This window comes from Rhipicephalus microplus, unplaced genomic scaffold (genome assembly GCF_043290135.1).
Source record: "Rhipicephalus microplus isolate Deutch F79 unplaced genomic scaffold, USDA_Rmic scaffold_18, whole genome shotgun sequence".
Lineage (NCBI taxonomy): Eukaryota > Metazoa > Arthropoda > Arachnida > Ixodida > Ixodidae > Rhipicephalus > Rhipicephalus microplus.
In genome coordinates this window covers 10,990,826-11,054,747 of record NW_027464591.1, presented here as the reverse complement: position 1 = coordinate 11,054,747, position 63,922 = coordinate 10,990,826, and the positions used below count along the sequence as shown (strand labels likewise).

Here is a 63,922-nt window from a genome sequence, read left to right as displayed (position 1 = left end):
ATTCTGAAATAAAATCTCGTTTTATTGGTCCACACCGTGTTAGTGCACTTCAAATCACCAGCTCCTGCAAGCGGTTTTTCGTACGTACCATTGTAAGCACGCCCAGCGTTGGCCGCTTCCACTACGGGGCCACCGACACCAGTAGCAGCAGAGCGAAAGTAGCTGGAGCCACCGTAGCAACAATGGCCATTGAACTTCAGTGTACTAGAGGTGTAGTACACTCTAACTAAACAATTTTCTGCAATCTCTACAACCATTATTCTGCTTGCTTGGTTCTACTGAGCCCCGCTAGATGGCACTACCTATCCAGCCTTACCAACCGAAAAAACTGAACTTCAGAATCACTCGCGTCATTTTCCATAGCAACGCTTGGTGCTTCTTCATTCTATATATCTAACAGAAGTGGAGAAACAGCATTCCATCACATTTATTGATGCAGGGAAAGTTACTTTTTGATTGCAGCTAGTTTGGCTATCAGTGATTAATTGTAGTTGGACACTTTCGCGTTATCGAGATCATTTCGCAATTGTCCCACCTGTGGCGCACATCGTGTGATACGTTTAGCTTAATTTTATCATAAGTAAGGCACTGCTGTTAATAATAACTATTTTAGACATTGTCATACATTGCAATTTCACACATTGTAACAAAAGCTACGCCACGCACTGTGTTGTAAAGCTTACAGTCATATCCACTAAAGCAATATGCCAAGGTATCGCTCGAATGTACTCCCCAGTGGCTGAAGCCGTAGGGACAAAATCAATATGAAAAAATGCCTGGCTTGCGTGCAACACACATCGCAGTTTCAGCGGAGCCGTCTTTTGAGTGTCCGCTGTAGCTGTCTTTAGGCGGACACACAATTGATTGATATGTTGTGTTGAACATCCCAAAACCATCATTTGAATATGAGAGACGCCGTAGGGGAGGGCTCTGAGAATTTCGACCACCTGGGGTTATTTAATGTGCACCTAAATCAAATCACGCGGGCCAACAGCATTTTCGCTCTACTTTTTCGCGTCGATGACATGCACGCCACTTCTATTAAGGTACAGGTAGTGATATGCACGATACCAGAGGTACTGGTGCGTGATAGCCACCTGCAAAGAGCGGTTGTCAACGCAAACCAAGAGATATGGCGGATGAGTCGAGGAAAGGTTTTGAGGTGGTGGAAATAAACAGAGAGGTTCATAGGGGGGGTGGTTTTCAACGAGAAAGAATTCACTTCGATGGACGGCTAGGTCATGAGGTGGGCTGGCGGCTTGCAGGACACGCAGTAGCTTTTTTGGGGACAAGCGAGCACTTAGGGGTGCAGGATAGCTAGTAACGAGGGAAACAGCCAGGGAGACGCTTCGACAGGTGGTATGGACAGATACGATTCCAAAGTGGCACCAGTATCTAAGATAGGTAGAGTCCGGGGCATAAATAGACGTAGCCACGAGCGCCGATCCAATTCAGACATAGGGTACATTAACATGCAGGGTGGTAGGAACAGGCTGAAGTGGGAAGAGATAGAAGAATAGCTAAGGGAAAAGAGGCCGATGGTATACGGTTTTGTAGAAACACATCTCGGGGACATGGAACAACCTCCGAACAATCTGGACTACGCGTGCAAATATTGTAATAGAACAGAAGGCAGCAGAAAGGGGGGGTAGTATTGGGGCATTCATTCATAAAAGTACAGACTGGCAAAGGGTGAAGCAGGAGCGCAAGGAACATTTATGGCTAAAAGGGAAAGTGGCAGGTCAAATGACACTCCTTGGTTTCGTGTACTTGTGGACGGGAGCAAAGGCCATAGAGGAAAACCAGGCAATGGTAGAGTGTATATCAAAGGACATTCAGGAGTTAGGAAGAGAGTGCGAAATAATTATACTAGGAGACATGAATGCGCACATAGAAGATATAGATGGGTATACCAACTCGACAGGCAAAATGATCATGGATATGTGTGAAAGGCTTGATTTGATCATTTGCAACAGTACCGAGAAGTGTGAAGGGCAAATAACATGGGAGGTAGGAAGGCTGCAGTCGACGATAGATTATGCACTGATGTCTCATAGGATGTATGATAAGCTCTGGGGAATGCACATAAATAAAGGTGGCTCCAGAAGTCTGGGTAGTAATCACAAACGTATCGAGCTAAGTTTTGGAAGAGCAGTGAAAGTGGGAAGAAGACAAGATGAGCAACTACAGCAAAATTTTTATTCAGAAAGGCTAATTGAAATAGCCACTAAACAAATTGAGAAAGTAATCACGGAGGATAATAAGACAGTGTGGACATACACGAATCTAATTAGACTGTTTGAGCTGGAGCTTGCTAAGACGCGTTACAAGTCACCCCGGAAAACAAGACACAAACCCAAAAGTTGGTGGGATGAGGAAGTTGAGAGAGCCATAGCAAAACGTCGGGAAGCTTCTAGGAAACACAGACATGCTAAGCAGCGGGGTGAACCGACAGATGATGTTGAAAGAAAATTGGAAAACTTTATGAGCTGTAGAAGGGATGCATCCCTTCACATTAATGAAAAGATTAGACGAAAAGGAGCTCAGTGGCTGGCAGAAGTACATAAAAAGATAGAAAGGCAGCTGTAAAATTTCGGAACCATCTAAACTCCCTCCGAAAGGAGACTAGCCTAGAGCAGAGGTTTATAACTACAGCCCAAGGTGCTAGGCTAGAAGAGGACGAAGCGATTGAATATATAAGAACAGGGGTGACAGAAAATTTCAACAAAGAAGTGCTTTATGCACCACTATAGACGAGGACGAATCAAGTGGAGCAATGGCTGCATTTTCACAACAAGAGTGGGAAAGGGCTGAGAAAAGGGTTCCTAGTAGTACATCAACAGGCGCAGATGGCATTCCAATTAGGCTGATAAAAACATTAGGTCCGAGGTCTAAACAGGCTTTGAGAGAGGCTGTGAGCAAACTAATAATCGATGGTGAAGTTTACGATGGATGGAAACTTAGCAGGATGAGCATGATAAATAAAGGAAAGGGGGACAAAGCTGACATAAACAACTACCGTCCCATAACAGTTACATCAGTGGTCTACAGGCTGACGATGCAGATTATAAAGGAAAGACTGCAGGCATGAATAGAGGATGAGGGGGTGCTGGGGGGACTGCAGAATGGGTTTCGGAAACACAGGAGGCTGGAAGACAATCTGTTCTCACTGACCCAGTGCATAGAAATAGCAGAAAAGGAACACAGGCCCCTGTGGCTAGCATTTTTGGAGATCAAGGGAGCGTACGATAGCGTGTTTCAAGAGAAATTGTGGGGAATACTGGACGCACAAGGCGTGGAACATGTCACTAATCTTTTAAAAGATATCTGCAGAGGTAAAGACTGCAGAGGTAAAACGGGGGCTTAGGCAGGGATGTCCCCTGTCACCCTTATTATTCATGATGTACCTACAAAGATTAGAAGCGAAATTAGAGGAAAGTGGCCTAGGCGCAAACCTCTCTTTAGTCAAACAAGGAAAACTCATTGACCAGGCACTACCAGCATTAATGTACGCATATGACATAGTGCTAATGGCCAACAAAAAGGAAGATTTGCAGAGATTGTTGGACATATGCGGTAATGAGGGAGATAGGCTAGATTTTAGATTCAGTAAGGAAAAATCAGCACTCATGATTTTTAATGATAACGAAGGTAGTGAGCTCAGAATACAAGAGGTCACGCTAGAGATAACCGATAAATACAAATATCTGGGCGTATGGATAAGCAATGGGGCCGAGTACCTAAGGGAACACGAAATATTTGAGTCGACTAAAGGCAACAGGAATGCAGTGGTAATGAAAAACAGGGCACTGTGGAATTACAATAGGTATGATGTTGTGAGAGGAATATGGAAAGGGGTCATGGTTTCTGGGCCGACGTTCGGCAATGCGGTGTTGTGCATGAGGTCAGAAGTTCAAGCAAGATTAGAAATTAAGCAATGTGGAATATGTAGGCTTGATTTAGGAGTTGACGCGAATACACCAAATCAGGAAGTGCAAGGTGATATGGGATGGACATCATTTGAGGGCAGGTAAGCGAGCAGCAAGATAAAATTTCAGAAGCGATTGAGAGAAATGGGTGAAGAGCGTTGGGCTAGGAAGGTTTTCAGCTACTTGTACATGAAGAATGTCGATACAAAATGGAGGAAGCGAACCAGGAAGTTGACTGGTAAATACTTTGAAAACAGCAGGTGGCCAAACCAAAAAGAACTATCTGTTAAGAAGAAAGTGAAGGAAACGGTGACTGACATGTGAAGAATTGACATGATTAAGAAGTCCGCACTAGAGATCTATCGAACCTTTAGGCAGGAAATTGCCAAGGAAAGGATCTATGATAATACTCGGGGTAGTTCTCTACTGTTTGATGCCAGGAAGTGAGTACTGTGAACCAAGACATATCGGGCTAAATACGAAGGGGTAGGACACAGTATGCAGTGCGTGTAGAGAGGAAGAAGAAACTGCCGAACACTTGATAATGTTCTGTAAAGGGCTTCACCCTATAGTTCAGGATGATGGCGCTGAGTTTTTCAAAGCACTGGGGTTTAGGGACCGGGAGGGCAAAATAGACTTTAAGCGGGTAGACTTAACTAGGAGGAGGGTATCTGATTAGTGGATAAAATCAAGGCACGAGTGAAAATTAAACCCTTCACTGCAAAGTACGAATCCTCAAACTCACTTTTTATAGAAATAAAATAAATCTAGTTTAGGTTCATTAAGTATTACGGCATGGTGGCGCTAGCCACCGCCTGATCTAAAGGGTACAGCCGTATTCATCCATCCATCCATATATGATGAAAAGATGTGAGATGGCGATTCTTGGAGTGTTCACTAGATAGACGGACACTCAGACAGACAGATGCATGGACGGATGGTCGCATGGACGGACGGATGGACCAATAAATGGACGCACAGATGGATGCACAGACGAATTGATGAATGCACGGATGGAGGAACGGATGTGCCCAGAGTGCCCAGCGAGTGCACGTTTTCAACCGTAAGAAACACCGTAACATCATAAGGAGGGAAACCAAAAAATAGATCATGGGGAACAGCTTGCGTTTCTGCGCGACTACAGTAGTCTTTCAGTAGCAGTGACTACCCGCGATATATACTCGAGGATGCAATATTTCATTTTTTTTGTGCTTTTAAGGGAGAAGCATCTTAAGCCGTGGTTCGTGCGTCATCGAAGTATGTAGTTGTAAGTAGCCACCTATCGTTTAATTCTTAGAATGTCTGATAGATGCCGGTACTTGTATATAATGAATATGTGGTGAAAAGATGCGAGAGGGCGGTACATAGAATGGTCACTAGATGGACAGACGGTTGGACGGACGGGCGGATGAACGGACAGACACACAGATGGATGGATGGAGCTGTAAAAAGTTAATGCATTTGATTGACGTCAGACAGTAGGTGCAGCAAGTGGCGTGGAGGCTTCGGTGTCCGTGCCTATTCACGCCGAAATTTTTGTCGACAGGGCCTCACCATGTGCGAGGCCCAGGGGACGGCTTTATGCTCTCCCATAATAGACTAACAAGTACTCGAAATCGTTAACGATTTTCTCTAACACATCCTGTTAAATCAGAATGCTGTGAACTCGTTCAAGGCGTAATTTTTGCCAACAGGGCCTAATCAAGTGTGAGGCACACGGGATGGCTTTATGCTCAACCCTAGTACAGTACTAAGTACTCTAAATTGTTAACACTTTTTCTAAACACACATTTATTCTACCGCTACTACACTGTGTGGAGCAACTGAACTTTTGTCGCCACGACCTCATAAAGTGTGAGGCCCACGGGGTGGCATTATGCTGACCCACAGTAGTGTGCCTCGTAATCTAAATCGTCAACTTTTTCTAAACACAACACAACACAACACATGGCAAGTCTTTCTGAAACGGCTTTCTGATCTTTCATACTAGAGTACCAAGTAGACTGAGTCATTAAACACTTTTCCTAAACGTTCTTGAGAAATGGTCTTTTTTATCATCATTGATCTTGTATGTTGTGGGAATTGAGGCTAGCCCGCCGCCTTTGCGCAGGCTTTGCCACTACTTTCTGCGTTCTCATGTCCCGACATGACTCCCCTCCTCCACAGTCTGCCGCGCTGGCGAGCGGGGAATGATGTTTAACTCTTCTCATCCGGTAGCGGATGTCGACTGTGGCGCCGTGCCCGGAGTCCCTCAGGATGTTTCGCGCGCACGTCCCAGGAGTAGGGAACCAGCGCTGGAGTTTCTACGACCACCCTAGCGGTCAGAACACGCACTTCTCAGTGGCTCCCGCAGGGAAGAGTAGCAGCAGGTAGAGGCGGTGCTGGCGCGCATCGCCGTAACAAAACAAAAGGGCGTTTGCGGTACTACTGCGTATTCAAGTGCAACAATAGAGAAATAGAGAGGGTGGGGGGGGGCGTATAGAGTAAAGGGAAGACGTAGAAAGAGGAGGCGGCGTTGCATCCAAGGAAAAAAAAAAACAAAACGAGCGAAATTCTGCTCTCGCTCTCCTCCTCAGTGCTGCCGGGCTCGTTTCTAAACCGTCTGGCACGTGTCCGCTATATTTATGCAGTAGTGAAGACAGCCACCAGGGAAAACCAGGACCAAACAGTCGAGTTTAAACGGCGTTTTGCCGGAAACAGAACGAGCGTATTGTGCAACATGCGGCATATGTAAACTTTTTTTTTGATCTGGTCGCTAAGCGTTGAGTCGTGCACTTCAGAACTAACAAAGTTTCTATGCATCCATTCATCTGACCACCACCATCGAACTTCACGTGATGCCCCGCGTGAAGGGAATGATACGATAGGCAGGTAGGGAGAGAGATAGAAAAACATTTATTGAATGAAGCTTTTGAGTGAATGTGAGAGAATCCCTTATTCCAGGAACCCTCCGGCTTGGACAGCCCACTGGGCTCGAGAGACGAGGAAATAATTTTTTTTGTAAAAAGTTGCGTGTAAAGGAAAGCTGCCTTGTCCCCAAACCTTGTGCGGGGCCACGTTCACCAACGCCCCTGAACTTTTATAAAAAATACTCTCGCGGTGAACATTCGGTGCCGAGATGCCTCTGTTTAAATTAATTTATGCAAAAGACAAGGTTCTAGTGACGAGCGAAGCAGCGGACTACTCGAAGCTTAGATTTTTGGAGTCTGGCAGTGCGGTAAGCATTTTTCTCACGGGCTATGTAACATCGAAATTTATGCCTTGCCAGAGAAGCATCAAATGCATTCAATTTTCACTCGTCGTTTAGTTCGCCTAAGCCACAGCTTCAGTTTTTCCGCTTGCCTGTCTCGGCTTAAAACAAAGGTGTTTGTTCAACATCGTTAACTGCTAGGCTTTCATGTGCCAAAAAAAAAAGATATCATTTAGAGGAACGCTGTAGTGTGCGTATCAGGATTTTGACTGCTTGGGGTTCTTCAAATATATATTTTGGTTCACGGGTGTTCTTTCTATATTCCACCCCCATCAATGTGCGGCCGCCGTGGTCGCTATTCAATCCCGCGCCGTTAAAAATAGCAGTGAGACACCACACGTGCTATGCTGCCATAGTGGTTTGCCTGATGTACGTCCCCCTGCGGACTGATACTGCGGACAGGGCTTACAAACGATGCGAAAAAAAATTGACGCTTCTACCATTTACTATGCTTTTGTTTTTGTGTTGTTTTACTGCAGATATTGACAGCGTGGTATCGTCGTAGCACGGACCTATCAATGGGGGTATGTCAGCCAGCACAAGCTAATATTAGCGCAAAACCCGGCACGCAACCAGAAAATGAGGACGAGGGAGTTGTATCACGGCACAGCACTGTCCCTTCGATACCATAATTATAGGTGGCGTCCGCTTTGCCAGGTTTTTCTTCGTTATTTAGTGCTTTTTATGTGAAAGTAGCCTTCGGATAAAGTTGTTTTTCTAAACCACGGCGCAGTATTACTGGCGCAATGGATTTCGACTGCTGGTTCCAAAATTAAGCACGGCAGCAGCGCATGCGCGTGCTCTCCGAGCGGTACGCTGTGGCCGATCGTCTGGGCGCGAGCAGCTCAGTTCTGTTGTGACTTTCCGCCAGGTGCTCTTTTTGACGCGCCTCCTATCCAGTGCTGGTCACCCACAGACGTGCCCGAAAACTCTCAAGTTCTAGCGATGGCTGTAGATGGCGAGAAAATTGACCACAGCGATTTCATGATGTGCGCGTATAGTGGAACTACTAACTCCTCTTTTACCGGTCGGATAAGTTAGTGTGCATTTTCCCTGTTAGGGGCGCTCAACGCGGCAAAAATTTTCATTTCAGAATGTATCAAAATACTGTTAAAAGAGTAGTTACCACGTAGTCTTTCATAAAAATTGAGGAAAACGTTTTTGTTTTTCTTTTATTATTATCAAAAGAGCGGTGACTGTTGGAATTTATGTATTAAGATTATCCCGATGCTCGATTGATTCATTGATATGTGAGGGCTAACGTCCCAAAACCTCCATATGATTATGAGAGACGCCATAGTGGAGGACTCCAGAAATTTCGACTACCTGGGGTTCTTTAACGTGCACCCAAATCTTAGCACACGGGTCTACAGCATTTCCGCCTCCATCGGAAATGCAGCCCCCGCAGCCGGGATTCTATCCCGCGACTTGTGGGTCAGCATCCGAGTACCTTAGCCACTATACAACCGTGGCGGGGCTACCCTGATGCTCGAAAATCAGCAGCCCATTGGCATGGATTGCGTTTCTGTCGGTTAGTTTGTTCAAATTGTACTGCGGTTAGCTGTGGTGCTTTTTATCGATCGGGATTACGAAGCTCCGTTTTGATTCAGATTTGATACATTAATGCGAGTTTGTGTGTCAGACTTTACGCGCCGCTACGATGAATCGAACGCCTCTAAAGGTAGTGAAACATGTCCGCTGCTGTGCTTCGTCGACGTCCGGCTGCGCAGCCCCCAGCGTGGAAATTCAACGCCGGCAAATCGTTCGAAGACCGCATATGAAAAAGGAATAGTCATGTGAAAGGTGAGCTTGTTTGCCGGTGAGTGAGAATTCATTGCTTTGCGTCTAAACATGGCTCCTTTGTTTTGCATGTAGTACTGTCTTTGTCATTCCATAAGGCTTTCGACTTGTACAGCTAATGAGATGCACACCTTGTGAATGTTTGATATTGTTTACTTCGTTGTCACAATCGCTGAAAATATTTTTACTGCTAAAACTTGTAGCTCAGATCACAGCATAAGTTCTACCTGTTTCTGCTCAATATGAGTCTCCTGCAATATATGCTCATAAATTCAATACATAGTAGAGCCAAGTGAACCTTTATTACATATACGCGTTTGTACACTTTTCATAAGTTTACGATCAAGGATATTACATTTGCATGAACCATTTAGCCCATCCAGTTGGGAAATTACCTAGATTTGTCCTCTAAGAAACGTCCATAAAAGAAATTCACTAAAATGTCCCCCACAAGAAAAATTCACAAAAATAGCAGTGTTATGTCCACGCTACCTTTCTTTATGCAGTGTTCCCATATACATTCTTTTTAGTTGTGCATCCCGAATCTGTTCACGCTTCTACCAGTGTAACCAGTACTGTTTTTTTTCTCACAACCCAACCGCAGCCTCCAAGGAACTGCTCACGTCAGTGTGTTCTAACATTTGCATTTCGTACGCGTGAACTGCCGAGAGCAGCACGCTGGGGCAGCAGCGCCTTTTCAGCATTTTGACGAATACTTATTTCTGCAATTAAAATTTATGGACATCATTTCAATATATAGAGTGGTTTTACTTATTTTCAGTCTTTTATGGGGTGTGGCTACCCTTACCTTTATTCAGCACCGCTCCGCTCTTCAAGAGAGCGCCGAAACGCGTGACAAGGTCAAGTATAATGTACACATAGCGACGGACAGGTAGGTGTCCCTCGAAATAAATAACGCTTCTTCACATCTCTTTCGCGAACGTCCGCATGCAGTTGGGGTCAAGAAACGGCGCAGAACGAACCTCAAAACCTTTATTGTTACTGAATGCAGTTGCTCTTTAGAAAATGGAAATATTTATAGCTGGTACATTATCTCCTCACCAGCACTAGTTGTCTTAGTCGTGGTTCACTGTTGCAAATCCATGCTAGAATATGAGAACTTTACTGGATATTCAAAAGAGTGAGCGAATGTCGGTGACACGCTCTCCTGCTGACTTCTGCACCTGACTTCTGGCTTCTCTACTTGATGTTCATCCTCAGATGACGCAACCACTATTCAAAAATCGAACAATCGATTTTGAATTTTGATGTTGTTCTGTCTCGCTGCTTTCGGTTTGTTTCTTTTTTTGCATGCTTTCCTAAAATCATCGATTCAACTTGTTTAACATGAGCATCAACATACAGAGGCCAGTGTTTCAGTAAGCTGTCACGCATGCATTAGTACTCTTTTATTTAGTACATGACCTAATGTCATACCTCGACAACTGATGAACGGATAGTGGTTGGTACTTTTTTATTGAAGTCAAAAGAGGAACAATGGGACTGCACATCCCAGTGTTTGCCCAAATGCAGAGATATGTATGATATATTGAATACGGTGTGTCGTATAGCACTGGAAAATATTTCCGTCCCAGACCTTCTTGTAGAAAAGCGACCATCACAAGACAGCGGGACGAAACAGCGACGCACAATTGCCACGGCATGCAGGCGACGGTGAACGTGATGCCGGCACTGGGCACCAAGCTGACGTGGGGGTGGCAAGGGGGGGGGCGGAAGCGTTTCTTTTTTTTTCGTGCTCGCGCTTGTGGCTGATGCCTGCTCCTGGCACCAGGGTGGCGCGAGAGAGACGGCGGCTCTCCCCATTTTTTTCGTTTTTTTTCCTTCTTGCACCTGCTCTTGCCAGCCGTATGCGTTACTTCCGCGGCGCGCGGCTGTCACGGGTATTTTTATTGCTGGGCTCTCTATAAATACGATTTTAGTCAGTACACAGGAGTGCGCCACCTATATGCTGTTCGTTAACCGGCACCTGACTGAGAGTGTAGCTTGCTCAAGGGCTCCAGTTCAGCATCTGAAATCTCATCTGCTAAGAATTGGTGCGGTTCAATTCTTTTCCGCCTCTAGTAAATTTAGTTTGGTTTGATTTCGCAAAATATTGTGATCCTTCTGGATAGACTTCCGCGAGCAGCAACGAAAACAAGGGGCTCCCAGTTTGAATTAACCGCAGTGGATACTAATCTATTCAAATTCAGTCAGCTAGCCAGCCAGCCAGCCAGCCAGCCAGACAGATAGATAGATAGATAGATAGATAGATAGAAGGAAAGGTGGTCACTTATTATCATTAAATCAAAAATCAAGTAGTGCAATTGGCGTAAGGCAGGCAAAAAACGTATAAAAAAGAAAAAAAGGACACAGTGATGATATAGGAAGAAAAAAACTGAAAGAGGAAGAAAAAAAAACAGGCGGGAAGAAATACATTGAATAAAGACAGAAAAAATGGACAGTAAAAACGGAAAAGCAGTAAAAGACAAACAACCAGGAAGAAAGGAGTCTACTCAGTTCCATGCCTTCCTCAGGCTTGGCACGCCTAGTACGAAGCTGCCTTAATTTTTCATAAATTCTTTCTCTTTACCTCCTGCTTTTTGTCTATATCTACATGCGAATCGCAGCAACCTTTATTCCTGGCTCATCCAGATATCCAATCAAAATGTAATTGCTATCGTTACGTAACCGAGAGAGCAGTTCGTGTTATTGGTGCCACAACCTGTCCGTGGAGTTAGTCACGCATTTCTAGCTTTCCATGCTACTTTCGGTACTTTTTGAGTCCATTTTATATTCTTTATGACGACGGGATTGGTGAAGAATCTGAGAAGAACAAGGATCTCTGGGTGCTAGTGTCATGAAGTTTAGGAGTGGATGGTGCGCGGCTGCTTGAAATATTAAAGTGTATGAGACATTCTCATAGAACCAAACGCATTGCTTTTCTGCTTAGCCAAATTCACGCTGTGCGGGCAATAGTGGGTAGTATGAAACTTGCGTTGCCCGTCAGGCCTGCTGTTGAAACAGCCACGTGATTGAGTACGTAGGCGTTTATGACAGTAGGCTTTCCCATTCAAAGTGAGAGAACCACAATAATGAAAGTTGGTCATGTGACACTTGTGCTATATATAGCGATATCCTGGAAAAATTGTCATTTGAGGCACAGTTTTTCTAAGGGGACTCTTCGTGAACAGTTGTTTTGGTTTGACAGTCATGAAAACTTTAGAATAAACTGATGTTTATCATTATTGCAAAAATGAAGTTCTCTTATGCTGTTTACCATTTTTTTGCTGTCAAAGAGCTGGAAATGAAGCAGCTTTGACAAGAACAAATTGATTTTTGTGGTATGTTACACGACAGTGATTGACAAATAGTTCGGGTGTCTCATGAAGCTATTGAAACGCAATGTGCGGTGCCGCAACAGACAGTGTCACGGGTGTTACGCACCGATTGAGGACAGAAGCTTTTCAAACTTGAACACTAATCTAGCTCTAAGCATGTTGCGAGTTTTGGAGGTAGCGAGCCTTGTTCTTGGAGTTCTTGCTTTGCCTCTTGTTCTGGGTAAAGCTAAGCATCAGCTTCAGCGCGAAATACCGGATGCAGCGAAGGTGAACCACCAATAACATTAAGTTTTCTTATTAAAAATTTTCCGTGACAAAGTTTGGTGCTTAACTAGCTAAGGATTCGTAAAGGATAATATGTTTTAGAAGCTATAGGCTGGTTAAGGTCGGTCACTCTGAAAAATTGTAATACATTTCGCATGTAAGGGTTGCGTGGCTTCGCTAGCTATAATGCGTATTTAACGATTTACAATGCAAGGAAAGGTAGTGTTGCTCAAAGATGAAGATACTCAGCAATAAAATTCAATGTAAGGAGAACTATGCCTTCAAACGGAGGAGTCGTGTTGTAGGGGTATGGTAGACCATAGCCCCAATTGAAGTGTTTGGAAGCAGCATCGATCGAACTAGCAGTAACCCAGATGACACCCCACCAGTAATGATAGAAGAAGTCAGAAATGCCTTGGAGAGCATGTAAAGAGGCAAAGCTGCTGGTGAGGATCAGGTAACATCAGATCTGCTGAAATATGGAGGACAGATTGTGTTATAAAAACTAGCCACCCTGTTTACGAGGTGTCTTCTGACGGGAAAAGTGCCAGAGTTTGGAAACAATGCTAACATCATCTTAATACATGAGAAAGGAGGTGACAAGGACTTGAAGAATTACAGGCCGATCAGCTTGCTCGCCGTAGTATACAAGCTATTTACAAAGGTGTTTGTTAACAGAGTTAAGAAAACATTAGGATTCTATCAACCAAAGGAAGAAGCAGGATTTCGAACAGGCTACTCAACAATCGACCACATTCATAGTATCAATCACGTAATAGATAAATGCTCAGAATATAGCCAACCACTATACGTAGCCTTCTTAGATTACGAGCAGGCGTTTGATTAGGTAGAAATATTAGCAGTCATGCAGACACTGCGGAATCAGGGCGTCGATGAAGCATAAGTAAACATTCCTAAAGAAATCTACAGGGGATCGACTGCTACCATAGTGCTCCATAAAAAAGCGACAGAATACCAATCAAGAAGGGTGTAAGGCAGGGGGATACAACCTCCCCAATGCTATTTACCTCGTGTGCACAGGGGGTTTTCAGAGACCTAGAATGGGAACAGTTAGGGATAAGAGTCAATGGAGAGTACCTTGGTAACCTGCGCTTCGCCCAAGACATTGCTGAGTAACTCAGAAATGAATCGCAACTAATGATTACGGAGTTAGAAAATGAGAGCAAAAAGATGGGTCTTAAAATTAATCTGCAGAAAACTAAAGTAATATACAACAACCTCGGAAGAGAGCAGCCCTCCGAGATAGATAGTAGTGCACTTCAAGTTGTAAAAGGCTATGTCTACTTAGGGCTGGTAATAACTGCGGAGCCGAACAACGAGATTGAAGTAACTAGAAGAATAAGTAGGGAGTAGAGCACATTTGGCAATCACTCTCAAATCATGACAGGTAGATTGCTACTATCCCTCAAGAGGAAGGTATATAACAGCTGTATCTTGCCGGTACTTAGCTACGGAGCAGAAACCTTGAGACTTACAAAGAGGGTTCAGCTTAAATTCAGGACGACGCAGTGAGCAATGGAAAAAAAATGGTAGGTGTAACCTCAAGAGACAAGAAAAGAGCAGAGAGAATTAGGGGATAAACGGGGGTTAAGGATATTATGGTTGAAATCAAGAAGAAGAAATGGACATGGGCCGGGCATATAGCGCGTAGACAGGATAACCGGTGGTCATTAAGGGTAACTAACTGGATTCCCAGAGAAGGCAATCGGGTTAGGGGGCGACAGAAGGTTTGGTGGGCAGATGAGGTTAAGAAGTGTGCGGGTGTGAATTGGCAGCAGCAAGCACAGGACCGAGTTAACTGGTGGAACATGGGAGAGGCCTTTGTCCAGCAGTGGATGTAGTGAGGCTGATGATGATGATGATGAAGAAAAAGAAGAAGATGATGATAATGACGACGACAATGATGATATAGATGGAAACGATGCCATAAAGACCTGCGTAAAGCACTATGTCAGGCGGTGGGTTTTCAGGTGGTATCCACCCTTATGGTGACGTATAAGATGAGCTTAGACAATAACTTATTGAATAAAATCTGACAGTAACATTGAACCCAAGTTAATAAACTAAGAGAAGTCATATTGGACCTCTGAAAATAATTGTTGATATGCCTACCGGAACCATCAATGCAATTACCGCCGTGAGAAATCTCCGCAACACCGCATACAAAAGATCGAATAGTTGCTTATTAGAATTACTAGAGCAGAAAATGACATCCACATTACGCATGTCGCATTTTCTGCATCAACGCGTAGTTATCAACACAGTAGTGAAGATTTGCTGCTGATAGTATATTGGAGAGATAAATCCGTAATATTTATTATGCCACGTAAACAGCGCGGTTTGAAACCGATCAAAGCCCGCCATTCCGCAATGCTGATAGCACCATCACGCCATCATCTGGAATGGTCACGCCCCATTTTATCATGTGGTCCCACGAAAGAAGCAACACGAGTTTCGGCTGACATAATGTCTATAAGGCGCGCACCTATAGGTGCGCGCCTTGCAGCGTTTCGAGTTGTGGCACCACGAAAGTGAAGTGACTTAGGTGAAGCAGTATATATATATAGACTGGTTCTCCTAAGGGATATGGACGCTACCATCTTGTTCTGTTAAACCAATGCTTTTATTCTTTTTTATATTCCGATGGGAATATTTTTCAATTGGTTCAGTACAAGCTGAGAAAACTGCTTTTTTGAAGCGGCGAGTAAGGAAGATGCGAGGGGGGCGTGCTCGAAACCCTTGCCACTCGCCCCGCGTAGCCTTCGCAGGCCAAATTTCTTCCCTACCCTCAGCGGAATTCGGCCGAAATAAAAAATGGCAGCATATCCACGGAGTGAATGATGGAGAGTGGGGCGAAGAATTCGTCCGTCCATTCGTTCTTGCTTCCGTCCGTCCATGCGTCCGTCAGTGTGACCGTCCATGCGTCCATCAGCCCGTCCGTGCGTGTGTCTGTTCGTGCGTCCGTCTCTGCGTTCGTCCATGCAGCCGCCCCTGCGTCCGTTCATGCGTCCATCCATGCATCTGCCTATGTGTCCGTTCGTCCATCTATTCAACACTCCAAGTACCACCATCTCGCATCTTTTCATCATATATTCCCCATATAGAAGCACCGCCATCCAGCGGACATTCCAAGGACTAAACGAGAGGTGGCACACGCACACTTTCTTACGGCTTGCGCTTCGGGTCCACTTCCCACCTTTAACCACCTCGAGTTCATGGTATATACTAGTTCACTGTATTCATGGCACTGCGGCCGAACGCTCGCTAAACCTTTCGAAAACCAAGAAAGTTACGCCCAGCGAGTATGACGTAGCAAACTTTTTCAGACAGATAGTGCTCAATGTACATGCCAATGGCTGCTAATGGGAAATGAGAGGCGGAGAATTCGGCATATACTTTTTTACGGCTTGCGCTTCGTATCTACTTCCAATTTTTAACCACCTCGAGTTCATTCATGGTATATACAAGTTCATTGTATTCATTGCACTGCGGCTCAACGCTCGCTAAATCTTTCTAAAGCTAAGGAGGCTACACCGAGCGAGTATAACGTAGCAACCCTTTCTTGTCAGATAGTGCTCAATGTACATGCCAATGGCTGCTAATGATGATCGCAGCCTGCGCGTTAACTGAAAGCCCAATGCTCCTGTCTCTCATTCTTCATTAGCAGCCATGGACATGTGCATTAAGCACTATTTTTTATTGTTCAACAACGCACAGAAGAAGTCTCTCACCGGCACCTTCTTGGAGGTAAAACTGTTATACTTGTTACATACTACGGGGGACGAACGGGAGCCGCTATAAGGAGCTTTGCCCCTAAAACACGTGTGCACGACAAGCCTGAAAAAGCCCAACCTCCGACCACGCGAGTGGTGTTATTTTGTCGACCAGCGTTATGTTGTGGTCGGCGAGATCGTTTGGAAACGCTCGCTTGGACGTGGTAGAATAGATGAGCATAACAAGTGCTCAAACGCGCCACACCATTAATTTCTTTTCCAGGACTGGCGTCTGTTTGATGCGCTAACCGCGGGGACACAAACGCATGTGAAACGCAGACCAATTAGCCCCGCATCTTGTTGCAACTCATGGGGGGAAATGGAAAAGACACGCACGTTCCCTTATTTCGTCTCATAATTTATCTCAAGTTTGATTCATATATTCAAGCAACCGATTGCATAAACGATAAAGAAACCATGTGTTAAATAACTTTCGCCTTGTCACGTCCGTGCTACTGTTGTCAACGTCAGAACGCAGTCGTCTACGTAAAGCACCGACGTCACAGCAATGCCATGTACGTAAGGAAATTCAAACGTGCACGTCATGCCTTCATTATCTGGGCGCGCGCTCGCGAAATAAAGGGAGAGAACAGACCATCTTGAAATTTGACCCATTTCCGCAGTGCGTACTGTGGCATTGCAAATTTCGGCAGGTGTGATCGCATTGCGTTTGTCAGCTCGAAATTGTCAAACCTGGTGAGCGGCGCTTTAACATACATCTGTTGCCGCCGTTCCTAGGTACGTAACTGTCAATCACCAATACACCACGGCCCGTGGTAAGCCTGTCTCTAGGAGAGGGTTTGTAGACGTACGTGACAGGATTTTAAAGTCATGATAGAAAGGTGCATTCCTAAAATCATCTGCCATCCCATATTATTATTATTCTCCACCAATATGAAGAGGCGATCACGAGTGCAACAAGACGGAAGCTTCTGGGTAAATAGATAAACAGAGATATTGAATCACGAGTTGCGAAACTTCCCATAGGCTCCATGTATCCAAATCCGGACACGTTATTACCCCCCCCCCCCCTCCTGTCGGGAGTGAACAGACTGTCGCGCCACCTGTTGATCCGCACGCCCACTAATAAACACAATATTTGTGTTTGTATTGCCGCTCCCAGGTGGCGCGGCAGTCAGCTAACTTCCGAAAAATCGGGTTAACTGCGCGTCCGGACTTCGGAACGCAGTTTCACTACTGGTGTGAATAAATAACTATGATAAATATATATATATATATATATATATATATATATATATATATATATATATATATATAGATAGATAGATAGATAGATCTTTTGCTTGAAACGCAGTGCCTATGGTTCGCAGAAAAAAAGAACAATGATTCTCATTGAAAAACTTATGCGACCTTACTCGTCCATTCAAGTGTCTTTAATTGCGTTAGCCCCGGACATTTGGTTCATTTATTATGCGCATCTAGAATCTAACAATTTCTTTTTCTCAAACCAGCACGGGTTCCGAAAGGGTCGTTCTTGCGAGACTCAACTCTTGGAGTTCACCACCGACCTACATTCTAACATGAACAGTAATCTACAGACAGATTGTTTATTTCTTGATTTTGCAAAGGCGTTCGATTGTGTTGCTGATTGTCGCTTGATATTAAAACAGTCATCACTAAAACTTGATTCACTCACGCTAACATGGCTCAGAAACTTCCTAACTAACCGCCAACAATTCACTATCGCCAACAATCACTCTTCATCACTCTGTTACGTTTCCTCTGGTGTACCACAGGGCAGTGTTCTTGGTCCCTTACTTTTCCTCATCTACATTAACGACCTGCCTGACAACTTATCCTCATGTATGCGTATATTTGCCAATGACAGCATTACCTATCGTCCCATCCGCAACAATAGCGATCATCTAACTCTTCAAAAAGACCTCGAGCATATTAATGAGTGGTGCAAAACATGGCAGATGACACTTAATGTTTCCAAATGCAAACTAATCACCTTTAGTCGCAAACGTGATAACTTTAATAGCCAATACATAATTGATAATAGCATTGTAGAACGCACTAATCATTACAAATATCTAGACATAAACTTAACTTCTACACTTTCGTGGTCCACACATATCACTTCTATCTGTGCCAACACATCAAGATCATTAGGTTTTCTGTGCCGAAATCTGTACAGTGCTCCCTCCGATGTGCGCAGACTGACTTATCTTGCTCCAATCCGTCCTCAACTGGAGTTTGCATCCTCCATTTGGTCACCATATCAACAATACCTCATAGATAAGTTAGAATGTACACAGAACAGGGCTAGTCGATTCATAGCGCGTAATCACAGCTACCCGTCCAGCGTAACACAGATTAAACATAGCCTTGCACTCGAGCCACTGAAAATTCGCCGTGACATCTCACTTTTATCACTATTTCACAAACTCATCCACACCAGCATGATGCCATCTGTTCACCTTAATCTAGCACATCGAACTTTAAGCAGACTACATAACACCTTTAGCTTATCACGCATGTACGGCAATACTAACGCTTCCAGCCAGTCGGCTCTTCCACGAGCTATTCGTTTGTTGAATGATTTGCCAGATGATCTTGCGTCAGAACAAGACCACACAAAGTTCTATCATACTCTTACAAAATACTTATGCACCAAAAACTGCTCTATCGCATCTTCGTAACCATCAGTGTTTATAGAACTGTTGCCGATGTTTTTGCACTATTGTAGTTACTGTCATAATAGTTGTTTTGTATTTCACCTTCACGTACTGTAACTCACTTTTCTAGTATGTATTTTGCTTACATATTTATAGGTTGAACTGCATTTTCTATTATATTCATTATTTGCCTCTGTACGTGTAGATATTATGTATATATATTTTGCTAACTTATTATCTGTACCGCCCCCCTTACACAATGCCCCTTGAGGTCTCTGTAAGGTATTGTCAACAAATAAATAAATTTCCCTGGCTCACACTCGCAAATCGCATGCGGCTGTAAGACACGTCACCTTTTTTTATAGTGGTGCACTTTAGTTTGCTGGACTGTGGCTGGTTGTCGCGTGCTGTCATCATCGCTCGGCGTAACTCTATGTGCGATTTCTTCCTCTTGTTCTTCGACCACCTTGATGAAAATCTATTATCCTCATCAGCATGAAAAACAAATACTGCGCTTGGCCTAACGCATGCTAAACAACATAAAAATAGGAAAAAGGAAGCAAGCACGAAACTGAAAAGATAGAAAAAGAGAGAAAATAGGAAGAAAAATAGAAAGAACAAGAAAGAAAAACAGATAAAGAGAGAGGAGAAAAATAAATGGAAGTACATAGTTTAAAAGAGACTGAAAAGAAAAGAGGAAAAGACAACCGAAAGCAAACAAAGAAGCCTGCTCAGTTCTACACTTTTTTCAAGCTTGGCACCCTTAGTACGAAGGTGCCTTAATATTTGTTTTATTCTTCTGTTATTTCCACCTGCAAATCACACTCGCATTTATCTGGCTCAATGATACATCTAATAAGAATTCAACTGTTAATCGTAGCCTGAGCGACAAAAATTTAGTTCTTATTGGTGTCACAACGTGTGCGTCATATTAGTCGCCCATTCCTACCCTTCCATTCCAGTTTCGGTACCTCGAGTGGACCACTTCATGTTCCTTAAGATGGCCCAATCGGCGGGGAATCTAAAGTGAACAAGAAGCACCATATCCTGGAGTGCTGGAACCATGAAAGTCACGAGCGAATAGCCACGAGTGCTCCAAATATTAAATTGCATCCTACGTTCTCATACAACCGAACTCATTGCTTTGCTGCCTGGTATGTGTACGTTGTGTTTGCACTAGTAAATAGTACGGCGCTTGCGTTGCCTGTCCAAGCCCCATGCCGGAACAGCTGTGCGAATGAGTTAAAGGCCTTCCCGTCCAGGGCGCGAGAAAAGAAATCATGAAAGTTTGTCACATGACGTTTGTGTTTTACTGGCATCCTGCGAAAATTCTCATTTGAAACACAGTTTTGCTAAGGGGTCTCTTTGTAAACATTTTTTTTTGGCTTTGACACTGATAAATATTGTAACACGAAGTGTTATTGACCGTTCCTTGCAATATTAAAGTTGTCCCTTGCAGTTGACCTATTTTTGTTTTAAGTTTGAAACAGCTCAAAATGAAGCTGCTTTGTGATGAACAAATTAATTTACTTGATATGTTACTTGACAGTGAAGGACTTGGAGGTAGTTCGAGTCTATCAAAAAACTAATAAAGCGCAACTTGTGGTGGCACAGCAAACAGTGGAATGCGCAGTCCACATCGATTGAGGATAGAAGCTTTTCAAAGTTGAACATTACTCGAGCTCTAAACATGCTGCGAGTTTTTAAGGTAGCGATGGTCATTCTTGGAGTTCTAGCTTTGCCTCTTGTTCTGGGGAAAGCTAAACACCAGCTTCAGCACGAGATACCAGATGCAGCAAAGGTGAGCCACCGTTAAGACTAAGTCCGTTTATCATATATTTTTTTCATTCGTAAGATGTAGTGCTTAACCTTGTTGTTCCCATTTTTCATGCTTATAGACGTACAATTTCTGGCAGGAGATTTCCTTAGGCTATGTACTATGAGACCTTTTTGTGTAGAAAAAAATAGCCAGAAAAGTTAGCACACAGAGAGCATGCACGCTGTTGAAAATAAGGCTGTTATATGTCATTTGAACATATGCGCATAGATATGATTGGCATTACAATGATTATGTGAGTATTTGCAGAGTTAGAAACATAAGTCTAATTAACCCAACCTCACTAACAAAAACTTAGCAGCGGCTACTACAGTAACTGGTAACAATATGCACTATGTGTGCTTAACAATCGGAGGTTTCGTTAGCGACAACAGGTATAACAGGCTTAGCCGGCTAAACTCGGTCTTTCTGAAAAATGTCATACATTTCGTGGCTTCGCTTGCTGATGTGTGCTCATAAGATTTAAAACGGCAAGAAAACAGTGTCGCTGCAAGACGCAGGTACTCGCCAATGAAGTGAAATGTAGAGAGAACCATGTCCTTAAACGGATTAACGGTGTTGTAGGACTACGGTAGACCATGGCCCGAATCGAACTGCTTGGAAGCAGCAGGCAATGAGACTTTGCCGCCAAATCTCTGGGTAAAGCTCTCCGTCAGGCCGTGGGTTTTCAGGTGATAAGAACCCTTGTGGTGGTGTATAAAATAGCCTTTTATGACAAATTACTAAATAAAATCTGACAGGAACTTAGAGCCTGAGTTGCTCGTGAATTGGCGAGGAGGAATTGTATTGGAGTTATCAAATTAATTCCTGATAACTTCACCAAAATTCTCAATGCAATTAACGCCACGAGAAAATATAAATTTGCTTATAAAATAAATAGACCATAAAATACATCTGGGTATTGTAATGTGTTAAGGAGTGGTGATGGCCACTTTACGCTTGTCATGTTTTCTGCATCAACGTGTAGCTTCGAACACCCTTATAATGATTAGCTGCTGATAATTCAACGGATGAGCGAGTGAACATCTGTAATATTGATTAGTGTGCCGGGTAAAGAGCGCCATCGAAAACGGATGAAAAGCCCGCCAATTTTCAATGCTTTCAGCGCCATCACAACGTCACTTAACACGGCCCCGCCCCATTTGATCGTGTAGACACACGAAACCCGTCACGGGACTTTGATGGGATATTTTGTTTGCTAAGCTCACACGTATAGTCAAGCTAGAGTGTACTAGAACGGCGGAGTGCTCAGAATGGCAGAGTCACCAATGTAAAGTGAAGCCAAAACAGGGTCAAACCACTTGGGGCACTACGATCGGTAGTGTGCAATCTGTCATCATTTTATAGTTACGCGCGACTTCACCAAAGTAGCATTCTCGCCTTCCACTCGAAAGGCCCAGGTTCGAATCACAGATGTAGATGATGTTTTTATTTTTTACGTGACTTGTTATAGTCATATCGCTCGTCTTTGCGTCTAGAAACCCACTATAATTCGTACATATCACTGGAAAAAGTAACTTGAAATGTGATATAACACAGAAAAAAATTAGACAGGAAGCATAAATATTTGCATCACCACCGCACGGCTTTCAAAAAAAAAGTGGAAAGTATGGCCTCCGGGATTTCTCGTATTCGCACGGATCTATATTTATTTCACCACTGTGGTTCAGCACTATCAAAGCTACGGTGTGCTAGAATGTCACACTCTTGACTTGCAAAACGTTGTCCCATATATAAATGACTTAAAATTGACCAGGTTGGCTAAACTTGGCTTTTGTTTGGTATTTGTTTTTCCACATCGGTACGTGATATGTTCATTCTTTGCATTTATCTTGTACGCATTTACTTCTTTGTTTCGGTTTCAAATCAACAAGGCATTCCCCATGCAGAAGTGACCACCCGCTTCGATCCGAACTCGCTGCACGCCCCACTGCTTTTGCAGCAATAAATAAATGGTGAAATCAGCCATCGATTTGTTTGATCCTACTCTGAGGACAAAGAATCGGGTACATTTGTCGTTATTTGTGAGATATGTTATGTTGCCTGCTTAATTACCTGCACCTGCTAAGCCTTACGTGCCGAGGCAGTGCTCGGGCTGCGTTGCCAGGCCATGAACACTGCATCTCCAAATACCGTACATGCGAATTCGCAAAGCATTTTGTACGTATCGGATCCAACTGAAAAAAAAAAATAGAGTAGAGGAGTGTTGCAGTCGGAGACGTGAAGGAACGCGTCGATGGAGAAGCAGTCAGACTCGAAGAGAAAACAGCGACCATCTGTGTTCCCCATGCACCCTGTCATGGGTTGAGCGTTTCGATTGAAGCACAGTTTTTCCTTCATTCGAAGAACTGCACCTGTTATTATTGTTCAAAACGCAGTCACCCATCTGTCACGAGTTTATAGTACGCACATGTCATCGAGTGAGTCTCCGCAACGTTACCTCTCCAAGTTACGAAGTTTTTTTTTTTTTGCGAAAGAGACGGAGTCAGTGGCTTTGTGTAGTTGCTTATTTCATAGTTGACTCTATCGATAGGTTAATAAACCAGCCATATTGCCTGCAATAAGTGTGTATAGACAATTCGGTGAGCAGACTCTCGGTGAGCAGATGACATGGCGCGAAAGAATAAACATGTGGAGAGCTAATCACCCTTTCTGAGGGGCTCAGTAGTTTCCACAGTGCAGAAGGGAACTTCTGAAACAGTATAGGGGCCATAATTTACGTTTTCATTGAATGCAGTGAGGTGGCGTGATAAAGTAAATACGTTCATGCTAAAATTCATTTCATTTACTTCACATGTTGAGTCATCTTCTTTAGCAATAGGTAAGTAGAAAGGAAGAATTATACCTATGCAATACATTTTTCTTTTATTATCTGCACTTTTTTGGTAGAACCGCGCACTGCTCTTAAAATGACGGCACACTGCAGACTATCGATCACAGTGCCCCGAGCAGTTATACCCTCTTTGGGCTTTATTCTTTAGGAGCTCGTTTTAGGCCCTTCCGAGCACTGCACAGTTCTATACTCGTTGACCACTTTTTTTTTGCAATGCAGTGCAGGCTAATGAGCCAAATCGCCCGAGTCCCGCCGCTAAAATTTGTAATCCCACAAATCTCTCTTATTTCTGTACGTGAGATATGAAAAATACTGCCTTCACTTTATTGCACGTAGCTTCTTGGCACAGAATGGAGCTCACATGAGCAACATATTCGTGTTTGCTTTAAAATGCTCGTCATCCCGTCCCGTCTTCGGACACGTCTGAAAGGCGCGCCTTTTACATGTAATTCGAATGTCAAGCGGCGACTGCGTCGATAAAAAACGCTTATCATGCACAGCCATCACTTTCCAGAGCGGTAAAACATACCGGTCTACTTCGCTTAGTAGTAAATGTGTAGAAGCTGCACCCCCGTAGCTTATCCAGTAAGCTACTCCGCACAAGGGGAACGATGGGGTATACCGCTTAGGCTAAACAGGTTAACATTACCGCTTTTACTCTCCTTCTTTTTTTCTTCCTTCCCGTGGCTTTCCCTCTATATGCCATGAAAAGTCGTTTATTTAGAGGCGAAGCTCCTTAGGATGTAGGCTTGTCTCTCGTAGTTGGTTGTCGTAGCAACTCGTTGGAGTCGGAGTCTCACAAGATGGCGCTGCGGCACTCACTCTTCTCTGATGCTCAGAAGATGTGTGTCCGTCCGTCGGTCCGCCTGAGTAAGCTACAGATTTTCGCATATAAATATGAGACAAAATTTTACCAATGTGCTGGAACTAAAATAGCAATGCCTTGATCTAGAACAAAAAAGGGGTTTAATTACAAATTAATCTCCCGTGGAAGCAATGCGAACAAGCTACATTATAGGTGTATCTTTCAACCGCCCGTTTAAAAGTTACAAATTTTTTGAAAAGGCCTTTCGCTGTGCGGTAAGCCGTAACGATTCAAAGTCCCGAAGAATTACTGCGCACCATAGCTTACTGTCCATAAAGGCTAATTGTACGGCTTATAATTCTGCTCAACACCCTGAATGTGCTCTAAGATTGCCTTAAACTTCCTCTGGGAACGCCCGTATGTCCTGCTAGCTATGACCGTGTGGCCTACTTTACGACTCAATACGACAATTTGTGTTTGCACGAACGTGTCCCCGAAATGTAGCTACGGGTGAAGTTTGGCTACCCATCCACACTGGGACCATGGCGTGTGTAGACTGCATGTGGGCAAAACTGGAAATATATGTGTTGAAATATTTGATTGAGCGCTATCTTCAATGCGGGTCCTATGATTCAGTTGCTGCGGTTTTCTATCTCGCTTGCAGGTATTCCATGGATTCCGCAGTGGCTTAGCGTTATTTGATGTGGACAACGATGGTGACCTTGACTGTGTCTCTACGATAACTGAAGACTACGACGAGAGCGTACCGAGCATTACATATGTGTGGCTCCTCAAAGGCGTGAACGGGCACGAAGCGTAAGATTCGCATTAGCAGAATAATCTATTTAGGTACCAGTCAGAATTCAGCCTTGTTAATGCTATGCAAACTTGATGTACTGGTTTCTATATTTACATTTGCCCCTAATGAGCCCTATAGAGCTTCTCAGACACCACCTGAGAAGCTGTAAAGTAGGTGCACTGGATGTCAGGACCCAACCATGAGAGAATATTCAGCGCCCGCTGCTTTCGATATCGTTGACAATTTCGTCTCGTTGAAGTGGTGCCATGATTTCTCGGTTTGTTCAAAAATTAAAAAAAAATAGTTGGTAGTAATTTCCCGCATGTAATTCTAAACGTAGCGTGAAGAAAACAGCAAAAGGAGAAAACAAAAACTGTTCTGTGTATTTTGGGCTACGCATAATAATGAAATACAACCAACTCTCCCCAGCAAGACACCCTTCCGATGTAATTCTAACAAGGTTTAAGTCATAGACAATTCCTTGGTTTCTGAGATACCCAATACAGTCTTTCATTGTCGTACCTACGTGCTTGCTTGAAAGCGAGAATGCAGGAAGCACTTGAAAACGCGAATATACAAATTCCGTACAGAGTCCCGCTGCACAAGTATTTCTGTAGCTGCTGTTTTCTACCCTCGCTTTCTTTCATCTAACAACCCTCCAAGAATTGTGTTTCATATCAACAGCGACCTGAAAAAACAAAATTTGTAGCTGCAGTCACGCTAATTTCTTTAAATGATTCCCAATTTACAATAATATTTATAGGTGCATGGCCACTGAAATCAACCAAACTTTTGAACTGACCGTATAGGTATTTCATTAATTTGAAGTAAAATGAGATCACGGACATAAGAGTGAACGCCAGAAAGAATATACTGGCTGTGGACGTTTTGCGCGCAAGTGCGTTGGGCGTTCTGCGCAGTGTAACTGACTTGGACGACAACCAGGTGCGCTCTCATGTTCCCTTGGGATGTGATGTAGTAACCGGCGTGATCTACGACATTGATGTCGCTATTTCCAATAAGGACTTACAACTTCTTGTCAAGTCCACAACTGATACTCCAATTGTTGATGTCACCCGACTAGGCAAGTCTCGCTGTGTGAAGATTGCGTTTAAGAGCACATCACTCCCCTCTCATGTGAAGGTGGGGATACTTCAGACATGCTGTGCGGCCTTTCATTCCAAAGCCTCTCAAGTGCCGTAAATCCATGAAACTTGGACATGTGAGCAGCGTCTGCGAGAATTCGGTGGTATGCCACCGCTGCGCCGAGCACCATGAAGCGGATAAGTGCGTCGCAACTGTCAAGAAATGCTCTAATTGCAATGGATCCCATGAAGCCACATCGAAGGACTGCCCGCGGATTCAGAAGGAAATTGCCATCTTGAAGGAGATGGTGCGCGATCACTCATCTCATCGAGAAGCCGCAGCTAAAGTCAGAAGGCGTCGTTCACGTCGACGTCGGTCTTCGAGGACGCCCGCTACCTCCTCGACACGTTTGCGTGATCCCTCAACAGTACCACCTCCTTTGCCTCCCAGACCACATGCCGTGGGAAAGGCTGTAAAGGACAAAGCCAGTGAGCATACCCTAACTGCGACAGAGTGGCCTGCACTTCAAAGGGAAGCAGCATCAAGCGAACCGAAAGAGCTTCATGACGGCCAGTCCGCGCTCCCGGTTCGAGATCTTTCCAACCAAGACAGGCAAGTGACTGCAAGCGTCCCGGTTCGAGATCTTTCCAACCAAGACAGACAAGTGGCTGCAATCGTGCAATCATTAATTGCCATGATTCGCACGCTACTGAGCAGCATACAATCTCCGTCTGCTAAGAGTGCACTGCAAATACTGGATGCACTGAATCCAGTTCTTGCTAACTTCGTATAAGCACAATGGCTCAACAAAATCTCCACTTCCGCACTGAAGTTAAAAGTGCGTCGATTTTTCAGTGGAATGCCAGAGGCATGAAGTCCCGTATCTCGGACTTTCACCAATTTGTTCGGGCCAATCAATTCCCTACACTTGTCATATGTGAACCAAACGTATCAACGCCTTATAGATTGTCCGGTTATGAAGCTTTTTGTTCAGCTGCTTGCGAAGAACGAAGCAAAGAAATTGTTTACATTCGCACAGACTTGACTTATCTTTCGCACCCAATAAGTTCAAATGACGACAGTCAGTACGTGTGTCTTCGTGTGAAGAAGAATGAAGTTTCGTTCGCGCTTATTGGTGGATATATATCTCCGTCATCGCGATTTGACTGCGACAGATTAAAAGACATCCTAATGAGAACCGATGGGCCTTGGATCATCACCGGTGACTTCAACGCCCATCACATGCTTTGGGGGAGCTCTAGGATGAATGCCAGGGGCCGGAACATTGTTACATTCGCTTCCGATTACGACCTTTCCATCATGAACGATGGTACCCCCACATATCTGCGGGGTCTCACGTATGGCAGTTGCCTTGACCTGATATTGGTGTCACGGTGCTTCTCTCACGAAGTTAAGTGGTTTTGCGATATTGAGACTCATGGGAGTGATCACATACCCACCTACGTGACGATAGATGGTATCATAAAAAACTTCTCTTCCGGTGTTGCAATTGGCAATGACTGGTCGATGTTTACATCGCGTGTTGAGAACGCTTGCCAAGAAGGCCTCGCCTGCAGCCTGGAAATTACCATAGTGGAAGCTATGCAAGCGTCCAAATGTAAATTACCATTTTCGTCTAAAGTAACACAGTTTGACATCGAACTGGAAAAATTACGAGCTATACGAAGGCGTGCTGAACGACGATACAGACGCACAAAATCAATTTACGATCTGAGGGAAGCAAGGCGGCTCCAGAAAAAGATTCAACGACGCATTTACAAACTGGAGAGCGAACGCTGGAAAACATTCTGCGAATCTCTAGACCCTCATAAACCGCTGTCATATATCTGGAGAACAGTTCGTGGTCTTCGCTCCTCTCCACAACAACGGCACCCTTTTAAAGCTTTGGCACTCTATCATTAAAAAACAGAACTCGAGGTGGCTGAAGAATTTTGCACGAGAGTTGCCGGGAATATTATGACCGAGAGCATCGACGCCGTGATCGTTCCTGAGACGCGATTACCAGAAATGGACATTCCGTTCACCATGGAAGAACTGGAAGGTGCGTTAGTCGCTTCTAAGCGCATGTCATCGCCAGGTCCTGATGGTATCACTTATAGTGCGTTGGGACACCTTGGACAAAAAGCTAGAAAAGAACTTTTAACATGCTTCAACAGCTCCTGGCTCAGCGGCAGTGTTCCCCGAGAATGAAAAATTAGTCGATTATTACCACTTTTGAAATCGGGAAAATCACCATTGGACTTGACAGCGTATCGACCTATTGCCCTCGCAAGCTGCCTCGGAAAAGTGATGGAAAGAATGGTTCTATTTCGTCTCGAGTGGTACTTGGAACGATACACCAAATACCCTTCTTGCATGGCAGGCTTTCGTCGGGGCCGTTCCTCCATTGACTGTGTCCTTGATTTATCGACATTTGTTCAACAAGAAAAAAGTCGCAAGCGCATATCAGTGGCACTCTTTCTCGACGTGAAGGGTGCATATGATAATGCAGCTCACGATGCCATCCTCACTTCTCTCGCAGCAATGGGCATTGGTGGACGAATGTTTCAATGGATAAAAGATTATATAACTGGCAGGGGTTTCTTTGTACAAACATATGAGGGTACAACAGCCCAACATTACACCTACTGCGGAGTACCTCAGGGAGGTGTTTTAAGCCCCACATTGTTCAATGTGGCCCTCATTGGTCTGGTGAAGGTTCTGCCAAAGTCGGTGCGCCTATCCATATACGCCGATGATATTTGCCTCTGGAGTGCTGCAGTTACTCGCCCTAAGGTGCGTGCACGAATACAGCGGGCAGCAACCCTCACAACAGCCTACCTTCAGAAACAAGGCCTAAATATGTCAACTGTGAAGTGCGCGTTGATGGCGTTTACACGCAAACCAATGACGCCATACCCTGTTTACATCAATGGGCAGAGTGTCAAATATGCACGGACGCATCGTTTCCTGGTCATAATAATCGACAGAAGTCTTTTGTGGAGCCCACATTGTGCGTACTTGAAGAAGAGACTGCTATCCATTGTGCATATCATGAAATTCTTGTGCGGTAAAGCATGGGGAACTTCTGTGGCCTCCATGCTACAGCTGTACAGGGCCCTATTTCTGGGTCTACTGCGCTACAGCTTGCCGGTACTGACTAACACTTGCAAATCGAATACTCATTCATTGGAGAGTTTGCAGGGTCAGGCACTGCGTATCTGCCTAGGACTGCCCGATGCGCTTCTACTTATGCCACAATCATGCTTGCCAAAGACCATCCGGTCAGGACATATATAGTTGTGGATTGCCTCAGAGCGCACATTCGACATGCTAGCCGTGTCCCCGACCACCACTTGGCCCTTCTACCTTCCGGAAGACCACGTGCTACGTTTTCAGACATCATAGCCAAGCACCTAAACAGCATTCCATCAGGATATGCGCCAGCTGCGAGAACGGCATGCCCTTTGTGGTGCCTCGACCAGCCGCAAGTACGTCTAGAAATTCCGGGAACCAAAAAGAAAAGCAGTCACTCCAGAGTAGCATTGAAGCAAGCAACACTGCTATTATTACATGAGTTGTACTTAGACCGAACGCAGATATACACTGATGGGTCCGTCTCATCCAGCAGCTCATCCGGTGCCGCTGTAATTCCGGCTGCAGAAATGACAATCAAGTTTAAGTTGTCGCATATGACTACATCTACGGCATCAGAGCTTGCTGCTATAAGGGCTGCTTTACAATACCTCGTTCAAGAACGTCCAGGAAAATGGGTCATATTCTGTGATTCGAAGGCAGCGCTTCAGAGTTTGCAGTCTGCCATGCGTAGGAGGAGCCATGACCAACTGGTACAAGAAATAAGACATTGCCATCATGAAGCTCTAGCACGAGGGCATGATATTATATATCAATGGCTGCCTGGACATATCGGTATTACCGGAAATCAATTAGCCGATGATGCAGCCCGCTCAGCCCATGAAGAAACCCGTGTAGTCCCGATTCCTCAATCAAGGAATGATGCAGCAAGACAACTTTACCTGCTGGCTCGAGATCTCACACGCACGTTCTGGTCGTCTACGAGCTTCCAAAGGTGTCAATTTTATGAACTGGATCCTTCGCTCAAGCTAAAGCTACCATCACAACTTTCCCGCTCCGATGCGACACTGTTATGCCGCCATTGGTTGGGTGTTGCATTCACAAAGGTGTACTCCTTTCGCATTGGTATGGCAGACACTCCTACATGCGACTACTGCGGAGATGAAGAGATCATCGAACACGTCCTGTGCAGCTGCGCTTGCTACGACACACAGCGATGCCAGCTACGGATGGTTTTGAATCGACTTGACCCCGGACCATTTTGTGTGCAGAAGATACTAGGACCTTGGGCATCTGCCTCAGTTGCGCAGAAAGCAACTAAAGCACTGCTACTTTACCTTAAGTCAACAAACCTGAGCGACCGCCTGTAAACTGTGTGTGCTCCCCGAGTGTGCTCGTGATTGTGTGTACCTTCTCATCTTTCTGCAACCTCTTTTCTCCCTTTTATCCCTTCCCCAGTGCAGGGTAGCAAACCGGATGTGCGTCTGGTTAACCTCCCTGCCTTTCCTTGTATCTTTATCTCTCTCTCTCTCTCTCCGAAGTAATCCAGAGCCAGCTCTGATTTGTTAATTACGTATATGAGATGATGTTGACATTGTCATACATTTGTATATAATTTTTTTGTGTTCACGTTCATTTTTAATTTTTCTAATAACCCAGTACGCAGTTCCCATTGCCCAACATTCACCAGCCTTTAGCCAACGTTCGGCTATGCTATCCGGTATTAGCAAGCACTTCCCATAGTTATTACTAGTACAGCCTGACGTTAACCAGCGCTGAGTGGATGTCCTAATGTAAGCTTCGAAACATGGATAGTACCCGGTATAATATGGAGTTCAACACAATGCGTTTAAACGCCACTTACTCTTAAAAAATCACGCAACCTCTTCGGTTCATTCCGAATACAGTTTACTTAGAGTCGAGGGCAAACGTCAAGGTCGCGGCGTTGTATACATGCGCAGATCACTAAGTTGAAGAAAAAAAAAGTTATTTTATTGACTGTTCTCTATCACACCGTTTTTCTTCAAATGACCGCAGGAAAAACATATCCTATTATGTACGTTCTGGCAACGCCCCTGATGAGTTCTTGTTCAAAGACAAAAATGGTGAGTAAAATATTTTTTTTATGACCGGCGCTACTGTTTCTAAGTCTGTTCGTGTGTATTTGCGGCCGACAATGCGTTTGCGTTTTATACGTATAAACAGAGCTCTACTGCAATCTGTTAAGTATCAAGGCAATGTCCCAAGGTAATGACCAATATTCCCTCGTATACGAGGGACTATTGGTCAGCTGCCAGCTCGTTATGAGACACGTGCTACGAGACGCCATAGACGCTCATAAAAAGAGTGTACCACACTCGCTGCCATGGCTACAGGTGGCGCTGACTGACACTCCCACGTTTAAATTCACATATAAACCCAATAAAGTGGTAGGGGTAATAGTCGCCATGATAGCTCAGTGGTAGAGCATCGAACGCGTAATTCGGAGGTCGTAGGATCAATTCCTCCTCACGGCAACTTATTTTTTTACCCACTTTTCTTTCTCCTTATTTACTATATATATATATATATATATATATATATATATATATATATATATATATATATATATATATATATATATATATATATGATCATCATCCTCATCATCATCATCAGCCTGACTACGTCCACTGCAGGACAAAGGCCTCTCCCATGCTCCGCCAGTTAACCCGGTCCTGTGCTTGCTGCTGCCAATTTATACCCGCAAACTTCTTAATCTCAATTGCCCACCTAACCTTCTGTCTCCCCCTAACCCTCTTGCCTTCTCTGGGAATCCAGTTAGTTAACCTTAACGACCAGCGGCTATCCTGTCTACGCGCTACATGCCCGGCCCATGTCCATTTATTCTTCTTGATTTCAGCTATGATATCCTTAATCCCCGTTTGTTCCCTAATCCACTCTGCTCTCTTCTTGTCTCTTAAGGTTACACCTTCCATTTTTCTTTCTATTGCTCGCTGCGTCGTCCTCAAATGAAGCTGAACCCTCTTTGTAAGTCTCCAGGTTTCTGCTCCGCAGCTAAGTACTGGCAAGATACAGCTGCTATGTGCCTTCCTCTTGAGGGATAGTGGCGACCTACCTGTCATAATTTGAGAGTGCTTGCCAAATGTTCTCCACCCCATTCTTATTCTTCTAGTTACTTTAATCTCGTGGTTCGGCTCCGCGGTTATTACCTGCCCTAAGTAGACATAGTCTTTTACAACTTAGGTGCACTATTACCTATCTCGAAGCGCTGCTCCTTTTTGAGGTTGTTGTACATTACTTTTGTTTTCTGCAGATTCATTTTAAGGTCCACCTTTCTGCTCTCCTTGTCTAACTCTGTAATCATGAGTTGCAATTCGTCCTCTGAGTTACTCAGCAATGCGATGTCATCGGCGAAGCGCAGGTTACTAAGGTACTCTTCATTAACTTTTAACCCTAACTGTTCCCATTCTAGGCTTCCGAAAACCTCCTGTAAGCACGCGGTAAATAGTATTGGGGAGATTGTGTCCCCCTGCCTTACACCCTTCTTGATTGTAAGACAGGATATATATATATATATATATATATATATATATATATATATATATATATATATCTATAAAGAGAAAATTTGGCTATGGAAATTGGAAAGTATAAATTCAAGAAGCCGGGACATTCGGACAACATATGTAAATGCAGCACAGAAAGACAATGACAATTACAATAAATACGAAGACACATGAGGTAGGTCCAATGACAGAAGAAGCTAAAGAGCTTGTACAAAGTGTGCGTTAATATGCTAAACAGCGCTAGTCTTGATAAAAATTATGCCGCCAAACTATGACAAAATTTTGTTCATTGTCGATGAAACAGCGCATAACTAAACTAATGAATACAGCCAAGTTGCGGAAATTAACTTCCGGCAACTCGCGCAACCTACCATGTTGTTTCAGCGCGAAAAACACTATGATGCAAAAAATGAGTTAAATAATCGTTCCCCACCGTGCAGCAACTCGCATACAATGAGAAACACGGAAGTATACGAAAAGACTTGTGGTCAGTGATTGTTCCACGCAGAATCCGAAAGACAATACTACTGAGCCATGCAGGGCAGTTTTCGATCGCGTGAATAAATTTCCAGATAAGGTGCACATTAGTGAGCTTTCTTCGGAAGTAAAGTGACGGTAATAACGAAAAATTCGGCATATCCCACGTACCTATAAAAGTCGACGTTGTGCGAAGCATGCGGAGGGAAGGGGATCGTGAAGCAATTTTTTTTATTGAGTGACAAGTCATGAAATGACGTTATAGATATATGTGCAAATGTTGCACGTGCAGACATATGTTGAAAAGTTGCAGATGTTTTTATATAATTGGTTGTTTGCACTTGCGCATCGATGCGAACTGGAAGATGAGAAACACCTGGAGCTGATATGAAGTGCTGATGCTCGCGAAGATACTGGCACTGGACACTGCTACTAACCACAGTTGACTTTAACCCGACGTGACGGCTGTATCAAAGGAGTACATACGTAATGTTTTTAAAACTGCGTAGGCAGTACGGCAACCACTATTGACGTTTCACGAAGATTAGCGTCTATTTGACACGTAGTTCAGAGACCAGGTATAGCTCTGTGGTAAAATGCTTCATTTCCACGCACAATGCTTGGGTTCGATTTCAGCTTGGAATCTGACATTTACTTTTTGCATTCATCAGGTCGGCGCTACCAATGTCGGATATTTCTTAAATTGCCCATCTGTGTTTTGGTCCTTCCTGGGTAGATACTAAACGTCAATCAACTGTTGCATATACCCGCCCATGGGTATGTGCCACTGTCTGGCGAGGAGTGTTTGACAACGTATGCGACGAGATTGTGACATTACTCATGTCTTGACTAGCACGTCATGTCTGTCAAACCATCTTACCCTACCATGCTAATTTTGGTTGACGCCAAGTTAAGGGGGCAACCACGAGAGCACCCAAACGTAAGTGGCTAGGTAGATAGATAGATAGATAGATAGATAGATAGATAAATAGATAGATAGATAGATACGCTCAAGGTCGCTGAAGTTCGCTACGAAATGCGTCGCATTTAAAAATAAACCATGCTAGAGGAATATTCAATGTTTTTATTAATGGAGCGATGATCTCACAGGCTAAGAAATTTTTCTCTAGACCTATTCATTTCATGGCACAGCTGGATTGAAAAATGTATGTCTACATTACAGAGGTGCGTTAAAGTTGGTGATCTTCAATTTTGTGAACTGGCTATGAAGAGTATACGCGATGTGGAGTGCCTAGAGGGGTGCCATTGAAAGTCGTGTAGCAGACACCTCCTTTTGCTACAACCATGGCGGAAGTTCGAGCGTGTGCCAGGCTGCTCATGCAGGTGCGAAATAATTACTTTTGTGGTGATAGTGGACGCAAAAGAGCCACACATTATAAGAGTGGACATGCTTCCGATGTCACAGCTGTATGGAAAATTATCCCCATGCGCGCCATGCGTTTGCCACAGACGCGCACCACAACAAGCTCGTCTACAAAGGGGAGATCATCGTAAGTGCGCAAGTTTATTTATAACAACCCAACGAATAATGCCTGCATTCGTTGATGAGGGAACCACCGTTTTCTTCTCTCGACACACTTATTTCGCTCACATGTCATATGCATATATAGTTGATTTTGAGAATGTGGTGCATGAATTTCCCAAGTGCGACCATGCGAATGGTCAGCGTTGGTAAAAATTTGAAACCAGCACGATAAATTAGTGAAAAAATATGCAGGCAGCTTGCACTAGTGGTGCAAAACAGGGTCAACGTGGAGCTAGTGGTTAACTAGCTTATCATAGCAGCTTACCTACGTGCTTGCTGGCATTTCAATGTTACCAGCACACGTAATCGGGGTGTGCCCGAACTCACTGCTGTGTAACCTGTGCGCAGAATCTCGCTCGGAAGAAACCTGCCATTCAATTGTTCTTAAATGCGGCCACTGTAATAGTGATATCGCTGCCCCGTCAACGACTGCCCTCAATTTATGAAGAAGCGCATGGTGCTTACACAAATAGCCAGAGACAATTAGACCCACAGGAAGGCCACCCGAGATGTCTGGTGTCGGCAACGGCGTTGGAGCCATCATTCGAACTTCAAGAAGGTCAAGCTCGAAATGACAGCGCCCCCTCTGTTCCTGTGCTACACAGTCAAGCAACACAAAAAACCAATAAGTTCAATGAAAACGCCTGAGAAGAATCTATCTGCCGATGAATGACTGGTTCTTTCGAACCATACGCTTTTCATGGAACAGCAGAAGACTGCACCCAATCTGGAGTCTTCATCGATCGCTGACGACGCACCTGAAGCATATCGCAGTCACATCTATGCCTCGTTCTCACATGTACGCCCTTCGAGAGATATTATTAGATATTTGGACGACGTCTGCTGGAAGCGCTCTCCAAGTATTGGATGCCTTAAGCCCAGTGCTTGAATACCTTTACTAGAAACATGGTTAATAATCACCTTCCTTTCCAAGGATTTTTCAAGGCAGCATTCATCAACCAGTAAAACGCCAGAGGAATAACATACCGCTTTATCGATTTTCCGCTGTTCGTGCACTACAACATGTTCCCAGTAATCATAATTTGTGAGCCCAACGTACCGACGCCAGTATGACTATTGCGGTCATCACGTCAAGAAATGCAGCATGCAGCAAGGTTATCGTTTATGTTTGTCCGAAACTCAGTTATCTACTGCGTCCAATTGCGCCTCGTGATGGCTATCAGTATGTATACCTTACAATCCACATAAAGAAACCTATGTTCACTCTTATAGGCATTCATATATCACCTTCAAATAATTTTGACTCTAGAAGATTGGTTACATTCTGACCATTCTGTGTAGTTTCATGCGTCATCATAAGATACATTAATGCACATCATTCGGTATGGGGAAGTACGAGGACAAATGCAAAAGCTAAGAGACTAGCATGTTTTGCTGACAATCATGACCTCAAACTCATGATTGACAGCAGCCCCATTTTTCTTCGTGGTGTAACATATGACAGCTGCCTTGATCATGCAATCGTTTCGAGCTCGTTTGCTAGATGTGTTACGAAGCTGTAGGATATTGAGACACGCGGCAGCGACCATATTTCCTCTGACATTCGCATCAAAGGGCTGTCTAGTTGTCGTCCAGAAAACCATACAAAAAACCTATTGGACCAATTTTAAGTCTGTCATGCGAAATGTCTGTCAGGTGGGTTCATGAACAAAGCTAGAGCAAGTAATCGGGTAGACAATGCAAGATGTCACGCGTGCAGTACTATTTTCGTCGAGACCTAATGATTCCGATGCCGAATGGGAAGGACTCTGAGAGCCATACGGAGCACAGATATCGGCACACAAAGTCAATATACGTCCTCAGCACAGCCAGAAGAATGCAAAAGGAAATTCAGCGTCGCATCAACAAGTTAGCCTCTGAACGGTGGAGAACGTTTTTTTTTCTTGAAATATTTGACCCCAAAAAGAGATTGTGGTTATAAAACGGAAAATAACAGAAAAGTGAGCCCCGTAACTGTCTGCATGAGAGTGCGACACCTCAACAGTAGCTCACAAGGGATGGGGGTAAGAAGAGATTAAAAGGATAAGATAAAAGGTACAGAGAGAGAGAGATGCGCAAGTACAGCGAGCGATGACAGAAGAAATATGAAAGATGAAACACGGTCACAGGAGTTCGAGGACGGGACACCACTTGCGAGAGCTCTTGTCGGCGACAAGAGACGGTGTAGGGCTAATTCAGTCGGCCAGAGCAGCGCTGTCGTCGTCGTAGGAGACCGGCGGCAAGAGGTGGCATAGGACCAGCCTGGTCAGCCAGAGCTGCGCTGTCGTCGGAGATTGCGAGGGCACAACCGGTCGACACGAAATCCAGCGAGCGAGTTTCGCCGGAGGCCCCAGAAAGCCCCACCTCACATGTCGATAGCAGTGTGTGGTTTTCACTGCTTTCTTGAACAGTGTGTTCCAGACAAGGCACTGGTGGTTCTTCAAAAGCGTCGAGTTATTGATATCGCAGAGGGCTTTTGTGCGAAGATAGCAGACCAGGTGGTTTATCCAGATGCTCTAGCCGGAAGTGACGTCCCTATTTTCTGTGATGGCTCCATCGACTTTCCTTTCCCGATGGAGAGTCTCGAGGTGGCACTAGCTTTATGGAGGTGCTCCTCATTACTGAGACCACATGGTATATCCTATCAAGCCCTGGTGCAGTTTGGGTGTGGCTGCGAGGGGAGAGCTGCTACGTCTGTACAACGCATCCTGACAAGAAAGAAGTGCTCCCAACCAATGGACGGCAAGTCGTCTAGCACCATTTCTTAAGACTTTCAAGTCTCCACTTTGCCTCGTACTACTCTATTAAATCGGCCAGCTGCGTGGGAAAGATAATTGGTTGGCTGATCGTTAACTGACTTTTCTGGTACCTTCAACATTACAAGATTCGTCCAACCTCTATCACTGTCTTGAGGTGATCGCTCATCTGTCGATAACTTTATTGGTCTCGTCTCATACGTCCAACAACAGAAATCACGAAAGCGTTTGTCTGCTGCTTTATTTTGACATGTCAAAGGTGCATAAATTAACGTGATACACGAGGTCATTCTAAATGCCCCACAGCCTGCAATCACTAGGTCATAGTATTTCAACCGACACAAACACACAACCGCATTAAGTAAGAAAAAACATCTGCGCCACCACTTTTTATCTTTATAATAACGCATTACCCTTCATTTTTGTACGAATTCTTATTGTAACGCATTACCCTTCATTCTTGTAAGAAGTCTTATTGTTAAATTTTATGTGTACGTGTGATGTATGCTGATCTGTATGTATAATGCTTTTGATGTGAATGCCATGTAAAAACACTTGTTGACATGTGTCTAATATGTGCTATTGCCATGTAAGGAACCCTGGGCCTTCGTCAAGCTGCTGAGACAGCTTTTTGCTTACGTGTCTCTCTAGATTGTTTCCTGGTAATTAAAATTGAATTGACTTGAATGGTTGGCCGAGTTTGTTGATTGATTGCTTTCTAACTGACAGCAAGATCATTCTTCATATTGTCACGGGGTCGTGACGTGAACGAAGGGAGCAGACTCGAGGTTGAAGAAGAAACTGCTTATTCGTGCCTTGTGGCGACGCAAAAGGAAAGTAAGACACTAGCACTGATGGCGGTGAACAGAGCGCCGGCCGTTGATCAACTGACAAGGGGCGAATCGTGTCTTCCAGCGAATGTTACTTGCCATCGAATGTTATAGTGGTATCACTAGCGGCGACGTATGTTCCAGAATAATCTGTTATGTTCACAAAGTGGGCGTAATCTGAACAAAATGATCTACTGCCATCCCGAGCTTTCTCGAATAGTGTAGACATGGTTTGAGCTCAGAATCGTTGGCAGTAAAACGATGCGATAACAAAAGCTTGAAGACGGAACGTGGCAATATCAACCGACCACGAACCAAACACACGGCGCTATACCTGTCGGGGTGCTCGTCAGGGTGGAGTACTAAGCCTCACTCTATCAAGTCTAGTACTCGTTAAACTCACTCAATACCTACCTTGCACGGTAGCGATACGCATATACGCATACGACATATGTGTCTAGACATCTGGCGTCAAACGTCTTCTGATGCGAGCGAGGCTTCAAAAAGCTGCAACTATGACAACGAGCTACCTATACAAGCAAGACCGGAAATCTTCCGGGAAGAATGTGCATTAGTGGCGTTCGCTAGTAAGCCAATGACGCACTATGCTATTTCCATTTCAGGGTGAATCATTTCTTATACCCGAACCCAGAAATATTTGTGATTAATTATAGACAGAGGCAGCCGTTGGAGCCCGCATGTGTCTTACTTTAAACAGAATTTGACAGGCATCTCCCAGTCTTTCAAGTTTCCATGTGGAAAAACCTGGGGCATGTAGGTAGACGCAATGCTGGAACTGTACAGGGGCGCTATGCAGAATCGGCCGAGCTTCGCCCGAGTTTCGGGAAACTCGGAATCTTTCCTAGTTCTCGCGACACCCCCTTTTAAATCGGAGCCAACCAGCACGAAAAAGTTAAATTCCCCTCTCAGCACGCTGCGTTTCATTCGTTACGATGGAAGCAGTCACCGCGTCAAGGAGGGTCGACTATGTTGGATGGTGTTTTCAAACCGGAGGCATCTCCTTTCATTTGTTTGTCATTACACTGAGTGCAGAAGTTCACCCATGCAATAAATATGTCAGAAACGTTTGGCGATGATATATTAGAGAAATGGGTGTTTAAATTGATTTTGAACCTTTATTGCCCACACTAAGTCTGTTTTAGAATAATCAGCATGGTGATGATCAGCAAGTCATGAGATTAGTACCTGGTGAGCGTGTTACAACATCGCGACCACAGCTAAACCTGAGATCACGTGTTAATAGTCATGGCCAGCCTGTACATTCTGGCGCACTGCTCGGCTGGTGCGCGTCTTCTTTGCCGTCATCGTTCACTAGCATCCGAGCACGTCCGGCTGGGTAATTAGTAATTTGGCTGGATGGTATACTTGGCTAGTTAGGCCAGGGCATGCTATGACTAAGCTAATAACACCAAGTCATGGTAAGGCCGAGGCAGGGGCGCAGCCAAGTGATGGCATACCAGCCCATGCCCCCCCTCCCCGCCCGAAATTTTTCGGGCCATATGATACTGAGCAAAAATTGGCTATTTAGACGGGGTGCCCCTCCCAAAATTAATAAGGTCACCCCCACTCCCCCTTAAAAAATTTCTGGCTCTGCGCCTGGGCCGCGGTAATTATGCAACATCTTCAGAAAACCACGCTAACGAATCCATGTAAAGCTAGGACTGGGCCAACTAAAGCATGATAGTTTATGAGATAACTAAACCTTGCTCATTAATGCGACGTTAATCACAAGCACGCTAAGAAAAAAACATCCTAAGTAGCCCTTACTAACATGATGACAATTAGTGTCGTGCTAATCAGGATTATGTTTCTAGCTCCATACTGATCCCGACCTTCCTAATTGCTCCCGAGATCATTGCCGTTTAACTGAAACCTTATCAATGAAGACAAAACAGCTCAGTGTATGGCCGTTATGCCTTAGTCAATTAGTATAATCAAAATTCAGACAGAGCTGATGTGGTCTTCACTTCGAAGCCGACCACTCACATGAGTAGACGACCAACTTAAAAAACTGCTAGAATATAGGTTATCACAAGCACCTCTAAGGTTTCAGCCTTGCAAAAGCAGTGCAAGCTCACCAAGTTACTTTATATGCAAAGAAGCTGCCGCTTAGCGTTCACCGCATCAAATGCTTGGCAGTCCCATTGGCACCATGACAGTCACTAGTACAGCTGGGGCGATCTCAGAATCAATGAGTTCGTATCCGAGTTCACGCGTCAATCAGTTTGATTGACAGGCGCCTCGGTGAATAGCGGGTACAACCACCAGGTTTGCTCTTGTCGTGGAGCAGTACTTACGTCGGGAGGCACGATAAATCTAACATGTTTATCACGCAGACTATGCACACACGCATGCAGAATTCATATCGTCACGTGACGCGGCTACGATGTTTCACATTCAACTTCACCGCACCCACGACGCATCTAATTGCAGCCGCGTTGCCGCCATGATGCGAGTGCCTCTGGTGACCACCTGCCCTTATATTTATCTGAAATATTTGATAGCAGCAAAACAAGCAGCACGAGAGTGCTGGATGCGCACCCTTGCTGCCTTTGAGAGTGGAAATTTTCATGCTGCACGTGGAGCGAAAGAACCTCTTCGAACGAGGAGAAATGCCTACGAACACGCCTGTGGTAGGCACGTGTTGAGTTATCAAAAAGATATCGCGACAATCAGGCCGACGTCGCTGCACGATTAGAATGTTGACTGAGTGGGGGCGCGGACGTGTCCGCTCGGTGTGCCTCTTTGATAACCGCTGCAAATGTCCCAGCCACGTGAATTGTTCTAGCCATTTTTATCAACGCTGCTATCAAGCACTCCGCAGTGTCTTCACGCCGTGGCCGCCATAAAGCGAGCTCAGAGCAAACTCGTCGGCCCGAGAAGCTCGGATAACCGTGCGTAGCATCCCAGGTTAACTAGCCTGTTGCGATATGTCAGCCCATACTGACTAATACTTGTAAGACAAACATTCGCACTCTACACAGGCTGCACAAGCTCAGGCTTTCCGAGTTTGCCTTGGCTTCCCGAAATACCCGTCGACTGATGCGACTGTTTCTTTGGTATGGGACCAGCCTATGAAAACGCACGTTGTAGCAGAAGTCTTGACAGCTCATATCAGGCATTTTTCCCGGGATCATTGCCGCCCTTAGCAACACTGCCTTCAGAAAGATCACGGGTTTCGTGTGCAACTATTTTAAACTATGCTGCCCACCTTCAATACGGCCTCAGCCTCGCGTCAATGCCACTGATACCCCGTGATACTTAATTCGAGCGAATGTCCACTTAAGCGTATCGGGAATTGGAAAAAATCTGAGTTCTCATTACTGGGGCTGAAGCAGCTCTTTCACTCAGTATTCTAAACGATAAGTCACTGATCACTTGGATATTTATACCGGCAGATGAACAGATATGTTTGATGCTTCTTGATGAAATTTCTCAGTTGAAAGTCAGCGCTCGTATAGTGTCCTTCCTTTTCTCTCTCTTCGTTTTTGGTGCTGTTTACTTTGACCAGCTATGAACTTCAAGCGCTTCATATGGAATTCATCTGCAATTCATTAGCACTTCAGGCAGTCAACCACGAACAGCCTCAACGATGGTCAGTTTTCTGCAATTCGAAGGCGGCTCTGCGATATTTGCTGTCAGCTCTGCGGTGCGGAGCATGTGAGCAGTTGGTCTTCGAGGTTAAGCATCTCATTGATATTGTGTTCAAGAAACGACACCACGTCGCATTCAAGTGGCTGCCAAGTCACTGTTGTGTGGTAGGCAATGAACATGCCGAGATTGATTCCCGCTCAGCTCTTCAAAGGGACATGGTCGAGACAATAGCCTCTATTGAGGACCGATGCAGAGAGCCTACATCAAGTGGCCACAATACAAGTCACTTTCTCTACTAGAAGCAGAGCAAGTGGACTTCGCAAACAACACCAGCACTACCCGAACACTTTATGCCTTCAGAAACTTACAAGACTACGCCGAAATGAAGCCACTGCCCTTTGTCATTTATGGCTGAAAGTAGCTTTCACGAAGTCATTCTCCTTTCGTCTCGGAATGTCTGCTAACCCTTTTTGTGCCAATAGTGATAACGAAAAAACATTAGAGCACAACATCTGTGACTAGAACATATCAAGCAGCCGTTTGAGCTCTCAATGATCAGAGACCGATGAAGGGGGAAACCATTCTGGAAGGTCGACCAGAGAGGACATTGCAGGTGAAGGCGATGAAGGTGGTGCTAAACTTCTTGAAGGCAACACATTTGCACTGGCAATTATAAATTTAATCTCTTCTGATGACTGTGAAGTGCGATTTTGTTTGCGTGCTCTCTCTTCCTCCTTCTTTAAAGCTCCTGTGTAGGGTATAATATACCAGTCCTCCAAGACTGCTTAAAATCCCTGTCTTTGTTTTACTACCTGTTCCTCCCTTACTTCCTTGATACGTTCTTGTTAGATTTTGCAAGGTATCGTTAAGTGTTGCGAAATCACCTAAGGTTTTATGTGATAGTTCGCTTATGCACATCACAATACGCCAACAATGCACAAGAAACGCTAACATGGTACATGAATAGATAGGCTAACTACGTGATTCATGCGAGAATACTCCACGTGAAAGCCTCTGCGTTGAACTAAACATTTATGGTCATGTCTTTGTTTTATGTGCCGTTTACAGGTCACCTGACTCAGCCCCTGAATACATATTGAAAATTAGTGACCACATTTCACAATTCAATGAAAATAATCCTCTTGTGGTTGGTGATTTTAACCTACCAGGCATTGACTGGGATCGTATCAAATCGGGTGCCGGTTCTGTACGTGACGCAAACGTTCTTTTTGATTTGATGCTTGTACACAATCTTGTACAAGTAGTTCGCGAGCCTACTAGACATGGAACCGGTATTGACTCGCTCCTTGATCTCGTCTTTCTTGATCGTTCCTTTTCTAATTACCATGTATCTGTTGAGCCTGGCCTATTTGACCACGATATTGTGTCTGTACACTTTTCGTTGAATGTTAAACATACGCCTGACACGCGTGCACCTGTGTTTGTGAAGGATTTTGCACGAGCTGATGATATCAGTGTAATAGAATATCTTGAATCTTGCTTTCGCAAATTTCGCGCAAGTGACGTTCTCGAGCTTTGGACCAAGTTTAAAGCCATGTGTTTATTCTGCATAGATCAGTTCATACCAAACAAACGTGTAAAACCAACTAAACATACACCTTGGATGAACAGGCATACCATTCAGTTAAAACGTAAAGCCAAACGATTACGAAAAAAAGGAGCTTCTGCTGTTAATTTAACCACTGTTCGTACAGCTCTGTCGGAATCTATTACAGAGGCAAAGAAGTTTTATTTCTGCAACACTTTACCTAACTTTATAAGTGAAGATCCACAGAAGTTTTGGAACTTTGTTAAGGAGCAAAACAAATCACTAACGAGCATTACCCACGACGGTACTGCAGTAACTGACCCCAAAAGCATTGCTAACCTTTTAAATGCACACTTTCACGGTGTCTTCTCCCCGCCTACTCTCCCTTCTTTTCAAATTTGACGGTCCTCCTTTTCGGATATGAATATTTCTCAACAAGGTGTGCTTAACATGCTTCTACGATTGAAGACGAAATCTTCCGTCGGTCCTGATGGCATTCCCAACTCTTTCCTCCGGCGTTACGCTGAACCACTAAGCGAATTTCTCATCGCAATCTTTCAGGTCTCTCTAGAATCCGCGATACTTCCACTTGACTGGAAAATTGCACGCATTGTACCAATTTAAAAAAAGGGCAACCCATCTTCAGTTTTAAATTACCGTCCAATTTCTATTTTATCATCTTCTTGCAAAATGATTGAGCATATCGTTTCTGATTACATTAATAACTTCTTAAATGAGCATGACATTATAACTCCTTTCCAACATGGATTTAGGAAGGGTCTTTCGACAATCACCCAATTAAGCACCGTCTTACATTCTTTCGCTTCTGTTCTTGACAGAGGTGAACAAATGGACATCATCTTTCTAGATTTTCAAAAGGCTTTTGATGTAGTTCCTCATGACAAATTAATCTGCAAATTAGAGTTCCTTGGTTTTTCTGGCTTCATCTTATCATGGTTCTGTTTATTTAATGCATCGGAAACAGTGTGTTATAATTGACGGACAACAATCTGACTCTTTCCCGGTAACCTCAGGGGTCCCTCAGGGAAGTGTACTTGGCCCACTATTACTCTTTATTTATTGCAACGACATGACAGATGTCATACAAGCCCCAGTAAATATTCGTCTTCTCGCAGATGACTGCGTTATTTTTAAAGAAATTAATAGTGTTGAAGACCAATGCTTGCTTAGTGCAGCCTTAAACAGTATTTTCAAGTGGAGCAATAAGTGGGGCATGAAGCTAAATTCTTCTAAGTCTGTGCTCCTGCGTATAACTAAAAAAACAGTACCCCTGATGTTTTCATTCTCCATTGGCCAGGACTCATTGATTGAAGTGAAGGAGTACAATTATCTTGGAGTTACCATTACTAACAACCTCAACTGGAGCACCCATATTACTAACACCACCTCTTCTGCTTTCAGAAAATTATGTCTACTTCGACACAAGCTTAAAGATGCATCCCATGACGTGAAAGCTTTAGCCTATAGAACTTTTATCAGACACAAATTAGAATACGCCTCCATTATTTGGGATCCTTTTACCAAAACCAATATTAATTGTCTTGGCAGAATACAGAGAAAAGCCATGCGATTCATCTTTTCTAAATACAGCCGTGAGGATTCTGTAACGGATCTTATACGTTCCAACGGTTTTCACACACTTCAAATGAGGCGCAAAATATCCCGATTGAAGTTCCTCCATTCTTTGTTAAATCGTAAATTTTTTATAGATCCCAGTCCTTACATAACCCTTTCTGAGACTAGGAAAACCCGTCATTCCCATCCCCTCACACTCTCCCCTTATGTTGCCAGATCTAAACTCTTTAAATATTATTTTTTTCCCCGCACCACAGAGGAATGAAACCTAATACCTATTGATCATCAGGACTCAACTGAATCTATACAGAATTACTTCTTCACTATTTCCTAATTATATTTTATTTAGAGTTGTTTTTATTGTTACCCGATTTGTTTATGATATTGAATTGTGCTTTGTAGACGTATTTATGTTGTACCCTGCCCCTCCTGCATGGGCCACATGGCCTGCAGTATTTTGTAAATAAAAAAAATAAAATAAAAATTATAGTTACGTGCATATTTGCCATAGTCACGGTTTGAAAGAAAATGCAAAGAGTAGTCTTATATATTGCTTGAAAACCGAATGCTTCCTTGAAGTCTATCCAATTGCATGAAAGAACAACAAAAAAGCAACCAATATCTAGCACCACTAGCAAAAGTTTTAAAAATATACGCCATCTCCGCCTAAAGGGAATCTTGAGGATATGCGAAGCACCATTGGGGGCACATACCAAGTTTCCGCTTACGTTCCATCGGCTTTCCCGCTAGTGTGTGCAGTTTTAATTTAGTATGTGTTACCATTATGTTGTGTTTATGCGTTGTCGAGGTAGTCTCGCTTTAATCGTGCGGGCGCTCCACCGGTGCCCGGTAACTGCAGTTGTCTGGAAAGACTCGCTACCCTCGCTGCAGACTCGCGTTGTCTCTCTGTATCGGAAACGGCTGCTCTACGCCGGCCTTCCGGATTTCAGGGTTCGCCACTCAACACCGTCGCTTGGCTTGCGCTTCCCTGGCCCAGAGTTCAGAGTCAACCTGCCTGCGCAGGAGCGTGCGTTAAGCATCACAATCCCCGTGCTGCTGCTGCTCCACGACGATCTCGATCTGGGCAGAGGTTAGAGTGCTGCTGCAACTGGTGCCTGCGTTGACGTCACAACTCATCTGAACGGGAACGAAGCGAGAATGACGAAAGGCGACCGAGAGCACGCGCTTACATGAAACGGGGTGGGGAGAGAAGGTTGAGGGTTTACAGGCTGCAGTGAGGAAAGCGAGAGAGAGAGAGAGTAAGTGCATGCGCAGTGGAGAGTGGACGCCACCGTATCAGGCTCGCTCAAGAGATGCTTCAACGAAGCGACACCAACATATAGTCACCCATTTTATGCAAAAGGATACAACAACCAGAAGCTAGAGCCACAAGCAAGAATAAAAATAAAAATAAAACGCGCAATCGGCTCATGAGTTGTCGCGAGAATTGACCCGCCGCGCGACCCAATCACACAACTCGGTGATCATCCCTGGCGCCGCCGACGTACCACACAAATGCTGATTTACAAGCTACACAGAATACATGCAACACTACAGACAAGCAAGGCGCGTCTTTCCCGCACCTCATCCGAGTCTAAACAGGCAAGAAGCATCGGAATACCGACAGCTACAAACGAACTGCTACTCGAACCCTGTGCACCTCCACAGGAGCTACCCACCATTGTACCCGGACAATAAATATAAGCTATGTGTAACAGAAAAGGCGTCTTACAAACATATATTATGGGAATGCCCCAACTTATCAACAAGTTCTCTTGAGGTCCTCCGGGAGCAGTGGCTGCTTGTGCTGCTCAGCTCGGAGGTTCAAGAACAAAACTGGGCTATCCAGCAGGCCAGGGAGGCTGTACCGAGACAAGGTCTCCCGGTACCTCCTTGTGCAGTCCAGCCCGGACCACAAACATGCCAGATACGAAAATAAAGTTTATTCATCATCATCATCATCATCATCATCGATGAATGTTCATAGGTGCCCTGTGGTACAGCCAATGTGTATATGGTTGAGGCGAGCGAACAACTAACATTCTCTACCGATGATCGAACTGCAGTGCCATCACAGAATGCAGCCGATTCCGTGCAGCGCACATGTGATTGCGTGGTGATTTTGTGAAGGAGCTGGCACCAGCTCCACATTTTCTGACTTTGTGCTTCGCACCATTCGTTTTTCAAGAGAGACATCGCATCGCATCAGAAATTCCATCCCCATGTTCATTGTAGCGTCCATAATGTTGGCGAGGCCCAGAGGAAATGTAATAGCGTCCGCTGACGATGTTGCGACCAAAACGAAGAAATAAAAACACGTAATTATTCTAACGCAGCCGTAAACAAGGCGCGGTTGCTTACCTTCCGTGCTGGACAGCTGGAAAGCACCGTTACCACGTCTCCTAAATGCTCTTGAAACCACACCAGAAACTTGAAAAAGTGCTTTATCTTTTAACTGAATAAGGGCGCGCACACGGACACAGACACTAAAACAGGAAATTGCCTGGACCAGGAACAGCTACTCGCAACTAAAGTTTATTCGAAAGAAATGTACCTATGTATCACTTCTGTCATATGACCTGTTAGGGGACAGGCAGGTGACTGGCAGGCAGGTGACATGGCCACGTCATGTGGCAGAAGTGATATATATGTAAATACCTATCTCTCGAACAAACTTTAGTTGCGAGTGGGCGCTCTTGGTCTGTGTAATTTCCTGTTCTAGTGTCTTTGTCTCTGTGCGCGCTCTTCTTTAGTTAAAAGATGAACCAATACCAACTAGCCTGATTATCCGTGCTATTGTAAAAGTGCGTTTCTGGCAAGATTTTGTTTGTGTTTGAGCAGCCAAGAACACGGCAGTTATTTCTCGACATCGCTGAAGGCAGATCAAACTGTTAAATCAACACTAAAAGTGCATCCTTCCGTGCAATCGCCTATACACTCGCGGGAACAGTTCTCGCCCAAGCCCGCCAACACTTCTAACCCATGGCGGCAGATGGCGTCGTCAGCGCTTAGCGTATCGCTTATATACACCTTTTCTATTGTTTCAGCAAATGGAGCTTCCGAATCGAAATAATATAAGGTTTGATATATAGAATACATGGAGTTAAACGTCCCAAAACCACCACATGATTATGAGAGACGCCGTAGCGGAGGGCTCCGAAAATTTCGACCACCTGGGCTTTTTTAACGTGCACTCAAATCTGAGCACACGGGCCTAGAGCCTTTTCGGCTCCCCCGAAAATGCAGCTGCCGCAGCTTGGATTCAATCCCGTGACCTGAGGGTCAGCAGCCGAGTACCTTAGTCACCAGACCACCACGGTGGGGCTCAGGTAAAATTTGCTTCCCTCAAACAGCATCGTAGTAATTTCCAGGGAATTCAGAAGGTCTTAATCAGCCTTAATCCTGTAAAGCGTGACAACAGGTGTAAACGTTTCGACACTAGTTCAACATATCTTCAATATATCAGCTTCTGCATACTATGAAGTAGCTTGTTGGTCGATACTTTCAGTATATTTGTGTAAAAAAAACCCTTCTTCCAGAGAAGACATGAAATTGTAAATGTAGGGCTTGTGTTTTTTTCTTAGGCGCGATAATAATAAGAATTGACAGAAATTGATGCCATATATGTTTACCTTGGGGTAAGCTTCTTCAAGATAGGTTTACCCCAATTAAAAGAATGTTCCATAACAAATAATAGATATTTATTAGGTGAGCGTTACGATCACTGAGACTGCTACACATTGGAAACAACCTTCCGATATAAACAATTATCAAAACTTATGCCAATTGGCAAAAGACGCATTTGTATTTGTTTGTTTTTTTCAGATAACAAGCCTTTACAAATCGGCAGATACGTCTACTCGGACTACAAGGACTGCCTTATTTTAGAAATGCCTTACGGGAGCTCGCAAGGTGAGATAATGAGTACACTGTGATGATATTGACAGCTTCCGCAAGTAACTTATGCTGACACGTAATTCGATAAACGTCCGCTCTCTCTTTACGTTGAAGCTGCTGAATACTGGCTGCAGAGTAAGGCAGCTGATAACGAGGCAGAAGAATCTTGAGTCGGGCTGTTTTTGGTGGTATTGCCATCAGTACTTAGGGGTTGCAATTATCATTGTAAAAGATAACTGGGCAAACTACACACACAGTGTGAAAGAGGTCCTGCATAAAGTACTAGAATATGGAGAAAAAATAGATATTGTCGTCTAGTTTGCTGGCTGTAGCTATAGGTCATTACGCGGGACGTGATTGAGAGTGCAGGTCAAGTGTTTCATAGTGCGATGGGTTGAACCATTCGTCACTTTAGAAGTGCGCTGAATGAATATAGGTGGTGGCCAAGGAATGCAATATTATAAAGAAATTTCACCATGCTTCCGCACTTGGGCTTCGTAAATTCAGTTCAATCTGCGCACAAAAAATTTTGCTTTATTCAACGAGAGTAGAAATTTGCGGAATTGCTAAGTAGTTAGGAAGGGACCAGCAAAATAAAATCCCGGTTTGGTGATGAAACTACTGAATCCTAATATAGCGCTTCACTATCGAGGCACGAGAATTGAAAACAAAGGAAACAACTACTAACAACGGAGCTGTGGTCATGTGACCTAAAACAAATGTTTGGACCGTAAAAAAAAGGTGCAAGTTTTGTCCGGGAGTGCCCATCAAAAGCAACTCTTTTGGATCTTGTATTAATGCCTCATGGTGCCTTAGATGTGATGTTTATGTTGATTCATCTGGCATGAAAGTGTGCAGTATAGTTTTGTCAAGAAGCTGGCTGAGATTCTCCACATATACATGATTTGCAAAAATAGTGTGCAGCTGTGGCAAATGCAATACACCTTCAAAGTGTCAAAAAACACTAGTAGTGGAGGGGAAAAAAAACTTCCGTTCATTAAAACCATTTGAACCATCGCATGTCACTTACAAGTGAATTCTGCTTCACTCTTCACAAGAACTGAATCCAATGTCTTTCGTCAAATACAAAACAAATTTGTTGGAGAGATATTGCTGTCAACACTCTTTCTTCAGTTTGACTACACTTGATGCGTTTTCCTTCTTTTAATGTGCATAATAATCTTTTCAGTTCCCCTCTCTAGAATGCATGTTATGGATATCTTGGGAAGTAAAGAACAACATACCGAAAGTGTGCATGGATCAACTCGAAGACAACTGTGAAGGATCGAAGCTTTCTTTCGACGAAGCCACCTGCAGCCCCTTTTTTAAGCAAACTAATAAAAAAGGATAACAACAATAAAACCATGTTTCTGGGCGAATATATTCCTAACCTTTGTTTCTTTAGGCACAATTTTCTGGCTATTTCTTGGCGTGCACTGACAATACCAATGCAGAGTGCTGGATGGATGGATGCATTGATATGGCTGCACCCTTTAGATTGGGTGGTGGCTAACGCCACCTAGCCTTAATACTTAGTGAACCAAAAGCTTGATTTATTTTTTTTTACCTTCAAGTAGTGAAGTTGAGGACTGGTACTTTGCAGTGGAGGGTTTAACTTTGACTCGTACTTTGACTTTAGCCACCAATCAGATAACCTCCTTCTAGTTAATTCTACTCGCTTAATGTCTATTCTGCCCTTCCTGTCCCTAAACCCCAGTGCTTTGAAAACCTCTGCGCCATCATCTTGAACTTTAGGGTGAAGCCCTTTACAGAACATTATCAAGTGTTCAGCAGGTCCCTTCTCCTCTTCACAAACACTGCATACCGTGTCTAACCCTTCGTACTCGGCCCGATATGTTTTGGTTCGCAATACTCCTGTCCTGGTCTCAAACAGTAAAGAACTACCCAGAGTATTATCATAGATCAATTCCTTGGCCAATTCCTGCTTAAAAGTTGAATAGATCTTTTGTGCGGACTTTTTAATCATGCAAATTATCCACAAATCCGTCTCCGTTTCCTTCACCTTCTTAACCGGTAGTTCTTTTTGGTTTGGCCTCCTGCTGTTTTCCAAGTATTTACCCGTCGATTTTCTGGCTCGCTTCCTGCATTTTGTATCGACATTCTTCATGTACAAGTAGCTCAAAACCTTCCTAGCCCAATGCTCCTGCCCCATTTCTCTCAATCGCTTCTCAAACTTTATCTTGCTGCTAGCTTCCCTGCCCTCAAATGATGTCCATCCCATATCACCTTGTACTTCCTGATTTGATGTATTCCCGTGAGCTCCTGAAGCAAGTCTACCTACTCCTTGTTGGTTAATTTCTAATCTCGCTTGAACATCTGATCTCATGCACAAAACTGCATTGCCGAACGCCAGACCAGGAACCATGACCTATTTTCATATTCCTCTCACAACATGATACCTATTGTAATTCCACAGTGCCCTATTTTTCATCACTGCTGAATTCCTACCTTTAGTCGTCGCGTATACTTCGTGTTCCCTTAGGTACTCGGTCCCATTGCTTATTCAAACGCCCAGATATTTGTATTTATCTGCTATCTCCAGCGTGACTTCCTGTATCCTAAACTCACTACCTTCATTATCATTAAAAATTATGACTGCTCATTTTTACTTTCTGAATCTGACATCTAACCTATCTCCCTCATTGCCGCTATACACCCTATAAAAGTTAATGATTTCCGCATCGTGTTAGACTTGGGTTTTTTATTGCGATAGCAATTATATGGGAAATCTCAGCTGATTTTTGCCGTCACCATTGTCAGCATGTCCCGGAAATGTTTAGGTATTCATATATATGAAAAAGAACAAATAAGTCCGTAAAAATTTCAAAGCCACATACCAGGGATTCCAATCAGTGACTCGTCGGTCCACAGGCCATATGCACTAGCCAGCACATTTACTTGCCAAGCTTTCTTTTTTCTTTGATGCCGGGAATGAACACTAATAATTGGGAACTACGCACAACATAATTCGTCATAATAGATTTACCTCAATGTACAGAACACCTACATCGGTACAAACAGTAGGCGATATTTCAGAAGACAGGGAAACACACACAAGCGTCCATAAGGGAAAGCCACTCAGGAATTGGGTCACTTGCGCGGGTGATCTACTATTCCGCACAACGGTGAGCTATTCATATCCACCATTTAGCGCTCGCTGCACGCAAACCTCAGAACAGCTTGAGCGTATTTTCTATTAGCAACGCTTTTACCTATTGTTTCACGCAAACACCCCCTCTCTTCAAATTGAAAACTGTCCGCGTGACAAGCAAGAAAACGTGACTCCCTTCTGTTCTACTCTTGCAAAGAGACGAATGTCACAAACTGTGCTATACTGCAGAACTACTCTCCTCTGCTTCACCGAGCACACCCCGCCGCGGTGGTCTAGTGGCTAAGGTACTCGGCTGCTGACCCGCAGGTCGCGGGTTCGAATCCCGGCTGCGGCAGCTGCATTTCCGATGGAGGCGGAAATGTTGTAGGCCCGTGTTCTCAGATTTGGGTGCACGTTAAAGAACCCCAGATGGTCGAAATTTCCGGAGCCCTCCACTACGGCGTCTCTCATAATCATATGGTAATTTTTGGGCGTTAAACCCCACATATAAGTCAATTACTTCACCGAGCACTATGCTCAGCTTTCTTATATTCACACTGACGCCTCAACCTCTCGGGTGACTTCCTCTTATGGCCTTTATGCCCCCTATACAAGACAAACGCTATCCTATCGGCTGCAGCGGAGGACATTCTTGACGACAGCAGAACTTGATGGCATCACACTTTATATCTCGCGCTAAACACTGGTTCGATGGGTAATTTTGTGCGACTTCAAGGGCGCCCAGCAGGTATTCTTCAAACTCCCAAATAAAACGAATTCCCACCCTGTTTTATTCGACATAGCGTCCTTACACCACCTGGTTATTACCAAAGGGAACTTCATTACATTTCAGCAGACACCGGCTCAATGTGATATACTGGCCAATAAAAAAGCAGATGAAGCAGCACGAACTTATGTCCCCAATTCTTATGCTTCTCAGATGGCTGAAAAATTTGCGTTGGAAGAATTTAAAAAGATCTAAGACCTTGCGACACATCAGTATGCCTTCCTTCACTCAATCAACCCGTATCTCACAAGAAGATCCCCATTCCAAATTTTTCGACATCTGGAAATGCTATACTTTAATCTGAACACTGCCTATTGAAACAGCTTACCGTACCGCTTCGGTCAAGCAGCAAATCTATACTGCAACAGCTGTGGCACCATTTTAACTGTGGAACACATCTTATTTGATTGTAGAGCGTACGCTGACGAGCGTGACTCTATAAACATAGCATGAATTCGATATGGGAAAGAACATTCTCACTTGACTGTGTATTGGGCCCTTTAGCCTGCATCACGATAGGAAGGCACGCTATGAAACTTTTGGACAGTATCGGTCAGCTCGACAAACTTTATCTGTACCTTGAAACCATGCAATAAGATATTATCAACGCACGTTCTCACCCAATAGACAAATGATTCGGCTTATTTTTCAAAATTTTGTATTTTGTAATCTATCTTAACATGTTCTTCTTTGTGTCTGTCTCTCTCACTATCCCTACTTTATATCCGTAATCTTCTCGCAGCAGAGAATTTAGCCAACCAAATTCTCTCATATTCTAAAAAGAGTTCTCTCTCTCTCTTTCTCTCTTGGCCCATGGGCTCTACTCTTTTGACGAGAGCGCGGCGTGCCGCAATCTACACTTGTATGCCTCCCATTTGTGCAGTATTTCGTTACCAGCATGATGAGCCCGACGACGAGTGCTTTTTGGGTGCGATTCTCAGAGCACCTTGCGAATGCATGCTTCTTGTGTGCGTACGGAGGCACGACGGCGCGGCTAATCTCACTGCTGGCTTCGACGAAGGTGGTAGGGTGTGAAGGGAGTGTGGAGAGCATCTGCGGCACGCGAACTGCGTTAGCGTAGGCAGCGGACCAGCCACTGGATGGACGAAAGGGCGGCAGCGTGTGTGTTCTGCCAGCGCTTGCCGGGAGTGCGCAGCTGTTGTTTAGCTCAGTGCGCTTGCCTGGCACTGGGAGCTTCGCCCGGCAGCGACCCTGACGGCGGAGTGCCGAAAAGAGCTCCGTTTCTAAAAAAGTACCACCCACACACTCTGAACAGGTGGTTAACCAGTGAAGCTGAAACGCGCGGCTACATGGCAATCGAAGACGTCACAGCCCGATAGCAAAGTGGCGATTGAGAAACTGCTGCCGAAAGCGAGTGTTGGCCCCATAGAAAGCGTTCCCGCCATTGCCACGTTGACACTGCTCTTTCTGCAACGCTGTTTCCCCAGCTTGCCGTTGTAGCTTAGCTTGCATTCGGCTCAAAAAGCAGCTGGATCCTCGGTGCGCAGTTGCTGCTCGCCGCTCGGGCTTGTTTTTGCTCCCGGACAGCTGGATCGGCGCGGCGAACATGAATTCTTTATCGGATCAGCTGTTGGCGCTGTTCTCCAGATATCGTAGACGTCCGTGTCCGACCCATGCGGAAGTTGTTAATTCAAACTGCTGGGCGTGAGCTACGCGGCGTGGCTGCGAAGAGATGAATTACGACGCTGCCAATGGCGCTTGCCCATGGGTGCGACGTATACGTAACTAACGACGCAGCCAATCGACACCGTTATCGTTTTGGTGGGAAATAAATTTTCATTGCGGCTAACCATATAGGGCTTTCGCTGTAATAAAGAGAAAAACACAGAAAATGGGCAAAGAAAACAAAAACAAGTGGGGGGGGGGGGAGAGGACGAAATCTGAGGGGAAGCAATAAAGGCTGCCCAGTTTCACACTTTCTTCAGGTTTGGAACCATTAGTGCGACACTGCTTTAGTTTTTTTAAATATTCGGAGCACACTTGGGGGCCAGGCTGTCGCATATATGTTGTTGTGGGCTGTCTTTCTCGTTTGGCGTAACGCTCTCTGTGCACCACAGTAAGCACGGGCTCCCGCCAAGAAGCTTTTACTTCCTCGTGTTGGTGGAGCGCCTTGAAGATGGATCACTTATAATCATCAGCACACAAAATAAGAATAGCACTTGGCGTAACTCACGGAAAACAACGTATGCAGGTATAAAATACACAGGATACAAACGTGAAACAGAAGGAAGAGCGTGAAACAGAAGAAATTAGAAACTGAACGTGGCTGCGTTCAATGTTATCTAGTGAGACTAGTCTATTTGTGCTATTCGAGGAATCAGGCGGTGTTGAATGGGATGTAATGGGGCTCAGCGACGTTAGGAAGACACGTGGGGCATATAAATGTTGAAGAACGGCCATGTTCTATGCTACCGTGAATTAGTTGACAGAAAAGAGCTAGGGGTGGGGTTTCGTATACACAAGACTATCGCTGTCAACATAGAGAAATATCAGAGCATCAGTGAGAGGGCAGCAAATATCCTAATTAAGCTTAACAAAAGGTACAAGATGAAGGTGGTACAGGCACACGCGCCTATGTGTCGAGGCATCATGATCATTTGGTGGAACGCTTCTATGAAGACGTAGAGTCAGCCATTATTAAAAATACAGTATACTTTTTTGATGTGGGATTTTAATGCTAAAATAGGCGAGAAACAGGCCAGAGACCATGCAGTAGGGTAATGTGTTATCAGCTCTGGAAATTCCGAAGGGGAGTTGCTAGTACAGTTTGAAAAACATAATAATTTACGGATATCGAATACCTTCTTTAGAAAGCGGGCTAATCGTATGTAAATGCGGCGAAATGCTAATTGTGAAACTAAAACTGAAACAGACTTCATTCTGTGTGCACACCCAGCCATTGTACAGGATGGAGAAGTAGTTTTAAGATCCAATACAGTCACCACAGAATGGTAAGAGCTCTTTCTCACCTAGATTTAGAAAAGCAAAAGCATAAAATACTACGCAAGAAGCCAATTACTGAGCTAGCGGTGAGAGAGAAAATACCGGAATTCAGAGTTTCGCTTCAGAATAGATTCGAGGCTCTAAATGAGGCAACCGACGTTAGCGTTCACACACTGAACGATAATCTTACTGGTATCATCAAAAAGTGTGCATGCAAGTCGGAGGTACAGTCGCTGGACAGGACACCCAAACTATCTCAGTAGACAAAAAAATCTCATTCAGAGACGACAAAGCATGCAAGCATCAAATGAAACCAACAATTGAACGGCTAGTTAAGCTTTTGAACTTAATAAATATGCTCAAGGTAGACGACATCAAGAGGTATAACATAGAGAGAATATAGCAGGCTGTAAAAAGTGGCAGAAGCCTGAAAGCTGCGAAGGGAAACTCGTGGATAGGCAGAAATTGGATGTATGCATTAAGGGACAAGGAAGGCAAAGTCACAACCAATATGAATAGAATAGTCGCGGAGGCACAGGAGTTCTACAGAGAGCTATACAAAAGCCGACACAACCAGGATGATATCGTAAGAAGCAATAATAGCCCAGAGGAATTTGACATCCTACCAGTAACTACACGGGAAGTAAGGAAAGCCCTACAAGGAATGCAAACAGGCAAATACCTGCAAAAGTAACAACATACCTGTTGAATAATGGCGGAGAAATCGCGCGAGAAAAACTGGCCATCTTATATATATATATATATATATATATATATATATATATATATATATATATATATATATATATATATATATATATATATATATATATATATATATATATATTGCAGTGGAGCATACGCACCAACGCGTATGCGCCTTCGGAAGACAACGAAAAGCCCGTGCTCTGATTGCGCGAGAACCTGTGCCGCCTTTGCCAGACTTGCTGTTCGCCCATTTTCCGTCGCGACCTCGTTGCGACTCCTTTGTTCTAATAAACTTCATCGCATTTGGTGGAGGCTGCTGAGATCCCTAAGCAAACCTGGAGCTCCGCTCTCGCAAGTTGGCCGAAAGACTACCGTACAACATGACTGACGCAGTCGCCAACCAGCCCATCCCAGCACAGCCAGCACCATCGGCTGCCCCGTCGACCTGCCCCGGTGCTACCCGTCAGCGGGACCCACCAATCTTCAGCGGCAGTGGTGAGCAAGACGTCGAAGACTGGCTCTCCTTGTACGAACGCGTGAGTGCCAGCAACAAATGGGACAACGACACTAAGCTTGCCTATGTCATCTTTTACTTGGCTGACGTCGCCAAGCTATGGTTCACCAACCGCGAAACCGCCATCGCCAGCTGGTCCACCTTCAAGACCCTCGTGACCGAAGCGTTCGGCCGACCAGAGCTCCACAAGCTCCGCGCTGACCAGCGTCTGCGCCACCGAGCCCAGCAACCTGCTGAGACCTTTACTAGCTATATTGAGGATGTGCTCGACCTCTGCAGGCGTGTTAACTCATCCATGTCTGAAGAAGAGAAAATTCGACATATTCTCAAAGGCATCGAGGATGGCGCATTCCAGATGTTGCTGGCGAAGAGCCCGACCACGGTGGCAGTCCTCGTAAGCCTGTGCCAGAGCATCGATGAATTGCGTCGTCAGCGTTCCATCGCCCGACAGACTGTCCCATCACTAGATTCGATCTCGGCCGTCGCACTCGCCAATGGCAACGTTCACCAAGGAACTCTGTCGAACCAGATTAAAGACTTCAACAGGGAGGAAGTCGCCCGACAGCTTTCCCTGCTACCGCATAGTGACGCGCCCACGACAAGCCTCCCTTCGAATATGCAGCAGGCCATACGCACTGAAATTTGCAATGCACTCCCTACAGTTCCGGCCTCTTACCCGTGCACTTCGGTGCCATCTGATCTCTCAACTGCTGGCTACGCACCAACTGCGCCGCCTTCACCTCTCAGCTACGCAGCTGTGGTCGCGCGGCCCCCACCGCATCCAGTCGCCTTATCGGCTCCACCTACTCCGGCCTCGCCTCCAGTCTACAGGCCCCCACCTCGCTTTTTCCGTCCATCTAATGAGTGGCGCACCCGAGACAATCGTCCCATCTGCTTCGCGTGTGGCATCACTGGCCTCATTGCACGCTTCTGCCGCCGCCGTCCCACGCCTGCGCACGCATACTTCGGAGCTCCTACCTACGCACCGCAGCAGACCACCACGTCTGCATATGAACAGAGGCACTCTGACTCGGATCGCCACCCATCGACTGCTCGTTTCCCATCACCTCGTCACCGATCGCCATCGCCTATGCGTCGTCGACCACCTCTTGAGGAGGGAAACTAATCAGTGCAGTTCCGGAGGCAAGAACTGCAACTTGTGCGCAATTCCCAAGGCCTCCATTTTCGCCACAAAATGTTGTTGATGTCGATGTTGAGGGAGTCACCACATTAGCGTTAATTGATACCGGGGCCGCCGTTTCTGTGATGAACGCAAACTTTTGTAGGAAACTGAAGAAAGTGACCACATCTCTCAGTGGCTTGGTGTTGTCCACGGCTAGCGCGCAACGCATTCATCCCTCGGCTGTGTGTACGGCGCGCGTCGTCATCCGAGACGTTTTGTACGTCGTACAGTTTTTTGTTCTACCATCTTGCTCTCATGACCTTATCCTGGGTTGGGATTTCTTATCACGTCATGAAGCTATCATCGATTGTTCCCGTGCCGAAATGTCCCTTGTGCCAACATGTGAATTTCCACCACCCGACCGCTCTCCTCTGCTCTGCAGTCATCGCTGATGACGACATCACCTTGCCTCCTGAAGCTTCGGTCCCTATTAGCCTTTCATGTCTGGCGCAACCTGACGGCACGGTGGTGTTTACGCCATCTCCGGTTTTTACTGAACGCAAGGGCATCGTTCTCCCATTTGCTGTTCTTACAATTGCGTCTGGTTTAACCGTAATGCTGGTCACCAACCACTGCAACTACCCCATTGGCTTACTTCGTGGTGAAACGTTAGGATATGTGCAACCTGTCGACCATATCGATGATATTATTCTTCCCGACGAAACGCCATGTCACATTGCTGCAATCACTCATGCGTCTGAGCCATCAAGTTCGTCAGCCTTCGACAATGCTATTGACGCCGACATTCCCCTCTCGCATCGCCGCCAACTTGTTGCTCTCCTTAACAAGTTTCGTTCTTTTTTCGACTTTCAAGAACCTGCTTTGGGCCGCACCACGACTATCGCTCATACTATTGACACCGGCTCACATTCGCCTCTGCGACAGCGTCCTTACCGCGTTTCCGCCGAAGAGCGCCGCGTCATTACGGAGCAAGTAGATGACATGCTTAAACGTGGAGTCATACAGCCTTCTCAAAGCGCTTGGTCATCACCTGTGGTTCTGGGCAAGAAAAAAGATGGCACCGTACGATTTTGCGTGGACTATCGCCGCTTAAACAATATTACGAAAAAAGATGTCTACCCGCTACCACGAATAGACGATGCTCTTGACTGTTTACAAGGCGCCGAGTACTTTACATCTTTGGATCTGCGTTGTGGGTATTGGCAGGTGCCAATGGCTGAATGTGATCGCCCTAAAACAGCCTTTGTAACGCCAGATGGCCTATATGAGTTCAAAGTCATGTCATTTGGGCTCTGCAACGCGCCTGCCACGTTTGAGCGCATGATCGACACCATCTTGCGTGCCCATAAGTGGAAAACCTGCTTATTTTACCTGGACGACATCGTAGTCTTTTCATCTGATTTCCCGACACATCTTGCTCGCCTCCACGAGATTCTGACGTGTATAACTTCTGCAGGCCTACAACTTAACTCCAAGAAGTGCCACTTCGCAGCACGAAAACTAACCATCTTGGGACATGTCATCACCAGAGACGGTGTTCTTCCGGATCCCGATAAGCTTCGAGCTGTCGCTGACTTTCCGTTGCCCACATCACTGAAAGCCCTAAGAATTTTCGTCGGTCTCTGCTCTTATTTTCGTCGCTTCGTGCGCAACTTCGCGTCCATCATCGCACCTCTCACGAGTCTGCTTTCCAACAGCAAAAGCATATCTGCATGGTCACCTGCATGTGACGACGCATTTCGCCAGCTGCGCCGCCTGCTGACCTCACCACCTATTCTTCGTCACTTCGACCCTGCTGCGGCCACAGAAATTCACACCAATGCAAGTGGCATCGGTCTTGGTGCAGTTTTGGCACAACGGAAAGGCACCCAAGCTGAATACGTAGTCGCCTATGCAAGTCGCGCTCTCAAGAAGGCTGAATTGAATTACTCCGTTACAGAGAAGGAGTGTTTGGCCATAATTTGGGCGTTGACGAAGTTTCGCCCGTACCTTTACGGCCGTCCTTTCGACGTGGTCACAGACCACCACGCTCTATGTTGGCTGTCCACCTTGAAAGACCCGTCCGGACGCCTGGGGCGTTGGGCACTTCGATTGCAAGAATACAACATGCGTGTCGTATATCGTTCCGGTCGCAAGCATGCGGATGCCGATGCACTTTCGCGATCGCGATTAACACCAGATGTGGCTTCTCTGTCTCCCCCTTTTACCACCTTGTCACCACTCGACACGACTGACATGCTTTCGGAGAAGCGTAAAGACCCACACCTTGCCTTGTTAGTCGACTACCTTACCGATCCGTCTGCTGTTCCTTCCACGAGAGCGCTACGCCGGCAAGCAGCCCACTTTTCCTTACGAGACAACATTCTGTACCGCCGTAACTACATGCCTGGTGGTCGGAAGTGGCTCCTTGCTGTCCCAACTCATATGCGCTCTGACATCTGCATGAATTTCCATGCAGATCCCCAAAGTGCTCACGCAGGTGTCCTGAAAACCTACGAAAGGCTGCGCCAACGCTATTACTGGCGAGGAATGTATCACTTTGTGCAGAAATACGTTCAGTCTTGCACCACTTGCCAACAGAACAAGACACCTGCGCGGCACCTTACTGGCATGTTACAGCCGCTCCCGTGCCCGGCTCGCCCATTCGACCGCGTGAGTATAGACCTCTATGGCCCCCTCCCATATAGTATCTCTGGAAACCGGTGGATTATTGTCGGAGTCGATCATCTAACACGCTACGCTGAGACTGCAGCTCTACCGGCAGCGACCGACCACGAAGTTGCACTCTTCATTCTCCGCAGCTTCATTCTACGCCATGGTGCTCCGCGGGAATCACTCAGTGATAGGGGTCGAGTGTTCCTGTCGGAGGTCATCCAAGCTATCCTCGCTGAATGCAACATTATCCACCGGAAATCTACCGCATACCATCCACAGACAAATGGTCTTACTGAGCGGTTCAACCGTACACTTGGCGACAAGCTGAGGATGTACACCTCCTCCGACCACACTAACTGGGACGTTGTGTTGCCCTTTGTTACCTTCGCTTATAACACCGCGACGCAAGCGACTACCGGTTTTTCCCCGTTCTTTCTATTGTACGGCCGCGAACCTTCCCACCCACTCGACACTATACTACCGTATCGCCCTGATGCATCTGAGTGCTTTCCGCTTTCGGAAGTCGCCAGATACGCTGAAGACTGCCGTCAGTTGGCTCGGTCTCTGACAAGTGAGGCTCAAGGCCTACAAAAGACTCGACACGACGACGCTCACCGCATAGCTCCTACATTTCGTGCTGGCTCCCTTGTGTGGCTTTGGGTGCTCCCGCACGTTCCTGGCCTGTCTTCTAAACTTCTGGCCCGGTACCATGGTCCCTACCGTGTCATTGACGCGACCTCCCCGGCGAATTACGTCATTGAGCCATTAACACAATAACCAGATTTGCGCCGTCGAGGACGCGAGACCATACACGTCGACCGTCTCAAGCCCTACTACGACCCTCATTGTGCCTACTCCCTGAGTCGCCAGGATGGCTACCCTTCACCCCGGGGGTATTGTAGTGGAGCATACGCACCAACGCGTATGCGCCTTCGTAAGACAACGAAAAGCCCGTGCTCTGATTGCGCGAGAACCTGTGCCACCTTTGCCAGACTTGCTGTTCGCCCATTTTCCATCGCGACCTCGTTGCGACTCCTCTGTTCTAATAAACATCATCGCAATATACCGGGTGTTCAAAATTAAGCTTTATGATTTTTTTAAAATTAGGCGCTCGAAGGCACGTGAGAACCACTTGTGCAAATAAGTTAAGCGGCCAGGGGGACAGAAAGTTAGATGATAATTATCGCTGTCAGCAGCCCAATTAACTAAAATTTAATAATTAACTTTTTACTGGCTGCGGTAAGTTGGCATGTTTATATTGAAAAAATGTAGGCAGTGGTGTTTGTACACAGTTTCAGTTGGAAGATTTTTTCTAGCACGCCTGTGTTCCGAGATATCCGGCCCCAAAGTTTAATTGTCTTTCGCACGATTACGCATGCAAGAGGGTGAGGGTCCGCGCAAAGCTCCTCCCTAAAGTGACGCATCTGTTGCGTGTGGTGTTTAGTGTGTGAAGAGGGTGGAAGCGTAGGCATAGGTGATAGCAATTACCCTTGCCCTCTTCGGCCGGCGAAATCAAAATGTGACAGCGCGGTGCGCCATGAGCCTTACGCATGATCCTGATGAACGCGATAACAGGAGACCATTTTTCGCGACGTTTTTTCGTGACTTTAGATCACACTGAGACATCTTCTTGTGAACGCGTTAGCAGGACCGTCCTGCACTAGGGTGCCTCCGGTTAGAGCACAGCGTCTCTGCATTGAAGGTCTACCAAGGAAATCCACGTGGAGTCCTTTCGAGCTAATATGGCTGCTTCTGGCGTGAGGTATTCTACCAAAGTAAAAGTAGACGTGGTGCTTGCAATGGCTGAAATGAATGGCAACGCTTCGTTAGCAATGGAGCTTTACGCGTCTCGCCACCCACACCGTCCCCTTCCAACAAGGCCCACTTTCACAAACCTGTTTCGACGCTTCTGCACAACAGGCTCTGTCCACCTTCCGAGACGGACCAGGAAGGCAATCGTCGATGAAGACTTTGAAATCGACGTTGTCGCGTGCGTAACCTCGATGCCAGAGCTCAGCATCCGACAGATTGCCGATCAGTGCGGTCGCAGCATCGGAACAGTCACAAATGTTTTAAGAAAGCACAAGTTCCATCCATATCACGTTTACCTTCATCAGGACCTAAATGAGGCGGACTTTGAAAGGCGAGTTGACTTCTGCAATTGGGGCCTCATCAAAACTGATCAAGAAAATGACTTTTTGCACAGAATAATTTGGACTGATGAAGCTCGGTTTTGCCGAAATGGAAGTGTTAATCTTCACAACGCCCATTATTGGGCACAAGAAAACCCACACTGGCTGAGGCAGCACAAGCATCAAGTTCGCTGGAGTGTGAATGTGTGGTGCGGCATACTCGGGGACAGGATCATCGGACCTCACTTTTTTGAGGACAACTTGAACGGAAAGATGTACACAGAAGAAATATTAGGTGTTGTCATTGATGATCTTGTCTGCAGTCTTTCCCTGAATGACCTGCGCCAAGTATGGTTTCAGCACGATGGAGCACCACCACATTTTTCTACCAGGGCGAAGAACTGGTTGGACAGACGTTTTCCACAACAGTGGATTGGGCGCGCAGGAGCGATGTTTTGGCCACCAAGATCACCTGACCTTTCTCCGCTCGACTTTTTCCTTTGGGGCTACGTTAAAGATCGAGTTTACGTAACAGAGCCCAGCGATGTTAATGACATGAAGGACAGGATAACATCTGCCTGTGCGAGTATTCCTGCAG

General features: G+C 45.1%; 1 protein-coding gene across 2 annotated transcripts; it reads left to right on the top strand.

The window, feature by feature from the left end:
- The first annotated feature begins 20,621 nt into the window (after positions 1 to 20,621).
- On the top strand, positions 20,622 to 50,687 carry LOC119177749 (uncharacterized). 2 transcript variants are annotated; one of them, XM_037428926.2, is made up of 5 exons: positions 20,622 to 20,818; positions 25,157 to 25,308; positions 31,511 to 31,578; positions 49,237 to 49,323; positions 50,511 to 50,687. In XM_037428926.2, exons 1-5 carry the CDS (start codon positions 20,708 to 20,710, stop codon positions 50,657 to 50,659), a joined length of 567 nt encoding a protein of 188 aa, XP_037284823.1. In that variant the 5' UTR covers positions 20,622 to 20,707; the 3' UTR covers positions 50,660 to 50,687. The 2 variants fall into 2 exon arrangements, with proteins under 2 accessions (XP_037284823.1, XP_075739706.1); XM_075883591.1 differs by having other exon boundaries at positions 50,498 to 50,687.
- The last annotated feature ends 13,235 nt before the right edge of the window (positions 50,688 to 63,922 follow it).

Excerpts from the sequence above, each read along its gene's own strand:
- LOC119177749 (XM_037428926.2), top strand. The coding sequence starts at position 20,708 with ATGCTGCGAGTTTTTAAGGTAGCGATGGTCATTCTTGGAGTTCTAGCT. Across the intron at positions 31,579-49,236 it reads CTTGTTCAAAGACAAAAATG|ATAACAAGCCTTTACAAATC; the intron begins GTGAGTAAAATA and ends TGTTTTTTTCAG. Across the intron at positions 49,324-50,510 it reads GCCTTACGGGAGCTCGCAAG|AATGCATGTTATGGATATCT; the intron begins GTGAGATAATGA and ends TCCCCTCTCTAG.